The sequence below is a fragment of the Leptodactylus fuscus genome, chromosome 6 (assembly GCF_031893055.1).
Source record: "Leptodactylus fuscus isolate aLepFus1 chromosome 6, aLepFus1.hap2, whole genome shotgun sequence".
NCBI lineage: Eukaryota > Metazoa > Chordata > Amphibia > Anura > Leptodactylidae > Leptodactylus > Leptodactylus fuscus.
The window spans coordinates 79,344,922-79,405,869 of record NC_134270.1 but is presented as its reverse complement, the minus strand read 5'-3'; the positions used below and the strand labels follow the sequence as shown (position 1 = coordinate 79,405,869).

The 60,948-nt window shown below is 44.5% G+C and overlaps 1 protein-coding gene across 1 annotated transcript; it reads left to right on the top strand.

The window, feature by feature from the left end:
* Positions 1-406: 406 nt before the first annotated feature.
* Positions 407-35,459, top strand: TOMM40 (translocase of outer mitochondrial membrane 40). The gene is made up of 10 exons (XM_075280319.1): positions 407-486; positions 1,788-1,991; positions 6,770-6,837; positions 7,315-7,407; positions 9,629-9,730; positions 11,998-12,103; positions 26,432-26,554; positions 32,313-32,389; positions 33,269-33,371; positions 34,567-35,459. The coding sequence occupies exons 2-10, from the start codon at positions 1,793-1,795 to the stop codon at positions 34,704-34,706; spliced, it is 1,011 nt and encodes a 336-aa protein (XP_075136420.1). The 5' UTR covers positions 407-486; positions 1,788-1,792; the 3' UTR covers positions 34,707-35,459.
* The last annotated feature ends 25,489 nt before the right edge of the window (positions 35,460-60,948 follow it).

The following is a 60,948-nucleotide window of genomic DNA, read 5'->3' as shown; positions in this document are numbered from 1 at the left end:
GTTCACTTGTACTACTGTATAGAACCAAAAAGGTATCAACTACTGAAGATCACCAAGTTTTCGTGTATAGAACCAGGCCGACAAACCCACTGAAAACGTCATCACACATCGCCGGCGGAACGTCATCATCACCATAACAACTGGCTAAAAGATGGCGGCTGAAAAAAACCGCGTGGAACTGTGGGGCGGCTCACATGACCTTGCCCTGCGACCTCAATACTAGCTTCAACCAATGGCATGCCGCATTTGCCGGGCTAGCAACCAATCGGATGAAACCATTACTCATGCTAGGTTGAACCGTGAGTAGCCGATTGATTGACACCAGAAGAAAACCAATGAATGTAAGAAACTGAGGCGGGGCCGCTATTTTCTGTCAATAACATGAGAGAGGGGGCGGGGGTTTAGCGGCTAATAGGTTCGGTTGAGCATATCGTGTGTGAGTGGATGTGAAAGATTTCGTAGACCCCCACCTAGTAAAGAGACCAGGTACGGTGAGGATGAACGGGTGGTGTCCAGGGGATGGGTAGTGGGGCGCTGATGTTGTTATGGGGTCTGTGCATGGAGGATTAGTGCGGTGTGGCACGTTTGACTTGTTCATAGAGTATGAATGGGACATGCTGGGAAGGTTATTTGAACATGTCGGGCACGGAGGGGACAAGTGCTGTGGGAGCAGCTCTGGTAACTGGGGGGTTAAAATCCTGAGGGAGAGGAGGATGGGGCCCTGGTCTCTTTTACTGCTAATAGTTGGGATGACAATCAAAATGAAATACAGTAAAATCCCAATATGGAGGATGTAATGGGAAGGTGCAGTATCTCTTGCAGTGAGGCGGCAGACAATTGCATAAATGGCAATCTCCTAAATGTATTGGATAGCAGTATTCCGTTACTGGGAGTTGTAGTTGTGAAACGACTGCAGAGCCTGTGGCTATCTCTACTCGACCAGCAGCAGAACCGGGTCAGCGGCACCACTTCCTACTGATTTTGCCGATTCTCTTTTAACAACCAGATTGGTTGAATTGGCGAGTACCTGGCAGTGTTCACTTACTGCTCCTGATCATGGCCTCCTCTTCAGCCTTCAATCGGGCCTGTGCATCGCTGCGATGACGGGCCCCTTAAAGGATCGGGCTCAACCGGGTATTCATCGCTCCCCTGGTGAGCCAGTCCGAGCCTGCTGTGGTCAACAGTGATTGCGGGGCCACATATAATTGATTTTATGACATAAACTGTGATTTGGTAGAAATTTGAGTACAGGCTACAATTGGGCTCCGGGCTGGACTTTGGACATCCCTGCTTTAGGATGGGAGCAATGGGAGCAGAGTTGTAGTATTTGGTGCCGGCCACTATAGAGGGTGCAGAACGGTTTTTGGCTCCATGTACTGTATACAGACTAGATGCACGTCCGAACAACTGATCACTATGGGACCGGCTGTCAGCCCCCACTGATCAGATATTTCTGGCTTTTGCTAAGGAAAAGCCATAAATCATGGAAACCCCTTTTAATAAATTATTGTAATGTGTTATTTTCATAGCTACTTAAAGTGCAGGAGCTTTGTGGAGTAGGGGATCTAATGCCTACCATAAAGGTGCTTATCCCCAACAACCACATGGGTCAATTGCCGATCAGTATATTTTTGCCATGGGGAGAGCACACAAAGTCCTTGCACATGTTGCCCTTGGTTGGATTCAAGCCCGGGAGCCTGAGCTCTGAAAGGAAACAAAACTAACCAGTAAGCCCCATGCCACCCCTTTAAGTATTCTCTAACTTAGTTCTGTTTTTTACTTTACAGCAAAAATGGGGAACGTTCTAGCTGCCAGTTCTCCTGCACCACCCCCTGCCGGATCTCCCCCAGCCCCAGGTTTAGTAACAGTTCCACCAGGATTCACAATGCCCCCTGTTTCTGGCCTTGGCACAGCTGTTGAAAAGAAAGAACCCCAGGAAGAGCGGTTACCTAATCCTGGTACCTTTGAGGAATGTCATCGTAAATGTAAAGGTGAGAGATCTGTGCGCAGCAGCCTAAGACCACCGATCTAGCCTACTTGCAACTGTCAGCCAATAACTTAGAACTTTTTATTGGTATGTCATGTATTTTTTGTGTTAGAAGGTGTACATGACATAGGTTCATAGAAACCAAGTTACATATCTCCATTCATTCTCTATCTTCCTGAGGAAAAAGTGGCGAAGTTGTACCAGTGTAAACACAGTGACAGGTTTACAAGGGACTTCTGAAAAATAAAGTCTGTAATCTGGTTGCTACTGTTTTTTGCACTCGTTTTATCTTTATAGATATTTGTCGCTAAATTTGTCTACAGTTTTAAATTATTGCCAGAAAAATATTTTGACCACTGGGTTGCAGTGCTTGGGTATGTAGTCATATGAATAGGGCTGTGCTTCAGTTCTTGTTACAATTGGGTGGACAGAGCACTGTGTGTTCCTGCTTCCCCTTTATCTTCAGAATCTGTGGAGGTTCCAGAGGTCAAATTCTTACAGATTAAAGTGTGATGGTATATCCTAGCGATATGTCATTCCTGTCCATGTGGACATTGTCCTCTCAATAACAAGTTGGGTGACAATTTATAGTACAGAAATACCCCAAGTGTTGGTGACAACTGCTGTTTGGGCACACAGCAGGTCACAGAAGGTGAGGAGCACCATTAAGCTTTTGGAGAGGTAAATCATTTTCAGTTTGCCATGATGCAATTGCAAAGACCCTAAGGTACCAGTGCAATGAGAGCTTCCAAGAGGCTCTGAGGTAAAACTAAAAACTGAACCCCAAAATAGACTCCATTTAAGAAATGCTATCCTCAAGGTATTTTAAGCCCAAGAGTGTGTCCCAAAAATTAATGTGCAACGTGAAGTGATGCCATGTCAGTTTTGCAGAGCCCTAGAAGTGCCAGTAAAGTGGAATTCCCTAAGAAGTAATCCCGTCTTGTAAACCACATCAGAATATGAATGCACAGCTGACGGTGAAAAGTTAAAATTTCAATATGCCATTTCGGTGTCCAAAATATAGTTGTCAGGAAAGACACACACTCCAAAAATGAAAGCTGGACGCAACATAGGGTGCACTGAAATGACGTATGTTTGGAAAAACTACCACTTTCCCTTCTCACCATCAGCTGCGCATTCCGTTCTGGAGAACAAATGAATGCAACCCTTGGCAGGTAAAAATGCTCACTAAATCCCTGGATAAATTCTTTGGGTGTGCAGTTTCCAAAGTGGGTCACGTGTCAAGCGATCCCACTTTACTGGTATTATAGGTGCTTTGCAACAGTGACTGGACATCCAAAAACCAAACCGTGTAAACCTGTACTGTGATAAAAAAAAAAAGGCTACTCCATTCCTGCTGGGCCATGCTGTGTGTTCAAACAGCCGACAATACTCACATGCTATTGCTACAATCTGTTACACTAGATCTGGAATTGTTCACGAAATTGAAGAAAACTCCCAGTTTTACATCTACATGTGGAGTATTTCGATGCTTGGGTGAATTTGCATAACAAACTGTGTGATGAATTTTCTCATCTTAACCTACTTTTAATACTTATATTTTAGTGCTAAATGCTTAAGGAGTTAATGTATTTGTTTATAGGAAATGGCGGGTATATACATGTATTTAAAATGCTGCACATGTAGTTGTCTTATACCAGTTAGTAGAGATGAGCGAGTACTGTTCGGATCTGCCGATCCGAACAGCACGCACGCATTGAAATGAATGGACGTAGCCGGCACGCGGGGGGTTAAGCGGCCGGCCGGCGTCAAAGCGGAAGTACCAGGTGCATCCATTCATTTCAATGCGTGCGTGCTGGTCGGATCGGCTGATCCGAACAGTACTCGCTCATCTCTACCAGTTAGTAAACCCTGTGTCTACACTGTAGAACATTATAGTCCCTGAACCATTCAGCCATATTTCATGCATCTATGGACTGAATAGGGCTAAACTTTGTGGCTGTTGTCTGGCACGTACACTTCTCCACATGCATCCTGTGAGTGTTGGTATTCGGTAAACAGCCAGGTTTCCTGAAAAAAAAAAAAGAAAAAATGGTTGAATTGGCATTTTGTCTCCGCAAGGTATCAATAACAAAACACTTATTCTCCTGCCAAAAAGACACGTTACAGAGTTACGTTCAACTTAGAGGACCTTTCATCAGATTGGGCACAGGCAGTTCTATATACTGCTGGAAAGCCGACAGTGCGCTAAATTCAGCGCATATCGGCTTTCCCGATCTGTGCACCGGGTAAAGAGCGTTCCGCCCCACTCTCACAGTACAGCGCGATAGGCGCTGCTGTGGAGAAGGACGTTCCTGACTGACTGTCAGAAACGCCCTTCTGACTGTAAAGTGCTACGGTACCGGGACCGATAGCTCTTTACCCGGGGCACAGATCGGGAAAGCCGACAGTACGCTGAATTCAGCGCACTGTCTGCTTTCCAGCAGTATATAGAACTACCTGTGCCCAATCTGATGAAAGGTCCTCTTTAAATATAAGAAAGTTACAGGTATCACAAATATATTTTTCTTTGTTCTTCCCAATTTCAATTTTTTTTTTTCCCCGTTATTAAAGCATGAAAAACTGTATGAATTTAGTATAAGGAAAAGTTATGTTTTTGTACCGTGTTAGCCAGTGAGTATGAAATATAAAAAAAAAACCAAAAAAACTTGAGTCTTCAGTAGTTGAATGGCTTAATAATAACTGATCTACACCTGAGGAAGGGATCAGAGTTATCCCGAAAGCTTGTAATTTGTCATCATTATGAGTTAGCCATTAAAAAAAAGTATCAACTACTGAAGACTCTCAAGTTTTTTGTTTTTTTAATATATGAATTTGGTATCACTGTGATTGTACCGACCTGGAGAATAAAGCTAACCTAGTATTTTTACGGCAAAGTGGAAGCTGTAAAAATTAAAAATTGTAAGAAAATAGTGGTACTGCATTTTTTTTTCCTGCTAAAATGTCACATTTATTAATAAAGTAAAATCTTAAAAAAGATGTACATCATTAGAAAACAAAGCGCAGACCTCTGTTTCAAACCAGTTTTTTAGTTCTCATGGTTAAACACTAAAACATAAGTTGAACAAGTTTATATATGGTCATATGACTTTGATGACCTTGAAGAGGTGCAGACTATAATAATTTCTCCAGTTTTTAAAACATTTGAGCCAAAAAAACAGATTCCATCAACGCAAAACACTTAATAATACATATCCAGTTTAAATTCAGCACAGGTTATCTGAATTATTTTCAGATCATTGACCTCAGCTGTGATGTTTCATTTGCAAGCTCACTACCCCTCCCTGTGAGCAGGGTAGCCAGCAAATGAAACATCACAGCAGCATGTGACTTCGGATTTGGGAGTGATTAAGTATCTGTGATTTCATTGCAGGGGAGAGTTGAGAAGGGAGGGGTACACAGAGATCAGGCAGATGAATCATGGGAAATGTAGTTTACCCACAAATTCACTGCATGTAAATTACAGTGATGCAGGGGGCAACAAGTGAAATAAAGCCAACAGTGAGTATTTAGCACTGTTGTGGATGTATTTGCAAATAACTTGGAAGCTGGGTAGCCCCTTTTAAATGGCATATCCACAACCCAAAACAAACCTAATACAAAAAGCAAAAAAAAACACACCATGTCAAATATCAGAATTTTTTTTTGCCTTAATACAGATTTGACAAATCAGTTTTGCTATGAAACCTTTTGGCAGTCTAATATACAAAGAATCTAAAAGGTTACTCAACTGCTCGTTCCCAGTCGCCTCCTCTACTAAGAGGCTTAACCTTTTCAATAGCACAACCTATAAAGGTGAAACATTACCCTGGTGCTTAGCAAAGAAATGGTAAGACAGATTCGATAAATTTTGATTCAACAACATGTTATAGATCATGTATCTGTTCCCCCAAACATTTCCTCTTGATCACATGAGTAACTCCACTCTACTGTTTACATCTGCAACAGAGTTGATGTCACTAAGACCCAGGGCCACAGCAGGGAGGTAGCATGCAGAGACTTCTGACACCCTGCTGTGCTCTGCAAATGTAATCCTCTGGCAGACCTGCCTAAATATTACTAATCTATTTTATCCAGTGTAAACTTTATTTTCCAAGCATAACTACTTTACAGGTGTATCCCCATCTCATAAAATTGTACTTGGCTAATTTTGATAGATTCTGACCTCTAAGACACCCGCCAATCGTGAAAGAGTTGCAGTGCTAATCCAGCCTTACTGTTTTTTCCTGCATAGTGACACCCCATCTTTGAGATGCGAATAACCTGAAAGAAAGCTTAATGAATTTCAGCGTATTGTTGCAGAAACTGTGAAGCAAGAGTAAAGCAAATTAATTGATGGCCATACAATAAATAGTGGCAATGAAAGTACCAAATCGTTAGGTCTGGCTTATAGTTGGTGCTCCATTTGCCACGTCCATATACCCTGATGGGATAGTCCTTACGTAATAAAACCTCCTTTAGTATGTTTTGTTCCTGACCATTTCGAAGATTTGTTTGCCATCAGTGAATGGACTTGCTTTCTGTCAGTGAATAGATTTGTTGTGTGTATTCAGAGACATCAAACCTGTACACACTGCTGTGCAGCTGACGGTTTGTTGCTATTTGTCTGGGCAGTCCTCCAGTAACCTAGTGTTGTGTATGAAGATATGAAGGTCCGGTCGGGTCATCTCTAACTTCCTGAAAGCATATAAAGTTCTCCCTAACAAACACCTTATTTTATTCTTTACGAGTATGTGTAATATATTTTCTGACTTTCCACAGAATTATTTCCAATTCAGATGGAAGGAGTGAAACTGACTGTAAATAAGGGGTTGAGCAATTATTTCCAGGTAAGGGCCTTATTCTGAACTTTGTAACAGACTAGAAATGTTTATCTCAGGTACAGGTTCCATCATGTAACAATGACCCCAGGTTGCAATTTTTTCAACATGCAATTTCCTAGAAATGAACCAATGTATCTTAAAACCACATTCAGTGTACAGCGTGACAGCAAGTCCTGTTCTGGTGTGCATGTGAATGGCTTAAAGGTAAAACGTGGTAAAACTTTAATTTGCTGCCCATTGTTGGCTGCCTAGTAGCGCCCCTCTAATGCACAGTTTAGTCCTATTCTTCACCTGCACCAGGATGAGCTGCTCCTCTTTAAACCACAGGTGGGCAGCCCCATTTTATTATTCTGTTACACTGTGTGTACTATACAGAACCGTAAAGAAGTTCTTTCTGGTTGTGATATTTGTAGTTTTGCTTTTTGTTGTTATATGCTACAATTTTAAAACTTTTTCATTTTTTTTTCTCATTTTGTGTCCTAGGTAAATCACACAATTGCCCTTAGTACCGTTGGTGACTCAAATTATCATTTTGGGGCTACGTATGTGGGAACAAAGCAGCTGAGCCCAACAGAGGTGAGATTTGATTAAATAGGGATTGGAAAACAATTGGTCTTAATAGTAATGTACAGGTGGCCTTTACTGGTTTTGCATTAGTTGGGATATAATGAAACCTGTTGTTCTAGTCAGTAGAACATGGTCATCACTAGTTCTGGAGACCACATTTATTCCTTTACCAACAATCTAGACACTGGTAGTAGACACGCTAGGGCTATGCGTAAGCCCTGCTTCTCCGATCTTTATTGCCAGGCTTTGAATGAAGCAGCACCACACATGCTCCATTCAGACTGCTTACTGCAGTTATGCATTGAGCGGGAATGAGAAGGGATGGAACCCTCATTCTAGTGATCAGTTGAGAACCAGCTAAAGGGGTTGTGAAGGCATACATTTTATATTTTAAACACTGGGAGAGGTGAAAAGAAAAACGTCATACACACCGTTCCCCAGTTATCTGGTTCCTCCCAACACAGTGTGTTTGTCCTGACAGCTCATTGTTCTTTGCTGGTGGAAGTCTCCATGTGACCGCTGATGCCCTTCACTGAGGCCGCTTACTGGCATGTGACGTCATGTCCTTGGGTCTCTTCCTGAGGCCGCTGATGAACCAGAATTTGCATTGCTACAACCATTCACACCATCTGATTAATGTGGCAGTGATCTGGAATGGATGTTCCTTGGAAAGTTCATTCCTAATCTTTGCCCACTTGTGGGCTGCATTTACATGCAACTGTCATAACTGCTGTATGGACATGAACATATTTTTCAACTCAATACATTTTGTACTTGTTAGAAGCACGTTGACGCATTTACACATTGTGATATGCAGTTAGCCAACAAACAAGTATTTGGTCATTGGTCAATTATTGGTTGCTGTCACCTTTATATAGGCCAATTAATGGAATGTGTTTACAGGTTCAGGTGAAGTAGATTGACAGAAAAAAAGAGCAGAAATAGCGCCTGTCCTATATACCTTTACTACCTTTCTGATCCACACTTGGTCTTGTCTTCAGAAACTGCACCTAAAAACCTGAACATGTAAAAGAACTATAGAACTAGTTTTCGATGATTGTCCAAATCATAATCCCGTGACTACACCCAGCAACTCCACAGATCACCTTTGAGAAACAGGTGCTGTCCGTAGGTGCTGCTTCCCCTTCACTGGCATATAACAACATTTTCATCTGTGATTTTCAGCTCAGTCCCATTCAAAGCACAGCTGCCATTAAATGTATTGTGCAATGCTTGGTAAGCAGTGAAGAGGCTATAACACACTTAGAAACGGTGCAGCCTCTTCATACAGCTTATATGGATAACCTATTTTTAGGACAGTTCATCAGTTTTAGAGTCTTGTAAAACACCTTTAACACCCCCTAACAGTCACATAAAATTGCGGAAACACTCCTGAAATCGTCACTTTTTTTTATTATTGTGGATTTTGAAATAATAATTATAATAATAATTATATTATTACTGGCACAACTCCGATGCCTTATGTGCATTTTAACCCTTCAGCGATCTAACCAATTTTAGCCTTAAACCAGTAACATTTTACCCCTCTCTGCACAACCATGTTCATAACTTTTTTTTATTTTTTATTTCAATGAGACCTTTTCATTTGTGGCTACATAACAATTTTTGCTCAGTTTTTGTTCTTGTTTATGAGACATCATCAATTCTGTCATGTCAATGAATTTTGAGGTTTGAGTTTATCATGTAGAATAAATAAGGTACTCATTTTATTTGTGTGGTCATTATGGATGTGGTGATACCCAGCACATAGATAAGTAAAGGATTGTCCACACACTCTTGTAGTGACATAAGAAACAATAAAACACGTTATGGCTTGCCTTAATAAATGTAGCATTTATATGTCTTCAAAATGGCAACTACCTCGATTTATTCTCCAGATTTTTTTTTATCATGGACACCGATACCCTACTCTATACAGGGGTTGGAGCTTTTTGCTTCCTGCCCTGCACAATATGGACACTATAAGCAACTCCTATATAGTTGAGCGCTCCAGGGACTGTTAACCCTACCGGTCATGTGTTTATGGCCTAACCCAAGGGTGAGCCATAAAAACCTTAATCCCATGCCTCTTTTAAGTGTATAGCTTTTTCTGTCCATACTGCGCTCTGGTACACATGGGATTGTAGGCAAAACAAGCCATAACATCTGAAGTTAAAATGAGCATGTCCTTATTTAATTAACTTTTGCTTTTTAATTTCATACTCTCCAGGCATTTCCAGTATTGGTAGGAGATTTGGATAACAATGGCAGCCTTAATGCACAAATAATCCATCAGCTCACTCAACATGTAAGGTCAAAGGTGGCGTTACAGGTAAGAGTCCTTTCTGTATTTGACCTTTGTATTTGTATTGAACCTTTAATTAGTTCATGACAGTCTTCCTTTTCACTCATATTTAACTCTTTTAAACAAATGTTATCTTTATCAGTCACACTCTTTGTCAGGAAATTAACATACAATTCCATGATATTTGCCGGCTTCTTATCACAATAGGACATAATGACATACACACAGTAGCTATGGGTGCTAACTAAACCATTATCTTGCTGCAGTGGCAAGGATTGCTTTTAAAGAGGACCTTTCACCATTTTGCCCACAGGCAGTTTTATATACTGCCGGAAAGCTGACAGTGTGCTGAGGTCCGGTACCGTAGCTCTTCTATGGTCAGAAGGGCGTGTCTGACAGTTAGCCAGAGACGTCCTTCTTTACAGCACAGCCAATCGCGCTGTGCTGTGGAGAGCCGGGAGGAACGCCCCCTCCCTCTGCTCACAGTACTCGTCCATAGACGAGCATTATCAGGGAGGGAGGGGGCGTTCCTCCCGGCTCTCACAGCACAGCGCGATTGGCTGTGCTGTAAAGAAGGACGTCTCTGGCTAATGGTCAGAAACGCCCTTCTGACCATAGAAGAGCTACGGTACCGGGACCGTAAGCTCTTCACACTGGGCCCAGATCGGGAAAGCCGACAGTGTGCTGAACTCAGTGCACTGTCAGCTTTCCGGCAGTATATAGAACTGCCTGTGGGCAAAATGGTGAAAGGTCCTCTTTAATGCCAGTTTTTAAACCCTTTAGATCAGAGTTTATCAACCTTTTCAACTACCCTCTACCCCTTATCAACCTAGTAGCCCAAAGTAGCATTCACTTAAACGTTAATAAAATAACTCTTCATTTGGAGCCTCTGTCCACAACACATGTTGTATAATTGTTTCATCGGTGCCCTCATGCTTTTTAGAATGGGCCCCCCACAGTGCCTCTAAATGTAATATAAAAACGCACACATACACAGAATAAGCAGCTTTCATTACTTACTACTCTGCTCCATGTTTTTTCTCCGCTTATGTTCTTGCTGCAAAGTCAGCACTCGGTGCCTGGAGCAAAGTGGTGAGTACTGAATGCTTGTCATTCTCTTCTCAGAGAACTGGTGACTGAAATGAGTGCCTCCATTAGTGCTGATGGAAGCTATCATTTTGCTTGTAAAGTAATGTGTTGCCGCGTCGGTACAGGGATGTTCATTTTTGGCTGCTGGCTCGCTGCTCCTCTCCGTGGCTGGTACTGCCAGGGGGATAACAGGGCCTGTCCCCGAGGGTACATGTACTGTGGGTTGAGAACCACTGCATATTAATGTATGTGGCATCTAAAGACTTAGTTATAAAGTTATAGTCTTTTGATAATTGCTTATTCCAAAAGGTGAGTCCTTAAAGGGGTATTCCCATCTACATAATTATTTTTAAATTTGTAGATAATTAAAAGTTAAACAATTTTGCAAATATAAGTAATTAAAAATTCTGCAGAGTTTTAAAGATTTTCTCTAGCTTTCTTAGTGGTGAAAGTCTGTTATCTTGATCGGTTGCCATGGATACGACCACCAATGCAGAAACTTTCTAAGGTCAGAAAATCAGCCATGATGTCCTTATTGTGGCCGGGATATCTTCTGATACATGTAGTGTCCCTGCCTGATAACCCGGCTACAATAAGAAAATCATAGCTGGGTTCCTGACAAGTCCCAAACCATAGAAAGTTTCTGCATTAGTGGTCATATCCATGACAGCCGATCAAGATAACAGACTGTCACCACTAAGAAAGTTAGAGAAAATCTTTAAAACTCTGCAGAATTTTTAATTACTTATATTTGCAAAAATGTTTAACTTTTAATTATCTACAAATTTAAAAATAATTATGTAGATGGAAATACCCCTTTAAGTGATTAAAAGGAGATTCTTCACGTAAATGTATTTAAAAAAAAAAAAAAAAAAAAAAAAATGGAAATGAAGTCCTACCTAACTGATGCCCCGCTACTCCCGTTCCAAGGACACTTGGGTCCCTGTCAGTCTTTGTTCTCTGGCCTCTTTCAACACACAGGTAATGGTGCTTGGCCAGTCATTGACTGAGCAATTGTTTTCCTCTGTATTGAGAAGACCAAGAAACAGCGACTAGTTGGAGACCCTAGCAGCTTCAGAACAGTGGTGGTGGATCAGGGAGGTGACAATTTTATTGTGTCTTTATAACTGTCTTATAATGTTTACTAATCTGAAGACTAGTCTTTCTCTGCTATATCAATATTAATTTGTTATGGTTCTCTCTAGACTCAGCAGTCAAAGTTTGTGAACTGGCAGGTAGATACAGAATACAGAGGAGAAGATTTCACCGCTGCAGTCACCCTTGGCAATCCAGATGTATTGGTGGGATCTGGTAAGCAGATTCTAAGCCTTTTCTTTTATCACATTTAGTAGAATTGGAACAGGACTAAGCGATTATGACTCAAATAAAAATCAGGAACATTTTGCCTTCATTACATTTAATGAAGAATTATTTTAGGACACTCCCCTTTTAATTCACAACTCCCTTGACTGGATAGTGTACAGTTAGTGACATCTCCTTTTAGCTAATGGCAGTGTAATAACGGGTGAAATAGATTCCAGCAATAACAATTAACTGATTTTTCAGTTGATCACCAAGCCCTAACCAGGACATATAATCTGATCCATTCTTAAGAAAGTTTCTCCACTAATGACTCTTATGTCTTCATATCCTCAGGATAGGGTATATATGTCAGATCACTGGGGGTTCCAGCAAGAAGTATGGTCCACAAGTCATCTCTTCCATTTGAATTGAGCAGTGGAGGACATGTCCGACCACTATTCCATTTACTTCTGTAGGACTGCTGGAGATCACGGTTACGTTGGTCTCCTAGAAAGTAATGGATAAGTGATTGAGAATGCTAACCACTTCTCAATTGACTTGGAACCACTTATTCTCTGCCCTGTTAATAGGAAGAAGGTGTCATTTATGGTAGACATGTGACTGTAACAAGACCATCTTTAGTGGAGCTTTTAGGCGGTCCCAGTCTGGTCCTTTAAATCTATGGTTGTGTCAGCAGGTGATTTGGAGCTCTCTGCAACAAAGAAATGGAACACTGACAGTTATAAAGTTATATTATGAAATTATGACAAAGTTTTGGCTTATGTTTAGATTTACACCTTAAGTATGAATCAGGTTTTGCTAACTTTGCAAGAGATCAAAAACCAACAAACTAGTCATTTAAAAAGAGCTGCAAAATACACATAATTTAGTTCTGTTCCAAGGATCTCTGCTTTGGCGATGCATTTTACAGCTTATGCTGTGCTAGGCTTCGTATTCCGTCTGGGGGAGTCCACATGAGGACCCCCCCCCCCCCTTCCAAACGGAATACCGAACACAACTGCAAGTGGTGTGCCACTGAAAGCACAGTGAAACCCCATAGACTATTATGGGGTCCGTGTGCTTGCCGCCAGATCTCCGCAGGGATCATGCGGACAAGTTCACAATCTGCTTTCCTGTCTGCATGATTTGTGCAGGCAGCGTGCACGGCAAGCACACGGACCCTATTATAGTCTATGGAGTCCGTGTGCTTTTACTGCATAGCTCTTGCAATTGCGTTTGGTATTCCGTTCGGGGAGGGGGTCCCCATGCGGACTCCCCCGGACGGAATACCAACACATGTGAACCAAGCATTACCATCTGTGCTGTTGTACCTGTTTTTTCTGGTCAATTGCAGGACCAAAAGAGTGGATAGACTGTCCTTCTAATGATGGACAGCAACTGATCTCTGGAATCCCATTAACTATAATGGGGTCCATTGGGTGTCCGTTATTTTTTCATAGGCATCACCAGATGAAAAATTTGGGTGTGCAGAACTGTCCTACACATATGTGAATGTAGCCTGATACAGTATGATGTTTCAGCATCTTTGTTTTAAAGTGTTTGCCCAGCTATTAAAAAAAAAACAAAAAACAAACAGTAAAATCTCTTTGGATCATCCACTAAATTTGCTCCTCTTAAAGGAAAAAGAATATAGAATGCAGGTTAAATGGTCTAGTTGGGTCAGCAAGCAAGTACAGTCCAAAAAAGAGCCAAAAGTCACACATTATTAGAGATGAGCGAACAGTGTTCTATCGAACTCATGTTCGATCGGATATTAGGCTGTTCGGCATGTTCGAATCGAATCGAACACCGCGTGGTAAAGTGCGCCATTACTCGATTCCCCTCCCACCTTCCCTGGCGCCTTTTTTGCTCCAATAACAGCGCAGGGTAGGTGGGACAGGAACTACGACACCGGTGACGTTGAAAAAAGTAGGCAAAACCCATTGGCTGCCGAAAACATGTGACCTCTAATTTAAAAGAACAGCGCCGCCCAGCTTCGCGTCATTCTGAGCTTGCAATTCACCGAGGACGGAGGTTTCCGTCCAGTTAGCTAGGGGTTAGATTCTGGGTAGGCAGGGACAGGCTAGATAGGAAGGAGAAGACAACCAACAGCTCTTATAAGAGCTAAATTCCAGGGAGAAGCTTGTCAGTGTAACGTGGCACTGACGGGCTCAATCGCCGCAACCCAGCTTTCCCAGGATCCTGAATGGAATACACTGTCAGTGTATTCCCGTATACCCGATATATACCCCCGATACCCGTTCCAACGGTGTGCCCCCCCACCTTCACCCCAGAAATACCCTGCAAGTCCCCTAGCAATAGGATTGGGGCTATACACACCCACTATTTTTGCTACTGCCATATAGTGCCATTGTCTCACTGGGAATTCAAAGAATATATTGGGCTTACATATAACTTCAATTCCAGGGAGAAGCTTGTCAGTGTAACGTGGCACTGACGGGCTCAATCGCCGCAACCCAGCTTTCCCAGGATCCTGAATGGAACACACTGACAGTGTATTCCCGTATACCCCATATATACACCCCAAATCCCCGTTCCAACGGTGTGCCCCCCCACCTTCACCTCAGAAATACCCTGCAAGTCCCCTAGCAATAGAATTGGGGCTATATACACCCACAATTTTTGCTACTGGTATATAGTGCCATTGTCTGACTGGGAATTCAAAGAATATATTGGGGTGATGTGCACCCACAATTTTTGCTACTGCTATACAGTGCCATTGTCTCACTGGGAATTTAAAGAATATATGGGGGTTATGTGCACCCACAATTTTTAATACTGGTATACAGTGCCATTGTCTGACTGGGAATTCAAAGAATATATGGGGGTTATGTGCACCCACAATTTTTAATACTGGTATACAGTGCCATTGTCTCACTGGGAATTCAAAGAATATATTGGGGTTATGTGCACCCACAATTTTTACTACTGGTATACAGTGCCATTGTCTGACTGGGAATTCAAAGAATATATGGGGGTTATGTGCACCCACAATTTTTAATACTGGTATATAGTGCCATTGTCTGACTGGGAATTCAAAGAATATATGGGGGTTACGTGCACCCACAATTTTTGCTACTGCTATACAGTGCCATTGTCTGACTGGGAATTCAAAGAATATATGGGGGTTACGTGCACCCACAATTTTTGCTACTGCTATACAGTTCCATTGTCTCACTGGCAATTCAAAGAATATATGGGGGTTATGTGCACCCACAATTTTTAATACTGGTATACAGTGCCATTGTCTGACTGGGAATTCAAAGAATATATGGGGGTTATGTGCACCCACAATTTTTACTACTGGTATACAGTGCCATTGTCTGACTGGGAATTCAAAGAATATATTGGGGTGACGTGCACCCACAATTTTTGCTACTGCTATACAGTGCCATTGTCTCACTGGGAATTCAAAGAATATATGGGGGTTATGTGCACCCACAATTTTTAATACTGGTATACAGTGCCATTGTCTGACTGGGAATTCAAAGAATATATGGGGGTTATGTGCACCCACAATTTTTAATACTGGTATACAGTGCCATTGTCTGACTGGGAATTCAAAGAATATATTGGGGTTATGTGCACCCACAATTTTTACTACTGGTATACAGTGCCATTGTCTCACTGGGAATTCAAAGAATATATTGGGGTTATGTGCACCCACAATTTTTACTACTGGTATATAGTGCCATTGTCTGACTGGGAATTCAAAGAATATATGGGGGTTATGTGCACCCACAATTTTTAATACTGGTATACAGTGCCATTGTCTGACTGGGAATTCAAAGAATATATGGGGGTTATGTGCACCCACAATTTTTACTACTGGTATACAGTGCCATTGTCTGACTGGGAATTCAAAGAATATATTGGGGTGACGTGCACCCACAATTTTTGCTACTGCTATACAGTGCCATTGTCTCACTGGGAATTCAAAGAATATATGGGGGTTATGTGCACCCACAATTTTTAATACTGGTATACAGTGCCATTGTCTCACTGGGAATTCAAAGAATATATGGGGGTTATGTGCACCCACAATTTTTACTACTGATATACAGTGCCATTGTCTGACTGGGAATTCAAAGAATATATTGGGGTGACGTGCACCCACAATTTTTGCTACTGCTATACAGTGCCATTGTCTCACTGGGAATTCAAAGAATATATGGGGGTTATGTGCACCCACAATTTTTAATACTGGTATACAGTGCCATTGTCTGACTGGGAATTCAAAGAATATATTGGGGTTATGTGCACCCACAATTTTTAATACTGGTATATAGTGCCATTGTCTGACTGGGAATTCAAAGAATATATGGGGGTTATGTGCACCCACAATTTTTAATACTGGTATACAGTGCCATTGTCTGACTGAGAATTCAAAGAATATATTGGGGTTATGTGCACCCACAATTTTTACTACTGGTATACAGTGCCATTGTCTGACTGGGAATTCAAAGAATATATGGGGGTTATGTGCACCCACAATTTTTAATACTGGTATACAGTGCCATTGTCTGACTGGGAATTCAAAGAATATATGGGGGTTACGTGCACCCACAATTTTTGCTACTGCTATACAGTTCCATTGTCTCACTGGGAATTCAAAGAATATATGGGGGTTATGTGCACCCACAATTTTTAATACTGGTATACAGTGCCATTGTCTCACTGGGAATTCAAAGAATATATGGGGGTTACGTGCACCCACAATTTTTAATACTGCTATACAGTTCCATTGTCTCACTGGGAATTCAAAGAATATATGGGGGTTATGTGCACCCACAATTTTTAATACTGGTATACAGTGCCATTGTCTGACTGGGAATTCAAAGAATATATGGGGGTTACGTGCACCCACAATTTTTAATACTGCTATACAGTTCCATTGTCTCACTGGGAATTCAAAGAATATATGGGGGTTATGTGCACCCACAATTTTTAATACTGGTATACAGTGCCATTGTCTGACTGGGAATTCAAAGAATATATGGGGGTTATGTGCACCCACAATTTTTAATACTGGTATATAGTGCCATTGTCTGACTGGGAATTCAAAGAATATATGGGGGTTACGTGCACCCACAATTTTTGCTACTGCTATACAGTTCCATTGTCTCACTGGGAATTCAAAGAATATATGGGGGTTATGTGCACCCACAATTTTTAATACTGGTATACAGTGCCATTGTCTCACTGGGAATTCCACAAATAATTTGGGGATTCATTCACCCTACATCTCAGGCTCATGCCATATTCACCCAGGTTGTCAGTGCTGCACCAGCTCGTTCCCAGACAGCTCGGCCCGAAAAACACGTTACCTATATAGAGGATTTGGACAATGAAGACAACATGTTTTAAATCTAATGTCTGCACCTTCTCCAGAATTAAAATAAAGGCAGCGTTTAACTTTCAAATAGCACTGCACAAAGGAAGAGCTTATCAGCTTGTCTCATGACATGCTACTGAAAAGTTTCATTTGTGTATCTTAATGTAAATATAGTTGTATAAGCTTTTTGGGTTTTAGGCACTGCCAAGTTATTTATTACCACCCGCTCCCTTATAATGATGATGACGCCAAAGTCACTGTGGGTGTTCAGAGCTCACAGCTTTGGGTGACATTTGTCTTGCTCTCTGTCGGTACCAGCTGTCTTTTTGGATACCGTAAAGTTATGTTGACTTTATTAACAGCTATAGAAGCTTTAGCCAGGTTGTGACGGTGTGTAACCCTAACAACACTAAGTGGGATACACATTAATAGTCAGTCTATGTACGCTAAACGTATCACTGAAGTAATTTTTTTTCCCTCTCCCCTAATATAAGAAAGGAACAGACATTAGACCTAGACCGGGGTTCGAGGCTTGAAAAAATCCAGTATTATTTGTTCTTCATGATGTGAAATATGTGTTGAAAAGCAACCCAAGATGAAGTCAGCCATGTGTGCCAGTGTGTTACTTGGCATGCCTTTGCTGGCCCCAACTGTAAGGGTCACTCTCCATTTCCTCCATTTTCCACTCCCCTTCACACCATTTGTGGTGAAGCAATGGGATGCACTGAAGTGCACCCTCTAGCCTCGTGTGGGATAGGAACATCAGATGCCACTCCAACCCCCTCGTCTTCCTCCGCCAGCCAACGGTGCGAAGATGAGAGGAGTGTGCTCTGAATGTTTTCTGCCTAGCAGAGGCTAGTTCTCACTTACGAAAATGGCAGGGTAGCAGGGAAAAAAAAATGCCATCTCAGCCAGGATGGCATCCCTGACCTCGGAGGCACTGTGCTGTCTGTCCCCCAAGCTGATCAGTTTCAGCACGGCCTGCTGACATCTCCCCATGCCAGTGTTACAGTGTTTTCCGCTAGTAGCTGGGGTGGAGGTTGCAGCTTCGTAGGGTTTCAGTCTACTCCTGCCATGAATTTTGGCCTGGGAGAGGAGATAGGCCACCCCAGTTTGCACCCGGGGAACAGACTCCACCACATTCACCCTGCCTGTCATTAAAGATAAGCACTGCAGCATCCCTGACCACAGGCGCTTGTCCATGTGTCGGTGGTCAAGTGGACCTTGCAGCAAAGCGCAGAGCTCTGGGCCCGACTGATGTTATGGGACACATGCAGGCGCAAGGCAGAGACAGCACACCAAGAGAAGTAGTAACGGCTAGGCCCAGCATAGGGAGGTGCCCCAGCTGCCATCTGCTGACGGAAGGCCTGGGTCTCCAGAAGCATAAACAAACACCAACATCTCCAGGGCCAGCAGTTTATCGATGAGGCTGTTACAGGCTTGGGCATGGGGGTGGGTTGTATTGTACTTCTGCCTGCAATGAAAAGCTTGGGAAATGTGGAGTGGCTGGGAAGAGGCGCATGATGGTGCAGGCCAAAAGGGCGCATGAGGGTGAACTCCCCAATGTGTCAGAGATAGGTGTGTAGGTGTCCTTGCATCATATACTTGCACCATATTTGGCTTTGGAAGTTAATTTTGTGCCAAAAAGTGGTTAAGACAGCGATCCCTCAGCTACTCCCGTTACACTGTCTATTGAAGTTACCATCTGTGGAAGTGGACCACCATTTCTAAGATCCCAAAGGAAGCAGGCAAGAGATGTGCAGTTCAGAAAAAAAGATGAGAAAATAAGTTTAGGCTGTAGAGCACAGAGGGATCGGAGAGGACAGAGCTGGTGTCGGCCAGGTATCCCCACAACATGCGCCTATACTTGTCCCTCCTGGTGACACTAGGCCCCTGAGTGGCAGTAATTTGTCCAGGGGGGCCATTAACGTGTTCCAGACCTAGGAATAAGTCTTCCAACAGGGTAGAGTTTTGCATGCCTTTGCTTCTACCCACTGTTTTTGCTGCTTAGCTTCCCTCCACATCTACTCTGCTTTCACCCCTAAACATCACCCCAGTTTATGCCTTTGCTTCTACCCAGGTTTTTTGTTGATTTAGCTTCCCTCTACATCTACACTGCTTTAGCCCCTAGACATCACCCCTGTCCATTTGGGGTCGGTGGCCTCGTCATCCACCAACTCCTCTTCCAATTGCGCACTGCCCCCTTACTGCAAACCGCACATGACCACAGCTTGCCTTGATGGCAACTGTGTCTCATGATCCCCACTTAGGTCCAGACAAGTCGGTGGCGGGTCCAAAACCCCAAAATTGGAAGGAAATGGCAGATGCTGCAGTATTTCTAACACCTGTTCCTGGTACTCGGGCCTGGTCTGTGTTGTACCCTGCACCCTGCTTAACGCATCTGCCATATCCGAAGTTGTGCTGAGCGCATGCTAATGTTTCGTGTCCAGTGCAATGGATGGGATGGGATTTCACATAAGTCTGCCACCCATGGCCACTCATGGTTGAGCAACTGAGGGAGTTGACTTTGACGAACCCGAGGGTTTTGGAGTTGGAACTACATCAAAGGTCTGTGCTGCTCACACACTCTGCTCAACACATGAAATGTTTAGTGCCAGCAGTGTGGAGACGTCGCACAACAGCCGTTGTTCCAGCAGGTACAGGCGTTGTAGGAGTGCATAGAGGCTAGCAGCGGCAACTATACACTTTAAAAACTATCCGCACAAGCGCCACACTTTCACCAGTAGCTCAGGAACATTGGGGTACCTTTTTCAAAAGATTAGCAGCAATGAGTTAAAAACGTGGCCCAGGCATGGAATATGTTGCAGGCTGCCAAGCTACAGAGCCAATCCCAGGTTACGGCCATTATCACACATGACAACATGCCTGGGCCCAGGTGCAGTGGCAAAAACCACATTGCCGTCTCATCGAGGATGGCATGACTCACTTTGTAGGCAGTGTGCTGTCTGGCCCCCAAGCTGATGAGCTTCAGCACGGCCCGCTGACGTCTCCCCACACCAGTGTTGCAGCGTTTCCAGCTCGTAGCTGGGGTCAATTTAACAGCGGAGGAGGGTGGTGTTTCAGCCCTCCTCCCAGGAATGTTGTGTGGGGAGACAAGTCAGGCCACCACATTTTGCGACCCGGTCCACGCCTCAACTACATTCAACCACTGTGCCCAAATTGAAAGGTAGCGTCCCTGTCCGCATGCACTTGTCCATTCGTAACTGGTCACATGGAACTTTAGGGCTAAGCGCTGAATTTAGGGACCGCCTCATGTTTGGGGGAAAGTGCTGGTGTGGACGGCACAGTGCGGTGGCGCAGTAGACACTCTGCCCAAAAAGGGCAGAGTGTCCCCCAGCCGGGATTCCAACATCTCCTGGGCCAGATTTCTTGAGATGAGGCCGTTGAAGCCTTGGGCATGTGGGTGGGTTGCGCTGTACTTTAGCATGAAATGAAAGGCTTGGGAGATGGGGAGTTGCTGGGAAGAGGCGCATGATGGCGCGGGCAAAAGGAGAAATGGCAGGAAAAGGTGAGGATAAGGGTGAACTCCCCAAAGTGTCAGAGGCAGATGTGGAGGTGTCCTGGCTCCTGGTCTGGACTGCAGCGCCAGCCCTGTCAACAGTGGAAGAGGCAGTGGCCGCCAGGCCAAACGACGATTATCCTGCGCTTGCTCTCACCCACTGAGCCCAGGGCTTGCCTTCCAAATGATGGCACCCGCAAGAGGTGGTGAGATTCCTCTCCGCAGATCTCCAAACCATCTTGGACTTGCAAATTGCACTAAATTTGTCATGTAACTGACATGTATATGATGAGTCTATCCATTGTCTGTTCATTTTGGTGAAAGTCAGCCTGTCAGCTGACAGACAGCTGTGCTTGTCAGTGATGATGTCACCGGCTGCTTGTACCCCCAGTTTTTGCTGCTTAGCTTGCCTCCACATCCACACTGCTTTTGCCCCTACACATCACCCCTATCCATGCCTGTGCCTCTAGCCATAAGTCTGCCACCCATGGAAACTCATGGTGCAGAAAGTGAGGGAGCTGACTCTGAGGAACCCTTGGGTTTTGTAGCTGGTACTCCATCAAAGGTCTCTGCTGCTCACACACCCTGCTGAACATACGGTATCTAGGGTTAGAGCGTGTGGTGACCTCGCACAACAGTAGGTGCTTCAGGCAGATGTAGGCCTTGCTGGAGTGTATTGCGGCTAGCTCCAGGTACTGTAGACTTGGGAAAGTGGGTGTCCAAGTGCCGCACTTTCACCCTTAGCTCAGCTAATTTGGGGTATGTTTTTAAAAATCATTGCACCACTACATTGAACATGTGGGCCAGGCATGGAACGTGTTGGAGGCTGGCAAGCTCCAGAGCCCTCCAACAAGCTAAAAAACCTGGCCCCAGGGGCAGCGGGGATAAACAAATTGCCATCTCATCCAGGATGGCATCCCTGACCTCAGAGGCAGTGTGCTGTCCGTCTCCCAAGCTGATGAGCTTCAGCCCAGCCTGCTGACGTCTCCCCACACCAGTGTTGCAGCGTTTTCAGCTCGTAGCTGGGGTAAATCTAACAGCGGAGGAGGAGGAGGGTGGTGTTTCAGCCCTCCTCCCAGGAATGTTTTGTGGGGAAACAAGTCAGGAAAATTCTTGAAACGGGAGAGTTTTGCATCTTTGCCCTTGCTGCCTATGGACATCCCTTTGCCTCTAGCCACCATTTTCCCTGCTTTGCTTGCCTCCACATCCACACTGCTTTTGCCCATAGACATCACCCCAGTCCATGCCTTAGCTTGTACCCCCAGTTTTTCCTGCTTAGCTTGCCTCCACATCCACACTGCTTTTGCCCCTAGACATCACCCCAGTCCATGCCTTAGCTTGTACCCCCAGTTTTTCCTGCTTAGCTTGCCTCCACATCCACACTGCTTTTGCCCCTAGACATCACCCCAGTCCATGCCTTAGCTTGTACCCCCAGTTTTTCCTGCTTAGCTTGCCTCCACATCCACACTGCTTTTGCCCCTAGACATCACCCCAGTCCATGCCTTAGCTTGTACCCCCAGTTTTTCCTGCTTAGCTTGCCTCCACATCCACACTGCTTTTGCCCCTAGACATCATCCCTATCCATGCCTCTTCCCCTAGCCATAACTCTGCCACCCCTGGAAACTCATGGTGCAGAAACTTTGGTTGCTGACTTTGAGGAACCCTTGGGTTTTGTAGATGGAACTCCATCAAAGGTCTGTGCAGCTCACACACCCTGCTCAAGATATGGTATTGTAGGGTTTCAGCGTGTGTGAATGACGGACAACAGCCTGTGTTTGGACAGATGTAGGCCTTGCTAGAGTGTTTTTAGGCTAGCAGCGACTCCTGTGCACTTGCAAAAGTGGGCGCACAAGCGCCGCATTTTCAACAGTAGCTTCGGTACATTTGGGTATGTTTTTAAAAAACTTTGCACCACTAGGTTAGACGTGGGCCAAACATGGAACGTGTTGGAGGCTGGCAAGCTCCAGAGCCGCTACCAGGTTCCAGCCATTATCACAGGCGTAAAAATGCCAGGCCCCAGGTGTAGCAGGGAAAAAAAAATGCCATCTCAGCCAGGATGGCATCCCTGACCTCGGAGGCACTGTGCTGTCTGTCCCCCAAGCTGATGAGCTTCAGCACCGCCTGCTGACGTCTCCCCACACCAGTGTTTTAGCGTTTGCCGCTAGTAGCTGTGGTGGAGGTTGCAGCGTCGTAGGGTTTCAGTCTACTCCTGCCATGAATTTTGGCCTGGGAGAGGAGATAGGCCACCCCAGTTTGCACCCGGGGAACAGACTCCACCACATTCACCCTGCCTGTCATTAAAGATAAGCACTGCAGCATCCCTGACCACAGGCGCTTGTCCAAGTGTCGGTGGTCAAGTGGACCTTGCAGCAAAGCGCGGAACTAAGGGCCCACCTGATGTTGAGTGACACGTGCTGGTGCTAGGCGGGGACGCCACACCGGGAGAAGTTGAGACGGCTAGGGACGGCATAGTGAGGTGCCACAGTTGCCATCAGGTCCGGGAAGGCGGGAGTTTCAACAAGCCGGAACGCCAACCTCTCCTGGGCCAGCAGTTTAGCGATGTTGGCGTTCTAGGCTTGCGTGGGTGGGTGGTTAGCGGTGTATTTCTGCCGGCGCTCCAATGTCTGAGAGATGGTGGGTTGTTGTAAAGAAGCGCCTGATGGTGCCTTTGATGGTGCAGGAGAAGGAGATAAGACAGAAACAGGGGAGGATGAGGGAGAAGTCAACAAAGTGGCGGAGGCAGATGAAGTGATGTCCTGGCTCGTCCTCTGGAGTGCATCGCCAGCACTGTGAGCAGAGGCAGTGGCATGAACGGCGGGCGACGTTTGTCCTGCCGTTGCTGCCTGCCACTGATTCCATTGCTTGGATTCCAAATGACGGTGCATTGAAGTGGTGGACAGGTTGCTCTTCTCAGGGCCCCTACTCGATTTCGAGAGGCAAATTGTGTAGACGACACTATATCTGTCCTCGGCGCATTCCTTGAAAAAACTCTACACCTTCAAGAAACGTGCCCTCGATGGGGGAGTTTTTCTGGGCTGGGTACAAAAGGGAACATCTTCGGACATTCCGGGTCTGGCCTGGCTTCGGCAAAGCAGCTGACCTCTGCCTCTGGACATGTCTCTGCCTCTAGCTACCCTTTTTGGTGCTGCACCTGCCTCAACATCCACACTACTTTCCCAGCTTGACATCTGCCTTGTCCAGGTGGGGTCGGTGTCCTCGTCGTCCACCACCTCCTCTTCCAACTCCTGTCTCGCCTCCTCCTCCTGCACAATGCGCATGTCAACTGGCTGCCCTGACAGCAACTGCGTCTCATCGTCGTCGATGAGGGTGGGTTGCTGGTCATCCGCCACCAAATCGACCGGAGATGGAATGGAGGAGACTCTAGTGTTTGAGCATCTGGACACAGATACTCGTCTGTTAGGTCCGTGGAATCGCGAAATGGAGGGGCAGGTTGCGGTACAGTCAAAGGAAGGGAGAACAGCTCTGGGGAGCAGGGACAGTTGGGGTTATTGTTCTGGGAAGATTGGGAATTTTGGGTGGAAGGAGGACAAGACTGTTGGGTAAGAGGAGGTAGAGGCTGACTGGCTGGTGGACAATGTGCTTTAAGCGTTATCCGACAGCCATTGCAAGACCTGTTCCTGGTTCTCGGGCCTACTAATCTTTGTACCATTCAGCCTAGTTAATGTGGAACTTTTGTGCAAAGCGCAGAACTTAGGGCCCGCCTGATGTTAAGGGACACACGCTGGTACAAGGCTCAACTCACCCTAAGTGCCAAAAACACTGCTGGTGCAAGGCTCTACTCATGCCAAGGGCCTCAATCTCTGCTGGTAGCTCAGCTTAAGGTCATGTAACTTTGTTTGGAAGGGCTCATGTTAAGGGCTAGAAAAGTGAATTTTGGAAGGTCTTACCACATCACACACACACACACACACACACACACACACACACACACACACACACACACACACACTCAAAATGACAGTTAAGGGTGAGGGCTTTTGGAATTCCCATTGCCTATTCCATTTGTGGTTGTCATGGGGAACGTGATTTAAAGGGGTGGTTGTTACTGTTTGTTGAGCTTAAATTGGGGTTTGTGTCCATCCATTTGGGGAGTAAAGAAGGTTTCCAGGTATTTTCCCACTTTGATAGAGGTTTTTTTGAATGTGGAAAGTGTGTAGTTGTTAGGCAGTGATGTTGGGGTAATAGAGGGTCTTTGGTGTGTTAGATGCCCCCAGACATGCTTCCCCTGCTGTCCCAGTGTCATTCCAGAGGTGTTGGCATCATTTCCTGGGGTGTCATAGTGGACTTGGTGACCCTCCAGACACGGATTTGGGTTTGCCCCTTAACGAGTATCTGTTCCCCATAGACTATAATGGGGTTCGAAACCCGTTCGAACACACGAACATTGAGCGGCTGTTCGAATCGAATTTCGAACCTCGAACATTTTAGTGTTCGCTCATCTCTACACATTATGCATCACTTTAGCATATCACATAGCAACAGGTCTAGACTGGGACTAGTGAACCAACTGTGGTACTGTACACAAGTCACTATAAAACACATAACCACTCTTATTTCCCTGGGGACCTGCATATTTCATTTCTCATCATTATGTGTTCCCAGCAGAGCAGCTTTCTAAATCTTGATTCCCAGAATGGGTTTAATTTTCCTCAGCATGGTATCCCTTTTAACTTCTGGTCCCTAAAATAGTCCCCTTCTTATTCTTAGTCTCCAGCATGGTGTCCCTTTAAATTGTGGTCCTCAGCATGGTTCCCCTCATGGATTCCAGCATGGCTCCCTGTAACTGCTAACCTTGCCGATACTTGCTGACATTTCCTAAGCCGAAATGTGAACCTGTATTGCATTTGACTATGACGTGGAGACTCTGCTCCAGTGTGATGCTGGTAACTTCTCTCCTCTATTGTCCCTTACAAGTCTTCTGCTCTTGCTTGCTATAGTCCAGTGATGCGACACAGTACAGAGGTGCTTTCATCTTGCTCTTACAATGTATGCAGGTCCTAGTGTTAAACTTGCTCAAAAAAGTGGTGTGCTTCCATACAGTATAATGGGAGAAAAATCAGTCACTGAAAAATTGGTCTTTAAGAGGGGAAGGCTTTTTTTCTGAAAGGATTGGTCTTTTGGAAAGGTTTCACTGCATTTAGAAAACTGCTTAGAGTATTGTAAAATGCTGTATACACTCTTACTCATTCCACTGATCTACCTCTCCAGCTTGTCACTGCTCCATTCCCTGCCAGTATCTGATTTCCGCTCCAGCAGTGTTCTGTGTAGGTGGGGATATGATGAAGGTGGACTAGCTGTGGGATATTGTTTGTTTAACCATGTTCTAAACTGATTTCTGTTAGACATCTACTAAAATGTGTGTATGGAAACCAAGAGCTGCTTTTATGGGACCGCTTTTTGCTTACCATTCGCTAACTCTGTCCTCTGCTTTTTTCTTTAGGTATTATAGTTGCTCACTATCTCCAGAGCATTACTCCTAGCCTAGCACTGGGAGGTGAACTTGTCTACCACAGGCGTCCTGGGGAGGAGGGAACAGTTATGTCTCTAGCAGGAAGATACACAGGTAACCTGGACGATACACAAATCCAATAAAAAATAGGCTGGTGTTGGGGGACAGTGAACTGTATTAAAACATACTTCTCGCTTGGCTGTGTGTCTTGCCGGAGAATCATGGGCTCCTAAATGTGTACCTAAACTTTTAAAACTTTTTAAAAAAACTTTCTGAATCAGTAATGCGAATGATTAATAGTAAACTGTGTAATATATCTTATTAAGTATTCCCTTCCTTTTCCCCCGATCAGATCCATACACAGTGGAACCCTTTCATTACTGAATTAATGTAGATATAAGTTGAACAAGTGCATGGGGAATAACGAAGCTGAGGCCACTGCATATTGTATGGATGCCAGCTATATTGAACACCAATAATAACACAATATAATCTAATAAGGAGTATTACAATATATTATATGAGTAATCCGATGATTGCAAACTCAGTTTCCCTAAGGGTGCTAAACCTATAAGCAAAAAAAAAAAAAAATTTTTAAATGTTCTATGCAAAAATACTAAACCTGCAAATTGCCTTTTTAAATTCAAGAAGAAATGTAAAAAGTACATATAATTGGTTTTGCCACATCTGAAAATACACTAAACAGATATAAAAGTATATATTCCATAAGGTAAAATAGTAAGAAAAGCCAAAACACTTAAAGAGGACTTTTCGTGTGTGGTTTTATACACCGTTAGAAAGTAGACAGCTGTGCCCTGATGGTGGAGAAATTGATGCCGTTAGTTACGGCACCGATATCTCCCCACTGTCCGAAGGGTATTCCTCACAGCCCAGCGATAACGCTGAGCTATGACGAACACCCCCTCTGACAGTACAAGGATATGTTAGCGTACAGACAGGGAGCGGTCCTCACAGCCCAGCGATGACGATGAGCTACGAGGAACACGCTTCTGACAGTGGGGGAGATATCTGTGCTGAAATTAACGAATGAATTAATTTAGTGCACTGTCAGCTTTCTAGTGGTATATAAAACCCACACCTTCATGAGGACGTGAAAAGGTCCTTTCTAAACTGCTAGAAGCGGAGTTTTTCTGGTCACTTCACCCCCTGAAAAAAATTAATAAAAGCAAAGGGTCAAAGGCAACCCTTAATGGTAGCAATAACACTACACCTTATTCTGTGAATGAAGAACCCTTGATCAGCTCTGTAGACAGCAACATAAAAAGGTTGAGAGTACAAATGATATCCATGAAGCCGATGATTAAGCCCCTTTGTTCATTATTATTTTCCCCACAAAGATGGTTTTTATTAATCTATTTTTCAGTTTCGTAGTACATTATATAAGAAAATTAAATGGTATTATTACAAAAAAGACCCCAGAGTATAATATAGCGAAGGCTAGGGGAGCTAATCAAACCTTAAAAAAAAAACACTCTTCTCCTGGCCTCTGGTGCAACTGCAACTCTCTCCTGAGCACAAGGCTCTCACGGCCGGACACTTTTCAAACTCATTCATTTGAATGAGTTTGAAAAATGACTGCAGGTTTCCGTCTCCTGTCCACTTTCGGGCAGGGAACAGAAACCTGCAAAACGGAGACCTGGGGCAGATGTGAGCAAGCCCTTAGATACGAGTCCCACCTATCTCTAAAATAAACTCCCTCTGGCTTCTTGCCCTGGCTCTTAATTGGCTGCATCTTTTTTTGAGAAGATTAGAGATGAGCAAATACCGTTCGATCGAGTAGGTATTCGATTGAATATTAAGGTATTCGACATGCTCGATTTCGATTGAATACCACGCCGTAAACGCAGTAAAAATTTGTATCCCCTCCCACCTTCCCTGGTGCTTTTTTTGCACCAATTACTGTGCAGGGAAGGTGGCACAGAAATCAGGAAAATGTAGACATCGAAAAAAAATAGGAAAAAGTCATTGGCTGGCTAAATCAGGTGACCTCGGGTTTATAAGAATAGTGACCGCCATATTTGTGTCAGATGCGGTTTGGTGAGATAGGGAGAGACATCGTAGTGAGGGTCAGAGAGAGATTAGCTTCTTCTAGGCAGGAAAACTGAAAACAAACAGCTCTTTTCAGAGCTACACTGCAGGAAGAGTGTATATACTCAACCGTATATACACGCAACCTGCCAAAACTTCACAAACGCCCTTTTTAGGGCTCAAATTGATTACAAGTGGTATACGATATATACCTGTCCCATAGAGGTGAGAAGAAAACTGTATACGGTCATCACCTGTACACATCTGAAAATGCATCAGGGTATCACAAAGGGACAGGGACGTGGAAATCCAGCTGGGGATCCAGGCTGCAGTCGAGCTACTGTGGATCCAATGGCTACTGGAGAGGGGCAGCCAGCAGTGCCCTCATCCACAACGTCAAGCAGGGTGCAGGGCACCCCGCTGACAAGGCCTGAGCACCAGGAACCGGTGTTACAGTAGATAGCCGATATTGCTTCCAGCGGCATTTGCACCAACTAGTCAGCCACTAGCTCCAGGCGTGTAGTAACACAAGAGTCTGCCTCTCCTGGCAATGTAGTGGTTGTGGACCCGCAACCAACATGTCCCGTCCTCAGTGCTAATGACGAGACACAGTTCCATGTTTCTGTGCCAGCTCACAAGTTCCTCGTCCTTCTCCTCCAACACCACCACCATCACCATTAAAAACTAATTAAAATAACCCCATTAAGGCTTACCCCAAGGACCTTACAAATAATGTTTTCGGGCTCACCCCAAAGGCTAAAAACTAAAACTCGGCTGGTTAAAGGCTCAGTTCACCCAAAGGGCCAAAAACTCTGCTGGTGCAAGGCTCAACTTTCCCAAAGGGCCTAATACTCTGCTGGTACAAGGCTCAACTCACCCCAAGGGCCTGAAGCTAAGTTTGGGAGGGCTCACCCCAAGGGCCTGAAAAGTAAATTTTTGTATGGCTCAGCTTAAGGGTCTCTGACTTAATTTGGAAGGGCTCACATGAAGGGCCAGAAAAGTAATGTTTGGAGGTCTCACCACATCATGCACACAATGACAGTTAAGGGTGGGGGCTGTTTGATTTCGCCCTTGCTTATGCCATCTGTGGTTGTTATGGGCAATATGATTTAAAGGGGTGCATGCTAATGTTTTTTTAGCTTAAAATTTGTGTTTCTGTCCATACTAATGTAAAGTAAAGAAGGTTTCCAAGTATTTTTCTACTTTCATAGAGGTTCTATTGAGTGTGGAAAGTGTGTAGTTGTTAGGCTGTGATAGTGGGATAATAGAGGGACTTTGGTGTGTTAGATGCCCCCAGACATGCTTCCCCTGCTGTCCCAGTGTCATTCCAGAGGTGTTGGCATCATTTCCTGGGGTGTCATAGTGGACTTGGTGACTCTCCTTACTTGAATTTGGGTCTCCCCTGAAACGAGCATTTTTTCCCCATAGAATATAATGGAATTCGATATTCAGTCGAATATTGAGGGTCTACTCGAAATGAATATCGAATATTTCACTACTCGCTCATCTCAAGAGAAGATTGTCCTCAATGGTCAGACTTTATGGAAGCCATGTATTGAGCTTACATATACGTAAATGGGAACTATGGTAACAACGTAGCTCACTGTTCTATGCCAGGTCCATAACTCCCATTTACTTCTATGAGAGTGGTTCAGCCATTATGGATTAAGAATATGGCCAGATTAATGCTGTTTTTAGTCCAATTTGCATTGTGCTAAGATGTGACAAATGTATTAAGATGTGCAGGCCTCTTAATATATTTGTCCCATCTTTGCCTATTTGTCTGCAAGAAAGTTAAATGTGTCGGTTCTGGCCTGCCATAGATTTGTACTATAATTTGTAGCAGCTTCTGGCTATAGGTATAACTCCAGCACTATAAAAATACCCAAGCTTTATTGAAGAACTACATTAAAAATGAAGTGTATGGATGATTCGCACCCCATGTTTCATGCCCATTCAGAGTTGTTTGAACATAATTAATCTGCCATGCACTCTTTCTGTAAGTCCAAGTCAGGATCAATTTTTGGTGGAATCAGAAAAAATTATGGACTCTGGCTTCATAATATTTGAATTGTTTTGGACTGTATAATTAGATGTATAGTTTTATTACATTTTTACTTTTATAGAAACAAAATGTATTGACTTTTTAATGAATTTAGAGGATCTTTCCTGTTTCTGACTGAGGGAGATTGAGCAGGAATAAGTCAGTGGTCTGGCCTTGGTAGCCATTGTTTGGTTGTATAGGTATGCCTTCATATCATAGTGTGGCAATCTTGGCCAAATTTTCAGGCAGAATTTGATAATGCACCAAATAAAAATGCATATACCTTTAACACAGCGGACATGTTTTGTTGTAATAGGCTGGTTTGTGCCCGTTATATGTAGCTGTGCCAACACTTCTTCAGCATGGATTATGTGGGGTTGTGTTTAGTTATTCATTCACGGCACTCATCAGGAGTAAATACACACGAGAGCGTTAATGCATATAATTAATGCCTGGAGCGGATGGATGATTTATACAGACATGATTGAAGTCTGAAATACCGTGTGCAACAAATAATGGGTGTAATTACACAAATAATGAACGGGGCATTAAGTGTAATCTGGCACTCGCCGCATTTGATCAATTGTGACTATCGCAAAACATTTCTGAAAGCGAGTTAACCGGTGAGAATGTCAGGAAAGCTGTAAGAAGTGACAGGTTTATACACATTTCTTCTTGTAGGTGCTTGGTATTCATAATGAAACGTTTCAGGAAGAATGACAAGCTTAGGGTGTATTCACACTGAGTAAACGCTAGCTTATTTTGTAGAGTAAAATTACACTTGTAAATTTTGCTATCCCATTGACTTCAATGACATTTTACAGGCGTATTTTTTACAGGCGTATTTTTACACTTGTAAAAAAATATCATTGAAGTCAATGGGATAGCAAAATTTACAAGTGTAATTTTACTCTACAAAATAAGCTAGCGTTTACTCAGTGTGAATACACCCTTACAGGATCAGTACTCCTCATACTCACATAACTATTAAGGAAGCGTTCCCACTACCGTCGGTGTCCGACAGGTAATGTCCGCTGCTAATGTCTTGTGCGGACATTAGCAGCGGACACTAGCTGTGTCCGTGACATTTTGTATTGATTTAAATGGAGATCAGGTGCGTTCTTTTACACTCCGTGTCTGTCCTTAACTGTCCGTTCCCAAAGATGTCCGAATTTTCAAGCGGACAAGAAAAACCTACATGTCGGGTTTTGCTGTCCGTTTGAAAAGTCGGAAATCTTTGGGAACGGACAGTTACGGACAGTAAAAGAACGCACCCGATCTCCATTTAAATCAATACAAAATGTCACGGACACAGCTAGTGTCCAATGCTAATGTCCGCACAAGATTTTGAACGGACACTACCTGTCGGACACCGACGGTAGTGTGAACGCCCCCTAACTCTTGTAGCTATATACAGAAGACAATGGTTGATAAGGTTTATTACACCTCTTTGTGAAGGGAATCTCAGAGGAAATTGTCATGATTATTAAAATGGCCTGGGGTCTTGTTCTATACCAGGCTCATTAATACTTTCCCTCCGGTTCACCAAGTGTAATTTTTGAAGATGTTCTGTACACACCAGCACAACTACTGATACTGTACAACAGCTTGCTATTCCTCCTGCTCTGCAGTTGTTGACTCTGCACATCAGCACTCCTGCTCCCTTTTATACGTTTTGTGCATAATTTTAATACTTGGAGTTCTCTTGTTTGTAACTTACATTTTAATAACAAGGGTGTTTTTTTTTTTTTTTTTTTTTTTTTTTCTTTTACCAAAAAGCTCCTAATTGGACGGCAACACTCACATTGGGACAGGCTGGAGCACATGCAACATATTACCATAAGGCCAACGATCAGGTATGTGAGTCTAATTCTGTCTGTCATTATTCATCCAAGTCAATGCAGATTTTTTTATGATTTGTTTGCACGCCTATGAAACAAATGTGCTTTTGCTACAATTGATACTGCTCCTGTCTCCCTTTATTTTGGTCTGTTGAAATTTGGTTATGAAAGGTTATGAAAACTATGTAGGATGCCATCTAGATTTACTAGAGTAGAAAATGTGTGTAGTTATAGTCAGTTTCCTTGTGTGCATGTTGGAGGGAAATTGATTCCAGAAAAGATCCCATAGTTTTCAAGAGGCATCAGTTCTGGTGCCGGATTTGTGCCGGAGCCAGTAGGTATAAAGCTACCTCCATTTTTCTGTCCTGTTCCTTTAAAATTTCTTCAGCTTTTTGCCAATGCTCCCATTGAATTGAATTCACCACAGCTACATTCACAGTAGGTATAAATCACCCCCTGTTCCTAGGATCAGTAGGGGTCTCTCCTCCACCGAACTGCAATTAATTCACTAGGTTAGAGGATAATTTATTTATTTATTTATTTTTTAATACACTGCAATACAACTGTACTGCAGCTTATGATTTCCTTATATCACTACTGACTCCTACTAAAGGTCTCAATAGTTATATTATTGTGACAGGCCTGGGAACCTTCAGAAGGCTCCCTGCTGTTATACTGACCGGAGAGCTCCCACAGTCTTGTGACGTGGGAGACTGGCCATCAATAATAGGTAAGGGTTTTTCTTAAAAATACAACTTTCTCAATTGACGTATCTGCACATATTGTATGGTGTATATATACTATGTGCTGTAAAATATCTCATTGTAAGAACCAAATTTAAATTTTTTTCTTGTCCTTTTATAACATGCTGATTCTTATCTACTTTGCTTTCAGCTACAAGTAGGAGTGGAGTTTGAAGCTAGCACTCGGATGCAGGACACCAGTGTTTCCTTTGGTTACCAGCTGGACCTCCCCAAAGCCAATCTTCTTTTTAAAGGTATGCTATTACACTGTATCGCCACCAGAGGGAAGTGTGCCTTCTATGCATATTTGCAGCATATTTTATTCCCCTTTTGCACTTATCCTTGTCAGAATATCAACAATTTCATTTTGTATAAAGTGTAATACAATACACTCCTCTTATGATGCTGGTGCAAGTTATTTACTATACACAATAGGGTATATACAATACGTGACACAAAAATTGTGATTTGCTACTATATACAAATCACATATCACATGCTATATATACTCTATTGTGTATAGTAAATAACTTGCACAAACATCCTAAGAAGAGTGCAGTGGTGAACGTTTATAATTGTATTGTGGTTAGCAACTAGACAAACATGTACCTTGTTTTCTTGGTACATCCTTGTAGAATTTCCAAAATGAGGTAGGTGATAGCAAGACTCCCTATTGAGAAGGCAGGGATGGTTTATTACTGTCCCTGCTTTCCCCTTTGCTTTATACGCAACACTCATTGAGCACTGTTTATACAGCTGTTGAAGCAGTGATCGGTGAGTACCAAGGTACTGCGGGTCTTAGAGTTCCCAGATCACTCTGTAGTGAGTGCTAGGAGGCTTTTCTCTTCCTTTAACCGAGAACAATATATCAGCACCAGTTACATTGGAAATCAGAAAAAAAAACACAGCCAGGGAATGTCTTCACCAGATGTCAACACTTCTTTGGCCTGCAAGGTCACCAGGTTTGTGGTCAGTTAAGCATTTATGGAGCCAGCTAGGATGATAGTGTCTGCAATCTATGAGTTGATAGATGTGCCACAGGATACCACGCAGAACTGTGTTCCTAAATGCTCAGCCATATCTCATCTATATCTAGACTAGATCAGGGGGGATAACCAGATACAGCCTTCTTTCAATTGTATAATTTTCCTCAGCAAACTTCTTTAGCTGTAATATTGTAATCGGTTGCATAGCAATTGCTACCTATATACCCCATATAGTGACACCCCTGCCTTTTAATATAGGGTTTAACATCCAGAACCATACAATATTCATTACCATAAAATTAGACTGTCATTGTACAAACAGTACTGAGTAACCAGAATTGCAGGTTGTATATTTCATTCCTGGTTTTAGGCCTTCTTTATTGTCATTAAACTCTGAGGATTTTCATGTTGCTGTCAGTAAGATGCTTCCATATTTTTATTTATTTTTTTTCTTTTTATGTAGGTTCTGTGGACAGTAACTGGATAGTCGGTGCCACTTTAGAAAAAAAGCTTCCTCCGCTCCCCCTCACGCTAGCCATGGGAGCCTTCCTCAACCACAAGAAGAACAAATTCCAGTGTGGCTTTGGTCTGACCATTGGTTAACATCAGCTTCTTGTGCTCAGCTTGTGGTCTCCCCTCCGCAGCCAGACATGTGACCTCTTCCTCCTGCATTGTGACTGCCTCCACCCCACCCTTACAGATTCTAAACTTGTTTTCTTCCCAATCTCCTGCCAGGCACATTTTTATAAAAATTGTTTTTATCATTGGGGCAGGGAGGCAGTAAAGGAACTATCTGTGAATAGTTACTGTGGGTTCCTAGAATGGAGAGGAAGTCGGCCCTGTTGTTGTTTCTGTCTTTCCCTACTGTCTTTATGTATGTTCTTTATGGGATGAGTCTGTTCTTCCTGCTCGGGGTCATGCATCATGGACCTTAGGAATTGTTTTATTTTGTCCCTCTCTTATAAGCCATTCTTTGGGTCACTCCATGGGGATATTGAAGTGTGAATGTAGGAGGGAGTCTTCATCTTCTGAGTAGTGATTCTGATGTCTGCTCCCTACCTGGATTCCTTTCTGTTACACCTTACTAGAGAATCATCCTGTCTAGGAGGGGGGTCTGTTCTGGGCCTTACCTGAGTCCTGTGACCTTTAATACACCTTGTGCTGCTGTCGGAGGGGGGGTGGTGGCTGGGGTCTTGCTGCCACCTGTTCTCCATCTTTAGGAGCTTGGATGTAAATCATGTTTATAAGTTATAAAGAAAAGAAACAATATGACATTGATCTTTTACACAAAACTGATATGTAACTCAAAGCGAAGTCATGACCGGCCTGTACAGCACTAATAAAGTGACTTCTGCTATGGGATTCTGTTGAGTGACTGTTTTGAGTTTTTTGCATGTATTGTTTCAGAATGGCTGATCTTTACAAGCCATTAACAATAGAAAGTAAAAGTATCTGATTGCAGGAGTAAAACCAAGTTTAATGGGCTGCCTCATGTTCTGGACCAAAAACCGGGTAGCCGCGACTGAAAGCCAATGTACTGCACCGTCAACCAGCCACGCACTCCGCTCCGGATTAGGCCAAATGAATGGGCCTAGTCTGGAGCTGGGTGTGTCTTCAGGCCGAATCATGAGGCGAAACAGCCTGAAGAATGAGCATGTCGCTTTTTTTTTTTTTTTTTCCAGGAGCCGGAAGAAACGTCTCCTGGAAAAAAGTCCTGATCGGTTCCCATTGATTTCAACAGGAGTCGTCTTTTTGTTCAGGATTTTGAGGCGGATACGGCCTCAAAATCCTGACCAAAAAACTCTGTGTGAACTTACCCATATACCCTACTTTGGACAAATGTGTCATTTCTGCAAGAAAGCTGCAATATTCCTCTAGCCTCATGGCGTATTGTCCATAGAGACAACTCTTTATGTGATCAGTATGACAAATTTCTTCTCTGAAATGTCACTATTCCTGTCATGAGGCTAGTGTCTAAAAAAAAATTATGTATTTATACAGGATCTTTCAGCAGTCCTGACCTGTTTGCTTCTATAGATGCTTGCTTTTCTTTTGAACCCTTAATGCCATTTACCATATATTTTTAGTGGGTGTGGATTGTATGGAGTGGGCTGAGTAGCCTTACCTGCACTATATACAGCAAGTATCAGCTGTATATTATAGTTGAGCCTCTATAATCCCTAATGTTTAACACTTTTGTTACTGCAATCAAGCAACCATGGCATCTGAGTGGATAGAGAAAGGCGACTCCGAGTGATCATGGGTAGTGTGTGGCAGTTGGAGGCTATGACCAATTTAAAAAAAAAAAAAAAAAAATTACATTTTTGATGTAAACAAAAAAAAAAAAAAAAAACGGATCAACCATGAACAAAACACATCTTGAACCAATGTCTTTGCAGACATACTTCAATTGATGCTTTGCAGATGCAATATTTCGGTATTAACGTCACCATAAAAATGGCTTAAAACATAGTGTAGGACACTGTAAGGGCTACTAAATCTTATTATCTATCTAATTTCTAGCATTCTAAGGCAAACACAGCCAAAGGTACGTGAAAGTTAGATTATTATACTGTGGGGTCTCTTTCACACACCTCTTCTGTTTCCATGGATCATGTGGTCAGAACCAGCCCAAAACCCCTGGGTTCAGTTTAAACAAATGCATGGAGGAAGGAAAGTACATTACAGTCCCTGGAAAAACCCTTTAAGGCCAGGGCCTCACGGCCCAGAAACACTGTGATTTGCCCGCAGCGGAGACGCTGTGGGAAAAATCGCGGCGTTGTGCAGGGAAAGTGGATGGGATTCGTGCGAATCCCATCCCCACTTTGCGGAAAAGATCGCAGCGCGGATACGCTGCGATTTGCAAAGCCATTACGGCTTTGTAAATTGCAGTATATCAATTATATCTACGGAAACGCCAGCGGCTTTCCCGTAGATATAATGTTAAGAGGAAGTCTGCAGAGGAAAACTGAACTTTCTCTTAAAAGTGCTGCGGAAAGAACCGCAATGCGTTCACACAGTGGTTCTTCCCGCAGCGCTGTAGTGCTGCGGAAACGGCCCATGGGGCCTTAGCCTTAGGGTACATTCACACTACGTAAACGGCAGCTTATTCTGAACGTAAAACATGTTCAGAATCAGCGGCGTATAAAGCATTTCTATGGGAGCCGGCATACGAGCACTCCCCATAGAAATGAATGGGCTGCTTTTTTCACTACGAGTAGTCCCATTGAAGTGAATGGGATGTGCTAGCGTGTACGGCTCGGCATGAGCAGAGCTAGTCGTACACGCGGGCACTTTCCATTCACTTCAATGGGACTGCTCGTAGTGAAAAAAGCAGCCCATTCATTTCTATGGGGAGCGCTCGTATGCCGTCTCCCATAGAAATGAATGGAACTGCTTTATACGCCACTTATTCTGAATGTGTTTTACATTCAGAATAAGCTGCCGTTTACGTAGTGTGAATGCACCCTTAGGCTAATACCCCATGTTGCAAAAATGCAGCATTTTACAGTACTTGCAAATGGAATGGGATTCTGGGTAATCCCATCCACAGGAAAAATAAGCTAAGTTTTTGAAAATTGCAGCATGTCAATTATACCTGCGGAAATGCTGGCGTTTTCCTAGTAAGTATAACAATGGCAGAAAGTCTGCAAAAACACAATGAAAACTGCTGCAGAAAAAACACACTGTATTTCTGCAGGGATTTTCTTGCCTTTTGTTACATGGGGCCTTAGGCTCAGGGAAAGTTTGCTTCAAATATATGGTGTTGGAAAAACCCATGCAGATTTTGTGCAATTTACCATTCAGGTGAAAGCTGTATCATAACTATGTGGAAGCCTAGTGGTCGCTCTACTGGCCCCTAAATAGATTGAGTAGAGCTGAGCGAACGGTGTTCAATCGAATTGATATTTGATGAAATATCAGGCTGTTCCAGGTATTCGATTACAATCGAATACCACGAGGCAAACACACTAAAGATTTGATTCCCCTCCCACCTTCCCTGGCGCTTTTTCTGCACCAATAACTGTGCAGGGGAGGTGGGACAGGAACTATGACAACGGAGGCATCGAAAAAAAAATCGGATAAAGTAATTGGCTGGCTAAATCAGGTGACCTCCAATTTATACGAATAGTGGATTTAATATCCGGGTCATATGAGACTGTGAACTATGTGACTGTGAGACAGGGATAGATGTACAGGCAGGGTTAGCTAAGGATTACCTTTATTTAGGTGGGAATGTTACTCAAACAGCTCTTTGGGGCTCTATCTCGTCGGGATTAGAGATGAGCGAACAGTGTTCTATCGAACTCATGTTCGATCGGATATTAGGCTGTTCGGCATGTTCGAATCGAATCGAACACCGCGTGGTAAAGTGCGCCATTACTCGATTCCCCTCCCACCTTCCCTGGCGCCTTTTTTGCTCCAATAACAGCGCAGGGGAGGTGGGACAGGAACTACGACACCGGTGACGTTGAAAAAAGTAGGCAAAACCCATTGGCTGCCGAAAACATGTGACCTCTAATTTAAAAGAACAGCGCCGCCCAGCTTCGCGTCATTCTGAGCTTGCAATTCACCGGGGACGGAGGTTTCCGTCCAGTTAGCTAGGGCTTAGATTCTGGGTAGGCAGGGACAGGCTAGGATAGGAAGGAGAAGACAACCAACAGCTCTTATAAGAGCTAAATTCCAGGGAGAAGCTTGTCAGTGTAACGTGGCACTGACGGGCTCAATCGCCGCAACCCAGCTTTCCCAGGATCCTGAATGGAATACACTGTCAGTGTATTCCCGTATACCCGATATATACCCCCGATACCCGTTCCAACGGTGTGCCCCCCCACCTTCACCCCAGAAATACCCTGCAAGTCCCCTAGCAATAGAATTGGGGCTATATACACCCACTATTTTTGCTACTGCCATATAGTGCCATTGTCTGACTGGGAATTCAAAGAATATATTGGGGTTACATATAACTTCAATTCCAGGGAGAAGCTTGTCAGTGTAACGTGGCACTGACGGGCTCAATCGCCGCAACCCAGCTTTCCCAGGATCCTGAATGGAACACACTGACAGTGTATTCCCGTATACCCCATATATACACCCCAAATCCCCGTTCCAACGGTGTGCCCCCCCACCTTCACCTCAGAAATACCCTGCAAGTCCCCTAGCAATAGAATTGGTGCTATATACACCCACAATTTTTGCTACTGGTATATAGTGCCATTGTCTCACTGGGAATTCAAAGAATATATTGGGGTTATAAATACCCTCATTTCTTGCTACTGGTATATAGTGCCATTGTCTGACTGGGAATTCAAAGAATATATTGGGGTTACGTGCACCCACAATTTTTGCTACTGGTATATAGTGCCATTGTCTCACTGGTAATTCAAAGAATATATTGGGGTTACGTGCACCCACAATTTTTGCTACTGGTATATAGTGCCATTGTCTCACTGGGAATTCAAAGAATATATTGGGGTTACAAATACCCTCATTTCTTGCTACTGCCATATAGTGCCAGTTTCTGACTGGTAATTCAAAGAATATATTGGGGTTACGTGCACCCACAATTTTTGCTACTGGTATATAGTGCCATTGTCTGACTGGGAATTCAAAGAATATATTGGGGTTACAAATACCCTCATTTCTTGCTACTGGTATATAGTGCCATTGTCTGACTGGGAATTCAAAGAATATATTGGGGTTACAAATACCCTCATTTCTTGCTACTGCCATATAGTGCCAGTTTCTGACTGGTAATTCAAAGAATATATTGGGCTTACGTGCACCCACAATTTTTGCTACTGGTATATAGTGCCATTGTCTGACTGGAAATTCAAAGAATATATTGGGGTTACAAATACCCTCATTTCTTGCTACTGGTATATAGTGCCATTGTCTGACTGGGAATTCAAAGAATATTTTGGGGTTACAAATACCCTCATTTCTTGCTACTGGTATATAGTGCCATTGTCTGACTGGGAATTCAAAGAATATATTGGGGTTACAAATACCCTCATTTCTTGCTACTGCCATATAGTGCCAGTTTCTGACTGGTAATTCAAAGAATATATTGGGGTTACGTGCACCCACAATTTTTGCTACTGGTATATAGTGCCATTGTCTGACTGGGAATTCAAAGAATATATTGGGGTTACAAATACCCTCATTTCTTGCTACTGCCATATAGTGCCAGTTTCTGACTGGTAATTCAAAGAATATATTGGGGTTACGTGCACCCACAATTTTTGCTACTGGTATATAGTGCCAATTTCTAACTGGGAATTCAAAATGCGCAAGGCTCCCGGAAAGGGACGTGGACGAGGCCGTGGGCGAGGTCGGGGGAATGGTTCTGGGGAGCAAGGTAGCAGTGAAGCCACAGGGCGTCCCGTGCCTACTCCTGTGGGGCAGCAAGCATTGTGCCACTCCACAGTGCCAGGGTTGCTTGCCACATTAACTAAACTGCAGGGTACAAACCTTAGTAGGCCCGAGAACCAGGAACAGGTCTTGCAATGGCTGTCAGAGAACGCTTACAGCACATTGTCCAGCAGCCAGTCAGACTCTGCCTCTTCTCCTCCTATTACCCAACAGTCTTGTCCTCCTTCCTCCCAAAATTCCCAAGCTTCACAGAACAATAACCCCAACTGTCCCTGCTCCCCAGAGCTGTTCTCCGCTCCTTTCATTGTCCCTCAACCTGCCTCTCCACGTCACGATTCCACGAACCTAACAGAGGAGCATCTGTGTCCAGATGCTCAAACACTAGAGTCTCCTCCATCTCCGTTCGATTTGGTGGTGGATGACCAGCAGCCCACCCTCATCGACGATGATGTGACGCAGTTGCCGTCAGGGCATCCAGTTGACCGGTGCATTGTGCGGGAGGAGGAGATGAGACAGGAGTTGGAAGAGGAAGTGGTGGATGATGAGGACACTGACCCGACCTGGACAGGGGGAATGTCAAGCGGGGAAAGTAGTGTGGATGTTGAGGCAGGTGCAGCACCAAAAAGGGTAGCTAGAGGCAGAGGTCAGCAGCTTAGGCGAAGCCAGGCCAAACCCGGAATCTCCCAAGATGTTCCAGTTCGTACCCAGCCCCGAAAAACTCCCACCTCGAGGGCACGTTTCTCGAAGGTGTGGAATTTTTTCAAGGAATGCGCCGAGGACAGATATAGTGTTGTCTGCACAATTTGCCTCTCGAAATTGATTAGGGGCTCTGAGAAGAGCAACCTGTCCACCACTTCAATGCGCCGTCATTTGGAATCCAAGCACTGGAATCAGTGGCAGGCAGCAACGGCAGGACAAAGGCCGCCTGCCGTTCACGCCACTGCCACTGCCTCTGCCACTGCTGACTGTGCTGGCGATGCACTCCAGAGGACGAGCCAGGACACCACTTCATCTGCCTCCGCCACTTTGTTGACTTCTCCCTCATCCTCCCCTGTTCCTGTCTTATCTCCTTCTCCTGCACCATCAAAGGCACCATCAGGCGCTTCTTTACAACAACCCACCATCTCTCAGACATTGGAGCGGCGGCAGAAATACACTGCTAACCACCCACACGCGCAAGCCTTGAACGCCAACATCGCTAAACTGCTGGCCCAGGAGATGTTGGCGTTCCGGCTTGTTGAAACTCCCGCCTTCCTGGACCTGATGGCAACTGCGGCACCTCGCTATGCCGTCCCTAGCCGTCACTACTTCTCCCGGTGTGCCGTCCCCGCCTTGCACCAGCACGTGTCACTCAACATCAGGCGGGCCCTTAGTTCCGCGCTTTGCACAAAGGTCCACTTGACCACCGACGCGTGGACAAGTGCATGCGGACAAGGACGCTACATTTCACTGACGGCACACTGGGTGAATGTAGTTGAGGCTGGGACTGCTTCCCAAACTGGCCCAGTGTACCTCGTCTCCCCGCCTAACATTCCTGGCAGGGACACGAGAAGAACACCCCCCTCCTCCTCCTCCTCTACCGCCTCCTCCTCCGCCACCGCCTCCTCCTCCGCTGTTAGATTGATCCCAGCTACGAGTTGGAAACGTTGCAGCACTGGCGTTGGTAGACGTCAGCAGGCTGTGCTGAAGCTGATCAGCTTGGGGGACAGACAGCACACTGCCTCCGAGGTGAGGGATGCCCTCCTCGATGAGACGGCAATATGGTTTGAGCCGCTGAACCTGGGCCCAGGCATGGTCGTTTGTGATAACGGCCGGAACCTGGTAGCAGCTCTGGAGCTTGCCGGACTCCAACATGTTCCATGCCTGGCCCACGTCTTCAACCTAGTGGTGCAACGTTTCCTAAAGAGCTACCCCAATGTTCCAGAGCTACTGGTGAAAGTGCGGCGCATGTGCGCCCACTTTCGCAAGTCGACAGTAGCCGCTGCTAGCTTAAAATCTCTCCAGCAACGCCTGCATGTGCCACAACACCGGCTTTTGTGCGACGTCCCCACACGCTGGAACTCAACGTTTCAGATGTTGAATAGAGTGGTTGAGCAACAGAGACCTTTGATGGAATACCAGCTACAAAACCCTAGGGTGCCACAAAGTCAGCTTCCTCAGTTTCACATCCATGAGTGGCCATGGATGAGAGACCTTTGTGACATCCTACGGGTCTTTGAGGAGTCCACAAGGAGGGTGAGCTCTGAGGATGCGATGGTGAGCCTTACAATCCCGCTCTTGTGTGTTCTGAGAGAATCCCTGATTGACATCAGGGATAACTCAGATCACACAGAGGAGTTAGGGATAGCATCCGATCCGTCACAGCTGGAGAGTAGGTCCACACATCTGTCCGCTTCACTGCGTTTAATGGAGGAGGAGGAGGAGGAGGAAGAAGAGTTGTCCGATGATGTGATGGTGATACAGGAGGCTTCCGGGCAACTTCGAATCGTCTCATTGTTGCAGCGCGGATGGGTAGACATGGAGGATGAGGAGGAAATGGAGATTGAACTTTCCGGTGGGGCCAGAGGAGTCATGCCAACTAACACTGTGGCAGACATGACTGAGTTCATGTTGGGGTGCTTTACAACCGACAAGCGTATTGTCAAAATCATGGAGGACAACCAGTACTGGATCTTTGCTATCCTTGACCCCCGGTATAAAAACAACATCTCGTCTTTTATTCCGGTAGAGGGGAGGGCCAATCGCATCAATGCTTGCCACAGGCAATTGGTGCAGAATATGATGGAGATGTTTCCAGCATGTGACGTTGGCGGCAGGGAGGGCAGTTCCTCCAGTAGGCAACCAAGTTCTCACCGGTCCACACAAACGAGGGGCACACTGTCTAAGGTCTGGGACACCTTGATGGCACCCCCTCGCCAAAGTGCCGCCACGGAGGGTCCTAGTGTCACCAGGCGTGAGAAGTATAGGCGCATGTTGCGGGAATACCTTTCCGACCACAGCCCTGTCCTCTCCGACCCCTCTGCGCCCTACACGTATTGGGTGTCAAAGTTTGACCTGTGGCTTGAACTTGCCCTATATGCCTTGGAGGTGCTGTCCTGTCCTGCCGCCAGCGTCCTATCTGAGAGGGTGTTCAGTGCAGCCGGTGGCATCATCACTGACAAGCGCACCCGTCTGTCAGCTGAGAGTGCCGACCGGCTCACTTTGATAAAAATGAACCACCACTGGATAGAGCCTTCATTTTTGTGCCCACCTGTGTAAAGCACCCCAACATGAAACTCCATGTCTGTACTCAACCTCTCCAATTCCTCCGCATCCTCATACTCATCCACCATAAGCGTTGCACAATTCTGCTAATACTAGGCTCCCTCCACCCTGATTTCCCCCAACTCTGCTGGTTAGAGGCTCCCTCCACCCTGATTTCCACCAACTCTGCTGGTTAGAGGCTCCCTCCACCCTGCTTTCCCACAACTCTGCTGGTTAGAGGCTCCCTCCACCCTGCTTTCCCACAACTCTACTGGTTAGAGGATCCCTCCACCCTGCTTTCCCACAACTCTGCTGGTTAGAGGCTCCCTCCACCCTGATTTCCACCAACTCTGCTGGTTAGAGGCTCCCTCCACCCTGCTTTCCCACAACTCTGCTGGTTAGAGGCTCCCTCCACCCTGATTTCCACCAACTCTGCTGGTTAGAGGCTCCCTCCACCATGAATTGGTCCAAACTGGGCTGTTTAGAGGCTCCCTCCACCATGAATTGGTCCAAACTGGGGTTTTTAGAGGCTCCCTCCACCATGAATTGGTCCAAACTGGGGTTTTTAGAGGCTCCCTCCACCATGAATTGGTCCAAACTGGGGTTTTTAGAGGCTCCCTCCACCATGAATTGGTCCAAACTGGGCTGTTTAGAGGCTCCCTCCACCATGAATTGGTCCAAACTGGGGTTTTTAGAGGCTCCCTCCACCATGAATTGGTCCAAACTGGGGTTTTTAGAGGCTCCCTCCACCATGAATTGGTCCAAACTGGGGTTTTTAGAGGCTCCCTCCACCATGAATTTGCCCAAACTGGGCTGTTTAGAGGCTCCCTCCACCATGAATTTGCCCAAACTGGGCTGTTTAGAGGCTCCCTCCACCATGAATTGGTCCAAACTGGGCTGTTTAGAGGCTCCCTCCACCATGAATTTGCCCAAACTGGGCTGTTTAGAGGCTCCCTCCACCATGAATTGGTCCAAACTGGGGTTTTTAGAGGCTCCCTCCACCATGAATTGGTCCAAACTGGGGGTTTTTAGAGGCTCCCTCCACCATGAATTTGCCCAAACTGGGCTGTTTAGAGGCTCCCTCCATCATGAATTGGTCCAAACTGGGGTTTTTAGAGGCTCCCTCCACCATGAATTGGTCCAAACTGGGGTTTTTAGAGGCTCCCTCCACCATGAATTGGTCCAAACTGGGCTGTTTAGAGGCTCCCTCCACCATGAATTTGCCCAAACTCTGCTGGTTAGAGGCTCAATCCACCCTGATTTTCAAAACAAATATTGGTGCCAACCTCAACTTACTACAAGGGCCAAATTCACTGCTGGTGACAAGCTCTCCTCACTGCAAGTGCCAAATACACATGTTTCAAGGTGTTTTCCTACTGTCAGAGAGGTGGTATTGAGTGTGTAAAGTGTGTAGTTGTTAGGCTGTGATGTTGGGGTAATAGAGGGTCTTTGGTGTGTTAGATGCCCCCAGACATGCTTCCCCTGCTGTCCCAGTGTCATTCCAGAGGTGTTGGCATCATTTCCTGGGGTGTCATAGTGGACTTGGTGACCCTCCAGACATGGATTTGGGTTTCCCCCTTAACGAGTATCTGTTCCCCATAGACTATAATGGGGTTCGAAACCCGTTCGAACACACGAACATTGAGCAGCTGTTCGAATCGAATTTCGAACCTCGAACATTTTAGTGTTCGCTCATCTCTAGTCGGGATCCCTGTCAGCTTGCGATATGCGGGAACTGACTTTTTCTCATAGGAATGCATTGACCAGCGTTGATTGGCCGAATGCCATATAGAGTACAGCATTCAGTCAATCAACGCTGGTTCTGCCGGAGGAGGCGGAGGATCGGTCCACAGCAGTCTCCATTGTGGTCCGATCTCAGATGTAGGAGTGTTGACCGCACAGCCCTGCTACACTCGAAATGTAGCAGAGCTGAGTGTGCGCTGAGCTCTGCTACACCAGAGATGCAGCAGAGCTGAGTGTGTGCTGAGCTCTGCTACACCAGAGATGGGGAAAAAGTTAGCTGACGCATATCGCAAGCTGACAGGGATCCCGACGAGATAGTGGCGTAATACAGGTACTTGGGCATGTTAGATGCCCCCAGGCATGGCTCCCCTGCTGTCCCAGTTGCATTCCAGGGTGTTGGCATAATTTCCTGGGGTGTCATAGTGGACTTGGTGACTCTCCTGAGTCGAATGGTGGGATCCCCTGTAGCGAAGCATTTTCTCCCATAGACTATAATGGGGTTCGATATTCGTTCGAGGGGCTATTTGAAACGAAAATTGAATCTCGAATATTTCGCTCATCTCTAGTTATTCCTTCAAGAATACAATTTTTTTAGTCATTATTGTGGATTAATTATGTAGAATACTAAATTGTGTCCTATTGATTTATTTTTAGGAAAATTGTACGAAAGCTTATTGAGGATTCAGCCTGCTTTCTTAGGCCTGGTTCACATCTGCATTCGGGGATTCCATTCCCCTCTGCACTTTTCTGTCTGTTTTTTTTTCATGCGGAAACCACATGGACCCCATTATAGTCTAAGGGGTCCACGGGTTTCCTAAGGCAAACACTTTTTATGTGGATTAGGTTTCCATTCCACTTTTCACTGAGACAGATACAACACCTGCAAACAATACAGAGATTAATGGGTTACAATAGAGGTTACTAGAGGTTGCCATCTCTTAACCTGCAGATAAACACAAGAAACTTTACGAGATCACACAGCCAAACTCTGCCACGTCTCAACTTCACATTTCCTGGAGGGCAAATTCCAGCCACTAGGTAATGGAGTCCATGTATTCAGCAAATTCCTGCAAAAATCCTATATGTCTAGGACACTCTATCTCAGTATAAAGTCATGTAGCACATAATAACCTTATAATAAATAATGGAAGGTTTTATGGATTTTTCCTAATTTAAGTTTTTTGCTCATTTCTGTATTTATTTTTACAACTAATGAAACATTGTAAACACATGAACTCCGTAAACATCACCTATGTGTTAGACCTGTACATACCTGAAATACAGACTCATACTACCTAAAAGAGCTAGAAGCGCTTTAAAATATACGACTATGTAACTCAAGTTGCAACCTGCTGCCCACTACCAGAAGATCTAGGATAAAGCTCCTTATATGTATGTCAGAAATGTTTTAACAAGTCTTAATTTATTCATGCACTGGGTTTCAGAGGTTACATTTCATGTACCCCCCCCCCCCCCATCACAACCGTCACCGTGAGCTCAGTATTATAATAGGGTCATTGTGTCTTAATAAACTTTATATTCAAGGAGTTCTTTTAAGAAGATGAAGACAAGTTTATTCATAACTCCTTTTCGTCCATATGATGAAGAGTCCCCTGCTTTGGACGACCCTCCATTAAGTAGTGAAGGGTCACAAAGAAATAGAGGTCACTTGGTCCCTTGGTCATTCATTTGATTGTATAACATATAATACTACATTTTTCCTCTAGAGGCTACCATAGGAGAAATGCATGGCCAACAGCCCCTTCTCTACAAACAGCTATGCCAATAATCGGCTAACTGGTCTTGATCCAGCTCCTAGAACCACAGCAATCAGAAGGACTTTTCTTGCCCATTTATTTCCATATTACTAGCAGAAATGTGTTCAGCCATTAAATTGTTTGGGGGGGGGAAAGAGCCACATTGTTCACCAATAGAGATGAGCGAACACCGTTCGATCGAATAGGTATTCGATCGAATATCAGGCAGTTCGAGGTATTCGTTCCTAATCGATTACCACGCAGCATACGCAGTAAAAATTTGTATCCCCTCACACCTTCCCTGGCGTGTTTTTTGCACCAATAACTGTGCAGGGGAGGTGGGACAGGAACAAACGACAAAGGAGGCATTGAAAAAAAATTGAAGAAACCCATTGGCTGCCAAAAACATGTGACCTCCCATTCATAAGAACAGCCGCCGCCATATTCGTCAGATCTGCGGTCAGAGATAGGGAGAGAAACATATCTGCTGAGGGCTATATATACTTAAGTCAGGCTATGTACGCTCAATCCAGATATCCAGGGTGTGTACCCCCAAAACCTCGGTGGGAGAGACAGAAATTCAGTCAGGCTATGTACGCTCAATCCAGATATCCAGGTTGTGTACCCCCAAAACCTAGGTGGGAGAGACAGAAATTCAGTCAGGCTATGTACGCTCAATCCAGTTTTTCACGGTGTGTAACCCCAAAACCTACCTGGGAGACACAGAAATTCACAGCAAAAACAAATTTCTCCGGCAACTCTCCGATGATAAAATATAACTTTTAATCAGAAAACATCATAAAATGACAAAAAATTTGATGTCGATCACAAAATAAAGAAAAAAATAAATAAATAAATAAAAAATTGTGTAAACCCCCTAAAAAACGCATTTTGCATTTTTTAGGGGGTTTACATTTTATTTTTAAAGTTATATTTTATCATCGGAGAGTTGCCGGAGAAATTTGTTTTTGCTGTGGAGATATTACACTCAAGGAATAGAGTGTGTTGCCGTGCACCCCGAAGAATTTAACCATTGAAAAGCCGATGTCTGATATCAACCTGTGGGTGAGCTGAACCTTTTTGTATCTTTTTGTACACAGAAATTCAGTCAGGCTATTTATGCTGAATCCAATTTTTAAGGGTCTACCACCCAAAGTTAAGTGGGAGACACATCAATTCAATCAGGCTATATCAGCCCAATCCAATTTTTAAGGGTCTTCCCCCTGAAGCTAAGTAGGAGACAGCCATTCATTCAGTCAGGCCATGTATGGTCAAACCTGTTTTTAATGCTGTACCCCCCAAAGCTAAGTGGGAAACACAGCAATTCAGTCACGCTATATCAGCTCAATCCAATTTTTAAGGGTCTACCCCCCAAAAGCTAAGTGTGATACACAGCAATTCAGTCATGCTATATCAGCTCAATCCAATTTTTGTTCAATCCAGTATTGTTTGCTCTCCATGATGTGAACTATGCCTTTGTCTCTTGAAAAGCAACCCAACATGAAGTCAGCCATGTGTGCCAGTGTGTTACTTGGGCTGACTTCGCTGCCCCCAACTGTAAGGGTCACTCTCCATTTCCTCCATTTTCTACTCCCCTTCACACCATCCGTGCTGAAACAATGGGATGCACTAAACTTCACCCTTAAGCCTCGTGTGGGACAGTGACATGAAATGCCACTTCATCACCCTCATCTTCCTCCGCCAGCCAACGGTGCAAAGATGACAGGAGTGTGCTCTGAATGTTTTCAACCTAGCAGAGGCTACTTTTCACTTGCGAAAATGGCCGCACTTTGACCAGTATATCAGGCACAATGGTGTAGGTTTCAATGAACCTTTGCACCAACAAGTTGAAAACGTGGGCCATGTGTGGACCATGTTTGAGTCTGGCAAGCTCCAGATCTGCTACCAGGTTCCGGCCATTATCACTTACGCAAACATGCCTGGGGCCAGGTGCAGCGGGGAAAAACATATTGCCATATCATCCTGGATGGCATCCCTGACCTCGGAGGCAGTGTGTTGTCTCTCCCCCAAGCTGATGAGCTTCAGCACGGCCTGCTGACGTCTCCCCATGCCAGTGTTGCAGCGCTTCCAGCTCGTAGCTGGGGTCGATTTAACGGAGGAGGAGGGTGGTGTTTCAGCACTCCTGCCAGGAATATTGGGCGGGGAGACAAGGCAGTCCACCACAGTTTGCGACTCAGTCCCAGCCTCAATTACATTCAGCCAGTGTGCCGCGATTGAGATGCAGCGTCCCTGGCCGCATTCACTTGTCCACACGTCGGTGGTCAAGTGGAACTTTGTGCAAAGCGCAGAACTTAGGGCCCGCCTGATGTTACGGGACACGTGCTGGTGCAAGGCTCAACTCACCCAAAGGGCCAAAAACACTGCTGATGAATTTTGTTCAGTTCCAAAGGACTGTGTTTAGATTTGGCTCAGTCGCAGCTCCAGGACATGCCTTTGAAGGCAAGGTTTCCTTTAGTGGTTCCATCTCAGCAGGATGATGATGAAGCTTGGTTAAATCTGGTGGTGGAAGGGAAAGTGGTTTCTGATCTACATCTAAAGTACTGGAGCATGTTGTTTGGACTATTAACACCTGATCAGAACCTTGTATAGGTAATTGTAGAGTCCCATATTAGAGGACCATTACCAGTAGTAACGGAGGGGTGCTTGTTAATGTTTCTTTAGCTTAAATTTGGGTTTCTGTCCATCCATTTGGTAAAGAAGGTTTCCAGGTATTTTCCCACTTTGATAGAGTTTTAGAGTTTTCTTTGAGTGTGGAAAGTGTGCAGTTGATAGGCTGTGATGGTGGGGTAATACAGGGACTTGGGCTTGTTAGATGCCCCCAGACATGCTTCCACTGCTGTCCAAGTTGCATTGCAGAGGTGTTGGCATCATTTGCTGAGGTGTCTTAGTGGACTTGGTGACCCTCCTGAGTCAAATGGTGGGTTCCCCTGAAACAAGCATTTTTCCCCATAGACTATAATAGGGTTCGATATTTGTTCAAATAGTCGAATAATGAGTGGCTATTCAAAACGAATATCGAATATTTTACTGTTCGCTCATCTCTCTTCACCAATCCTATTAAAGTTAACAAGACTCGTGCAGAATACTCACTGGATATCATATGATTGCCTTGCTGGTTGTCTCTGTCCATGCCTGATGGCAGATTGAGCACAAGAGTGTCCCTGGAAGTACGCTTTATATAGGTTGTCACTTGGTTTTCTACATAACCTAAATGGCTCAGATCTCCAGGGACATTATAGGAAATCTTGAACCCTGCTGGTAGAAGAGGCACATCTCCTGGGTGCCAGGACCATTGTACAGATGTTATCTAGGAACATCAGGAACAGAGGTAAGTATCTGCTGAGAATAGTTTGACGGTCATATTTTTATAATTATTTTATTGGATTATTTGCTCAGAGGTAGTGGGATATTTATTCTAGCACCTCTATTACTTTAGGGATTTTGTATTAGTTTAGGAGCCATTTTTATTTTGCTAGGTCTGGCGTCTGTATTTATGGGGGGTCAGTATTTAATTTAGGGTGGGATCAGGTTGTGCCCCAGGTGGGGGAGGTGTAAAATCTGTTCATATGCCGCTTTTCAAAGAAATTGTCTAACTTGATACTACCTCTTTCTTTGCAGTGTACTGAACACACTGCCTTGTCATCATAGAAAGATTGCAAAAGCAGAAAAATGCAGAAGTTTCGCAGGCAGCTTCTTACTTGTGTCAAGACTGTAAACAACTTATCACTGACCTAGAGTCTGCAGAAAACTTACTTAGTCTGTTACTTTTTACTTCGGATTTTAGAGCTTTGACCTTTCATGTGGCATTGTAGATAACACAGTAGATCCTAAATTAGCTGAGGGCAAGATCAGAAGCAATGTTAGGAAATATTATTTCACTGAAAGAGTAGTTGATGCTTGGAATAAACTTCCAGCAGATGAAGTTTAGAAATCTACGGTACATTTACGGCGGAGTCTTGTTGGAGGCTCCATTGCAATGTCCTCCTGAAATCAGTGGACAAAATGTCCTGCTGTGAGCTCGGCTTTATCATCCGCCAGTTTCAGCTTTAAAACAACTCATAATTGAAGAACCCCATTATAGCGAAAGGGGTCTGTCAGGCTCTGTGTATATAACTGCTATTTTAGTGGTCCACCTATCTGTTGTTCTGGCCCTCTGATGGACCAGAACAATGAATATCCAATGATGTGAACTTAACATAAGTGAATTTAAGCATACTCAAACACATGTCTAGCCTAAGATAAAAAGAAATAATATAAGGGTACACTAGATTTTTCTGTGTTTCTATTTAGAGCACTAACAAAAACTAAGTAAAATGCGAACAAAAAGCAGGCACTCAAACTTTTACAAAGATTCCTCTCAGCTTTCATAATGAGATTGGCACTTTATAAACACAAAGCCAATGTAGATTGGATAATACAAGGTATCTTGGCAAGATTAACACCATAAGGGTATGCTCACACAGAGAAATTTGTCGCAGATTTGGGGGGCAGATTCTGCCTTAAATCTCTTAAGATTTCACCCACTTTCTTCCTCCTATTGTTATCAATGGAAGTCAGAGATCACAGCAAGATGCTGAATAAATAAGTGTCCATGTGATGTCTGGGACATTACCATAAAGCTTGTGCTAAGAGTAACACCGGATCCCAGAGAGGTGTGTTAGTAACAGTGTTTATTATGTTTCCTCACCTCCCCTGGGTCTCCGATTATTATACTCCGGGGTCTGAAAAGACCCCAGAGTATAATGATAGTTCATGGGTGGGCTACTGTGGGGCATAATAGAGGATGGGTGGGAAACTGTGAGACATAATAGAGGTTGGATAGGTAACTGTGGGGCATAATAGAGGTTGGGTGGGAACTGTGGGGCATAATAGTTGGGTGGGCAACTGTGGAGCATAATAGAGGTTGCAGGGTCCACTGTGGTCTCTGCAACCTCTATCATGCCCCACAGCGGGCCCCTGCAACCTCTATTATGCCCCACAGCGGCCCCCTGCATCCTCTGTTATGCCTCATAGTCTATTGTGCCATTATGAAGCATAATAGAGGCTGCAGGGCTGCTGTGGGGCATAATTCCGCGTGCAAGGGACATTTATAAAAACGTTCATTAGGGGACATTATGAATAGAAGGGGCATTATGGGTTCGGGTGCATGGAGAAGTGAGGAGTCAAAGATGTCTGTGTTGCAAACTTTACAGAGACAAGTCACAGCTGGAAGAAGTGGTCATGGCGGTCCAAAAAGAAGAGTCGGGAAATGTGAGAAAACGTCTCCTGTAAGTAACAAAATATTACTGCACTGTATTCACTTTAATGTTACCACCTGCAAACTCCCTCCGAGCAGGAAAATCCTGCTGACGTCAATAGGGTCTTATGGAGATTTGATATAAATACAGGACAACCACTACTAACCACCGATATCTTAATGGGAAGGGGGGGGGGGGAGATAAGATTTGTGATTTTGAAATTCAACATGGTTGATCTTGAGATAAATTCTGACAGGCATATATTGAAGATGCTCATGCCATTTCCTGTAGCTGGAAAGATCTGAAGGAAGTGGCTAGTGGAGTTTTCCTTGACTACCTTTTGCCCTACCTATAATCCTGCCCTGACTGTATCTTAAAACAGTATATTATTCAGATGGTGTTAAGATGCAACTATCACAAGATATCCCACTATGTGGAATGTTTGTGATAGTTGCAAAGTCCCTCAATACTTTTATCCCCACAGGTTTAGCAGAATTTAATGGCAATCAATGTGAGATGCGTCTCTTTGTACAGTATTTTTATGTCTCTTTGTCTTTCTTGTGTTCTAAAATTCTGTTCACACAATTCAGGAAATTTACTAAGCTGTTAGCAAGATTAAAGAGGGCCTTTCATGTCCTCAGGCACATGCGCTTTTATATGTCCCTAGAAAGCTGGCAGTGCACTGAATTTAGCACACTGTTGGCTTTCCAGTTATGTACGCCCGGTGGTCAAGATATCTGTGCCATTATAACAGCAACGATCTTTGCCCACTGTCAGAAGGAAATATCCTATAAATTTCAAATAACTTATTATTCTATTCAACCTTTCCCAACAAATACCAATTGGAATAGAAATATATAAAACTTAACTTTTAATAATCATCATAAAAGTTTAAAAGAAGGAGGGGCAAGGAAGGAAAAATATCTGTACCAGTATATAATACATGAATAAATCACACAGGCATGGCGGCCTCCAGAAAATGAAACCAATAACACTCACCAATCAGATGGAGTTGCGTGTAGTGGTAATACTGGTACAAAACGGAGGTTGCTAATGACAACGTACTGGTACAAATTCAGAATATTCTATGATAGAAGTGGCATAGGGTATATATAGGTAACAAATAAGCAAGCACACAAAACTAGGGGTGACATTGACTGTTAGCCCCTAAAATCCTAACTCAGGACCATTCCCCTAAATGGTAAATGGCCTGCCTGGAACCTTTCCCTAGGTAATGGCCATCCTATAGAAATTCTGCTGACACCATTAAAACCATAGAGCAAAATACCCGACATGCATGTTTCATCAGGAAGAAATCACACACACTCCTGAATCATCAGGGGTTAAAAAATGCTCTTAATAGACATACCCTGTAAAGGCAAATTGTCACACTGAGCCATACACGTACTCACTCATGCTTCAAACCAGACTACCCATATGGTATTGGGGGGATGGGGGGGGAGGAGAAGAAGGATTAAGAGTTAGTTTATGTCAAAATTGCATAGATATGCAGAGAGATGGTTCCCCAGAGTATCAAGACGGAACCACCGTTGCCAAGGTCTCAAACAGAGTGCCGTCCTGCCTTGCGTACTAATTTAAAGAGTCGGGAAGCGTGCGTGTCTAAAGCGAAAGTCCGCGCATGTGCAGTAGATTCCTGGCTCGTATAGGGGACCGATAGCGCATGCGCGGAAAAGTACATGACTCGTGCATGCGAGGCTGCCATGCCTGTGTGATTAATTCATGTATAATATACTGGTACAGATATTTTTCCTTCTTTGCCCCTCCTTGTTTTAAACTTTTATGATGATTATTAAAAGTTAAGTTTTATATATTTCTATTCCAATGTCAGAAGGGCATCGCTAGGCAATAAGGAACGCCCCTCTGACAAGTACAGGGCTATGGACGAGTACTATCAGGAGGGGCATTCCTCGCAGCCCAGCTAGACTGTCAGGAACGCCCTTCTGACAGTGGTCTGAGATCAGTAACGGCACCAATATCTCTTGCCCGGGTCACATAATGGGAAATCCGCAATATCGGCTTTCTAGCAGTATATAAAACTGCATGTGTTCAAAGACATGAAAGGTCCTCTTTAACAATATAGAGTGGTAGAATAGTGTCTCAATTTTATTAAGAAATAGCTATGCAATATGTGTATTCCAGAACGTTTTCCAAAAAGCAGAAGACATAGAAAACATTTAACCACAAAGGAATAGCACATACTTCTACTACACGCACATTTATTCTACCTGTTATTATGCTATGAATATGTGACATATGTATAACACTTTTTAAAATATAAACATTTTAGAAGGTAGATCCCCTATACATTAATGCAGGTTTTTTCAGAAAACCTCATTATATAATCTGGGAATAATAGTCAAGCCAGAATAACTTCCCCCCAAAACAGTACACTGCCCTGGACTGATGAGAGGTAACAACATCGAAACAGCTGTCAGCACACACTCAGCCCTGCTACATCTCGGGTGTAGCAGAGCTCAGCGCCAGCGCTGCACCTCCCATGAGGCGACCTGAAGCGAGCGCTTCAGGCGGCGCTATGCCAGGGCCTCAGGGAGGGCGGCATTTTTGGTTACCTAAGCCAGTGCAGGACAAGCTTAGCACCGAGCGGTGGTTTGGGGAGGCCACTGGAGCAGCGCTGCTCCAGCAGCCTCCTCTCACGCTCAGGCAGAGAGCAGGTTGTCTCCGTGCCTGCTCTCTGCCGGTGAACGGCGCTAAGCCCCGTCCCCTGCACTTCGTCACGCCCCCTCCATTCCGTCAAGCCCCCTCCTCCTGGCAGGGGGGGGGGGGGACGGCTTTCTGTAGCTTGCCTCGGGCGGCGAAAGGGGCAGGTTCGCCCCTGCTCAGCGCACGGCTAGCTCTGCTACATCTCAGGTGTAGCAGAGCTGTGCGCTCAACACTGCTACATCTGAGATCTGCCAGCATAATGCCACCCTCTTATTAAAACCACGCACATTATAATGACTCACTGCTTGCCCCCAAAGAATAATGACCCCCTTAGTGCTCCCATACACATCATATTGACCCCAGTCCTCAGTCCCCTACACACTGCTCCCTACATCAGGACTCAGGTGAGTAATGAATCCAGCTCACTCCCTGGAGTGCCTGTAACACTAATGAGCTACTCCCTCAGTACTGATGGAAGTGAGCACTGCACTTCTAAACTACCTTGTGGGACACCGTGCTAAGGTAGGCAGACTGTTCAAACCTAAAGGTGGGATGGCGGGATAAGTGTTCTCAGCTGTAGCATGTACTCCCTGTAGTACACTTACCATAAGTTTAGAACAACTGTCCTAGAGTATTCTTTGACCTTGCTGTGTTCTAAAATTCTATTCACACAATTGAGATTTACTAAACTGTTAGAGTCATATGGGGATAAATAGAAAATGATAGAATGGTGTTTCAATTTTATTAAGAAATATCTGTGCAATATGTTTATTCCAGAACGTTCTCTAAAAAGCAGAAGTAGCCATGACATAGAAAACATGTAACCACAAAGGAATAGCACGTACTTACCTGTAACAAATGTTTTCTACCTGTTGTTATACTATAATTTATGTGACATATATGACCCATTTGAAAATATTAGTAATCAGCCACCTTTCAGTGCTGCCACCTATCAACACTTGTGGTTCTTCTGCTCTCCTGCCCTATACAAGGTTCTAGAAAACTTTATTGGGGTACACTGGGAACTCTAACAACGCAAAATGTGCCAGAATATTGTCACAAATTGGAAAAAAATAGAACACATGCCATACACCCTGAGTATGTGTTTTAGACACTTTTTAGGTTTAACTCAACAGTTTTTCTGATAAAGCTTGTCAAGAAAGATATATATTGAATAGTAGGAGGTTACATTATTCCATGTAATATATGCCTCAGCTGATCCAGAAGCTCTTTTTAAGGGTTAATGGGAAGATTCATGTCCACCACTGTTTTATTTAAAGAGGTTGTCCAGGTTAAACTATATTTTCTAAATTAGAATGGGGGAGGTGAAATAAATAATAAATAAATAAAAAAAACATTCTTGTCCCCAATGCTCCGGTGTCCTCCCAGAGCGGTCTGTTCCTGTAGCTCGGCTGCCTTCTTCCTGTTGAATTTCAGAAGAGAACAATAGAACTGCAAGATCGGATTGCCTCCCCTAGTCTAATTAACAAATAAAATTTTAGCCTGAACAACCCCTTTAACTTCTCCTTATCTTCTTCATCTAAAAGATCAGTAGCAGCTAACATATGTATTTATAATATTTTGCTGAGAGGTATAGTATGAGGTCCTACAGCATTTGCAGCAGCTGAGGTCTACATTTTCCTTTTCTTCTCCATCAGGCCCAGACCGCCATCCTGACTTCTCCTGGATATAACTCATTTCTGTAAAACATCAAAAAATATTTACATTCTTGCTTACCCAGTACTGACAATAATGACCTCCTTTTAGTGCTTTTTGTGTAATTTTGTGTTCTTTAGGCCCTATTCAGTGACAAGCGTCCATAATTGAAAGATCCAGCATCAATTCCTTGAATAAAATTCAACTTTTATTGTGAAAAGTCCTCCGGAACATAAATCGCTCCATATAAAATTCAAATATAGTTATTCATGATGGCAGAGCTGAACATGAAAAACGTCTGGCTGACGCGTTTCCTTTTTATTAGTTTACTAGAGGGAGGACCCAGCTTCGCACGGGTATATTACATGTTATGTTTGTGTAGTGGCCCCAGAAGAATTGTCCAATTTTGCACTGGTGTATTTTGTATGTGGTTTGTGTGTATGTCCATAAGCGTCATGTGATTATGTGTATCTCATTTCGAATGTCAGTGAAAAACCTGTGATTAGTTGTTATGGATACCTGGAGTAAAGCTGTATCTAATCCTTCCCCGTGTAGTACTGTGTACGGACAGTAAAAGAAAGCACCCTATGTCCATTTAAATCAATGCAAAATGTCACGGACACAGCTAGTGTCCGATGCTAATGTCCGCACAAGATTTTGCATGGGCATTAGCAGTGGACACTACCTGTCAGACACCGACGGTAGTGTGAACGCACCCTTAGATGTATATTTAAGGCATGATATTATTCAATCAGGAACATAATTATGGACTTGGGTTTACTACCTCCCTCCTCTAGTTTGCTGCTTGGTTCAGAGTCAGGGGTGTACCTAGTGGAGAGGGTGGGGAGCATTGGTGAGGGGGTATTAGCCCTGGGCCCACTGCATACATAAGTAGCAATTACAATTGTATCAGCATCTGCAATACACCAATAGAGTTCTATTATGCCCTTTTTTGTGCTCTATACAGTAATATTCAGGGCCGCCATCAGGAATTTTGGGGCCCCATACAGCCTAAGTGTCTGGGCCCCCCCCTACCCCCGCCCGCCATTTTAAAACTACTTTATTTTGCGACATACCAATTATGTATTACATTTCCCTTTATTGCATAACGGACTAAATTAATTTCTGTGTGGACAGCACGGTACCAACTAGGAAGGTGAGGTGTTTCTCCAATAACAAACCATGGATTAACTCTGAGATTAAAACTCTCCTCAAGCAAAAAAAGAGAATTTTTAGGTCTGGGGACAAAGATGGCCTGGGGGCGGTGCAGAAACAACTAAGACAATTGATCAGAGAAGGGAAAGCCAACTACAGGCAGAAGATGGAGCTACAGATGGGGGAGGGTAGAATCTCTGAGGTGTGGGACAGCCTTAAGGCAATTTCAGGACACAAGGAAAAGACAGGGCACCGAACAGTAGGTGACAGGAAGTGGTTTAACAAGCTTAATCTATTCTTCAATAGATTCGACTCCAAGCAAATGCTCCCTCCACCAGCATGTCAGCCAACCGCTCTCCCCTCACACACCAAGACCCAACCCCCACCGAACTGCGGTCAACTGCAATCTGACTATCTGATCCTGCAGAAGTCTCAGGTGTGTAAGGAAATGAAGAATATTAGAGCGAACAAAGCGGGGGGACCTGATGGTATAAGCGCAAGAGTTCTTAAAATGTGCAGTGACCAGCTGTGTGGTATTATAACGCACATGTACAATATGAGCCTGAAGCTGGGAGTAGTACCTCAACTGTGGAAAACATCTTGCGTGGTACCAGTCCCAAAGAAACCCAACCCGATGGGCTACAATGACTACCGACCTGTAGCACTGACATCACACCTGATGAAGGTCCTAGAGAGACTGGTCCTGACACACCTACGCCCCCTAGTGAGCTCCGCTCTGGACCCCCTCCAGTTCGCCTACCGGCCAGGCATTGGGGTAGATGATGCCATCATCCACCTTCTTCATAGAGCTCTCTCTCACCTGGAGAAACCCGGGAACACTGTGAGAATAATGTTCTTTGATTTCTCCAGTGCGTTCAACACCATTCAGCCAGGGCTACTGAGGGAGAAGCTGAACCTTGGTGGTGTGGACCATCACCTGTCCAACTGGATCCTAGACTACCTGACAAACCGCCCTCAGTATGTGAGAGCCCAGGACTGTGTGTCTGACACTGTGATCTGTAGTACGGGGGCACCACAAGGTACAGTTCTTGCCCCATTCCTCTTCACACTGTACACTGCTGACTTCAGGCACAACTCATCCAGCTGTTACTTACAGAAGTACTCCGATGACTCTGCAATAGTCGGCCTTATCACTGATGGCGACGATAGGGAATACAGAGACTTAAACCGGGATTTTGTTGAATGGTGCCAGCAGAACCAGCTCAGGATTAATGCTGGGAAGACCAAGGAGATGGTGGTGGACTTTAGTAAACGGAGAGGTGCTCCGACCCCGGTGGAGATCCAAGGAACATGTATTGAGATAGTCAGGACCTATAAGTACCTGGGTGTGCTCCTCAATAATAAACTAGACTGGGCTGATCACCTGGAGGCGCTGCACAGAAAGGGCCACAGCAGACTCTACCTGCTCAGGAGGCTGAGGGCCTTCGGAGTCCGGGGGACACTTCTTAGGGCCTTCTTCAACTCTGTGGTTGCCTCAGCCATCTTTTTCGGTGTGGCCTGCTGGGGAAGCAGTATATCAACCAGGGACAGAAATAGACTTGACAGGCTGATCAGGAGGGCCAGCTCTGTCCTGGGGAGCCCCTTGGACCCAGTACAGGTGGTGGGTGACAGAAGGATACTGTCTGTGGTGACCTCCATGCGGGAGAACAAATCCCACCCCATGTATGGGACCCTGATGGGACTTGGCAGCACTGTAAGCGACCGTCTGCTTCACCCCAAGTGTGAGAAGGAGCGCTATCGCAGGTCCTTCCTTCCAACCGCGACCAGGCTGTATAATCTACATCAGACCAAACGAAGAGCACTCCGCACAGAGAACTAATGATTATGAGGATGACCATGAGGTCTTCCTCTTTCTCTTCTGTTTTTCCTTAGCTGCCACGGACTCCTAGTATATCTTCTCTTCTCAGCTTACCTGTGTCTACGTCTGTAATATATTACTCTGTATTATCCTGTATCTGTATTACTATGCTGCTGTAACACGCTGAAATTTCCCCAATGTGGGACTATTAAAGGATTATCTTATCTTATCTTATTTAGCAGCATTACAAGGCTTAATCAGATTCTATTTGCAGGTAACATCTGCTACGTGTGACAGCGCCTATAGAGAGCCAACACCATCTATAAGAGCCCTCTTAATAAATCCTCAGGGCTTATTCACATTGCGGTTTTGGCCTCCGTTGCCGGGATACGTTGGTAACCAGTCAGAATCAGCTGTCAACTTATCCCTGCACGAAGAACTGGCCATTAAAAAAGGGGGGGCCTGCAGTTCTCCGTGCAGGGATAAGTGGGTAGCTTTTTGTAACTAGTTACCAACGTATCCCGGCAAGGGAGGCCAAAAGCACAATGTGAACACTCCTTTAAAGTGAAAGTCCCACCCCCAAACAGGCTGCTATGCTAGTAGCATAGCAGCCTACATCATTATTAATACAAAGCACACATACCTGTGGAGGTCTTGTGTGCTTTGTAGTTCTCCAGCTAAAAACATATATATTATATATTATTGCCCCAGTTCCCTCTCCGCAGTGCCGCACACCCGATGCCCCAACAATCCCCCTCCCCCCCGTCCACCTTCTAACATCTTTCCACTGCCCCCTGTACCCATATCTCCCAACTTTTGAAGAACCGAAAGAGGGACAAAATGTACGGCGCGCTCTGCACGCTGCGGCAAATTTAGCCCCACCCTTTTTTATGTTAACTCCGCCCATTCTCATTAATTTTTCATGTGCCCACACACAGTATAATCCCCCTACAGTCACCCGTAAATTATATGTCCCCCCTCTATCTCTCCCCCAGCTTCATATACACCCTTCATCTGCCCGCCCCCAGTTTCATGTCCCCCCTCCATCTCTGCCCCCAGTTTCATGTCCCCCCTCCATCTCTGCCCCCAGTGTCATGCTGTCCTCTCTATCTCTGCCCCTAGATTCATGTCTCCTCCATCTCTGCACCCAGATTCAT

What these genes read in the sequence shown, in the direction of transcription:
- TOMM40 (XM_075280319.1), top strand. Translation starts at nt 1,793, where the DNA reads ATGGGGAACGTTCTAGCTGCCAGTTCTCCTGCACCACCCCCTGCCGGA. An exon ending in ACCATAAGGCCAACGATCAG is followed by an intron (nt 32,390 to 33,268) that starts GTATGTGAGTCT and finishes CTTTGCTTTCAG; the next exon opens with CTACAAGTAGGAGTGGAGTT. An exon ending in AGCCAATCTTCTTTTTAAAG is followed by an intron (nt 33,372 to 34,566) that starts GTATGCTATTAC and finishes CTTTTTATGTAG; the next exon opens with GTTCTGTGGACAGTAACTGG.